Raw genomic sequence first — 72089 nt, forward strand, 5'->3', positions numbered from 1 at the left:
TTTTAGTTTTAGTGTTAGTTTTAGTTTTAGTTTTAGTTTCATATTCAGTTTTAGTTTTAGTTATAGTTTTAGTTTTAGTTTTAATTTTGGTTATAGTTTTAGTTTTAGTTATATTCATAGTTGAAGTTATAGTTTTAGTTTTAGTTTTTATTTTTAGTTTTAGTTTTAGTTTTAGTGAGTTTTAGATTTAATTATAGTTTTAGTTTTAGTTTTAGTTTTAGGTTTAGTTTTAGTTTTAGTTATAATGATATTTTTAGCTCTAGTTTTAGTTCCAGCTTTAGTTTTAGTTTTAGTTATAGTTAGAGTTATAGTTATAGTTATAGTTTTAGTTTTTGTTTCAGTTTCAGTTTCAGTTTTAGTTTTAGTTTTAGTTTCAGTTTCAGTTTTGGTTTTAGTTTTAGTTTCAGTATAACTTTTAGTTTTAGTTTTAGTTATGGTTATAGTTGTAGTTATAGTTTTGGTTTTAGTTTCAGTTTAAGCTTTAGTTTTGTTTTCAGTTTTAGTTTTAGTTTTAATTTTAGTTTTAGTTTTAGTTATAGTTTTAGTTTTATTTATAGTTATAGTTTTAGTTTTAGTTTTAGTTATAGTTATAGTTATAGTTGTAGTTATAATTATAGTTTTTGTTTTAGTTTTAGTTTCAGTTTCAGTTTCAGTTTCAGTTTCAGTGTCAGTTTTAGTTTCAGTTTCAGTTTCAGTTTTAGTTTTAGTTTCAGTTTCAGTTTTATTTTTAGTTTTAGTTATAGTGATAGTTATAATTTTTGTTTTAATTTCAGTTTCAGTCTTACTTTTGTTTTCAGTTTCAGTTTCAGGTTTAGTTTTAGTTTTAGTTTTAGTTTTTGTTATAGCTATAGTTTTAATTTTAGTTTTAGTTTCAATTATAGTTATAGTTATAGTTATAGTTTTAGTTTTATTTTCGGTTTTAGTTATTGTTATAGCTATAATTGTAGTTTTTAGTTTTAGTTTTAGTTTTAGTTTCAGTTTTAGTTTTAGTTCTAGTTCTAGTATCAGTTCCAGTTTTAGTTTCAGTTTTAGTTTTAGTTCTAGTTCTAGTATCAGTTCCAGTTTTAGTTTCAGTTTTAGTTTTAGTTTTAGATTTAGGTTTAGTTTTAGTTACAGTTATAGTTATAGTTATAATCTTAGTTTTAGTCATATATATATATATATATATATATATATATATATATATATATATATATAGATATATATATATATATATATATATATATATATATATATATATATATATATATATATATATATATATATATATATATATATATATATATCTATATATATATATATATATATACATATATATATATATATATATATATATATATATATATATATATATATATATAGTTATATAGTTATAGTTATAGGTATAGTTCTAGTTTTAGTTTTAGTTCTAGTTTTAGTTATAGTTATAGATAGAGTTATAGTTATACTTATTGTTATAGTTATAGTTATAGTTTTAGTTTAGTTTTAGTTTCAGTTTCAGTTTCAGTTTCAGTTTTGGTTTTATTTTTAGCTTTAGTTTTAGTTCTAGTTATAGTAATACTTATAGTTATAGTTATTGTTTTTGTTTTAGTTTTAGTTTAAGTTTTAGTTTCGGTTTTAGTTTTAGTTTTAGTTATAGATATAGTATTGGTTTTAGTTTTAGCTTTAGTTATAGTTATAGTTTTAGTTATAGTTATAGTTGTATTTATATAGTGATACTTTTAGTTTTAGTTTAATTTTAGTTATAGTTAAAGTTATAGTTATAGTTATAGTTTTAGTTTTAGTGTCAGTTTTAGTTTTAGTTTTAGTTTCATATTCAGTTTTAGTTTTAGTTATAGTTTTAGTTTTAGTTTTAGTTTTGGTTATAGTTATAGTTTTAGTTATATTCATAGTTAAAGTTTTAGTTTTAGTTTTAGTTTTTAGTTTTAGTTTTAGTTTTAGTTTTAGTTTTAGTGAGTTTTAGATTTAATTTAAGTTTTAGTTTTAGTTTTAGTTTTAGTTTTAGGTTTAGTTTTAGTTTTAGTTATAATGATATTTTTAGCTCTAGTTTTAGTTTCAGCTTTAGTTTTAGTTTTAGTTATAGTTATAGTTATAATTATAGTTTTAGTTTTTGTTTCAGTTTCAGTTCCAGTTTTAGTTTTAGTTTTAGTTTCAGTTTCAGTTTTGGTTTTAGTTTTAGTTTCAGTATAACTTTTAGTTTTAGTTTTAGTTATGGTTATAGTTGTAGTTATAGTTTTGGTTTTAGTTTCAGTTTAAGCTTTAGTTTTGTTTTCACTTTTAGTTTTAGTTTTAATTTCAGTTTTAGTTTTAGATTTAGTTTTATTTTTAGTTATAGTTATAGTTATAATCATATTTTTAGTTTTAGTTCTAGCTTCAGTTTTAGTTTAAGTTTTAGATTCAGTTTCAGTTTCAGTTTCAGTTTCAGTTTTGGTTTTATTTTTAGCTTTAGTTTTAGTTCTAGTTATAGTAATACTTATAGTTATAGTTATTGTTTTTGTTTTAGTTTTAGTTTAAGTTTTAGTTTCGGTTTTAGTTTTAGTTTTAGTTATAGATATAGTATTGGTTTTAGTTTTAGCTTTAGTTATAGTTATAGTATTAGTTTAAGTTTTAGTCATAGATATAGTTGTAGTTATATAGTGATACTTTTAATTTTAGTTTAATTTCAGTTATAGTTATAGTTATAGTTATAGTTATAGTTTTAGTTTTAGTGTCAGTTTTAGTTTTAGTGTCAGTTTTAGTTTTAGTTTTAGTTTCATATTCAGTTTTAGTTTTAGTTATAGTTTTAGTTTTAGTTTTAGTTTTGGTTATAGTTTTAGTTTTTGTTATATTCATAGTTGAAGTTATAGTTTTAGTTTTAGTTTTTAGTTTTAGTTTTAGTTTTAGTTTTTGTTTTAGTGAGTTTTAGATTTAATTTTAGTTTTAGTTTTAGATTTAGGTTTATTTTTAGTTTTAGTTATAATGATATTTTTAGCTCTAGTTTTAGTTTCAGCTTTAGTTTTAGTTTTAGTTATAGTTATAGTTATAGTTATAGTTTTAGTTTTTGTTTCAGTTTCAGTTTCAGTTTTAGTTTTAGTTTTAGTTTCAGTTTCAGTTTTAGTATTAGTTAGAGTTATAGTTATAGTTTTAGTTTTAGTTTTAGTTATAGTTATGGTTATAGTTATAGTTATATTTACAGTTAAAGTTATAGTTATAGTTTTAGTGTTAGTTTCATTTTCAGTTTTAGTTTTAGTTTCAGTTACAGTTTTAGTTTCAGGTTCAGTTTCAGTTTTAGTTTTAATTTTAGTTTTAGTTTTAGTTTTAGTTATAATTATAGTTATATTTAAAATTATAGTTTTAGTTTCAGTTTAGCCACTGTTTCAGTTTCAGTTTTATTTTTAGTTTTATTTTTAGTTATATTTATAGTTAAAGTTTTAGTTTTAGTTTCAGTTTCAATTTTAGTTTTAGTTTCAGTTTCAGTTTCAGTTTTAGTTTTAGTTTTAGTTATAGTTATAGTTTTAGTTTTAGTTTTAGTTTTAGTTATACTTATAGTTATAGTTATAGTTTTAATCCTAGTTTTAGTTATAGTTTTAGTTTATGTTTCAGTTTCAGTTTTAGTTTCAGTTTTAGTTTTAGTTATAGTTTTAGTTTTTTTTAGTTTTAGTTATAGTTATAGTTATAGTTTTAGTTTTATTTTTAGTTATAGTTTTAGTTTCAGTTTTAGTTTTAGTTTTAGTTTTAGTTTTATTTTCAGTTTCAGTTTTGGTTTTAGTTTTAGTTCAAGTTTTAGCTTCAGTTTCAGTTATAGTTTTAGTTTTAGCTATATTTATAGTTTTAGTTTTAGTTTTAGTTTTAGTTTCAGTTTCAGTTTCAGTTTTAGTTTTAGTTTTAGTTTCATTATCAGTTTTAGTTATAGTTATGGTTATAGTTATAGTTTTGGTTTTAGTTTCAGTTTCAGCTTGAGTTTTGTTTTCAGTGTTAGTTTTAGTTTTAGTTTTAGTTATAGTTTAAGTTTTTAATTATAGTTATAGTTTTAGTTTTAGTTATAGTTATGGTTATAGTTATAGTTTTAGATTTAGTTTTAGTTTTAGTTTCAGTTTCAGTTTCAGTTTCAGTTTTAGTTTCAGTTTCTCTTTCAGTTTTAGTTTTAGTTTAAGTTTCAGTTTTATTTTTAGTTTGAGTTATATTGATAGTTATAATTTTTGTTTTAGTTTCAGTTTCAGCCTCAGCTTTGTTTTTAGTTTCAGTTTCAGGTTTAGTTTTAGTTTTAGTTTTACTTTTTGTTATGGCTATAGTTTTAATTTTAGTTTCAGTTTCAATTATAGTTATAGTTATAGTTATAGTTATAGTTTTAGTTTTAGTTTCAGTTTTAGTTATTGTTATAGCTATAATTTTAGTTTTTAGTTTTAGTTTTAGTTTTAGTTTTAGTTCTAGTTTTAGTTTCAGTTTCAGTTGCAGTTTCAGTTTCAGGTTCATTTTAAGTTTTAGTTTTAGAATTAGTTTTAATTTTGGTAATAGTTATAGTTATAGGTATAGTTTTAGTTTTAGTTATATACATAGTTATAGTTATAGGTATAGTTTTAATTTCAGTTTTAGTTCTAGTTTTATTTTTAGTTATTGTTATACTTAGAGTTATAGTTATAGTTATAGTTATAGTTATAGTTATAGTTTTAGTTTTTATTTAAGTTTCAGTGTCAGTTTTAGTTTCAGTTTCAGTTTCAGTTCCTGTTTTAGTTTTAGTTTTAGTTTCAGTTTCAGTTTTATTTTTAGTTTTAGTTTTAGTTATAGTTATAGTTTTTGTTTCAGTTTCAGTTTCAGCCTTAGTTTTGTTTTCAGTTTCAGGTTTAGTTTTAGTTTTAGTTTTAGTTTTAATTATAGTTATAGTTATATTTTTAGTTTTAGTTTTAGTTTAAGTTTTATGTTATAGATTTAATATCAATTATAGTAATAGTTATAGTTATAGTTTTTGTTTTAGTTTTAGTTTTAGTTTTAGTTTTAGTTTCAGTTAGAGTTTTAATTTTAGTTCTAGGTTTAGTTTCAGTTCCAGTTTCAGTTTAATTTTCAGTTTTAAATTAGTTTTAGATTAAGTTTTAGTTTTAGTTATAGTTATAGTTATAGTTATAGTTTTAGTTTTAGTTATATATATAGTTATAGTTATAGATATAGTTTTAGTTTTAGTTTTAGTTCTAATTTTAGTCATAGTTATAGTTTCAGTTTCAGTGTTCGTTTTAGTTCTAGTTTTAGTTTTTTGTTATAGTTATAGTTATAGTTTTAGTTTTAGTTTTGGTTTTGGTTTAGTTATAGTTATAGTTTTAGTTTTAGTTTCAGTTTCAGTTTCAGTGTCAGTTTCAGTTTTAGTTTTAGGTTTAGTTTTAGTTATAGTTATAGTTTTAGTTTTAGTTATAGTTATAGTTATTGTTATAGTTTAATTTTAGTTTTGTTATAGTATTAGTTATAGTTTTAGTTTCAGTTTTAGTTTCAGTTTCAGTTTCAGGTTCATTTTCAGTTTTAGTTTCATGTTCAGATCCAGTTTCAGTTTTAGTTTTAGTTTTAGTTATAGTCATAGTTATAGTTATAGTTTTTGTTTTAGTTTTTTATAGTTATAGTTATAGTTATAGTTATTGTTATAGTTAGAGTTATAATTTCAGTTTTAGTTTCAGTTTCAGTTTAAGTTTTAGTTTATGTTTCAGTTTCAGTTTTAGATTTAGTTATAGTCATGGTTATAGTTATAGTTATAGTTTTAGTTATAGTTATAGTTTTAGTTTCAGTTTCATTTTCAGTTTCAGTTTCAGTTTTAATTTTAATTTTAGTTATAGTTATTGTTATAATTATCTTTTTAGTTTTAATTTTAGTTTCAGTTTTAGTTTTAGATTCAGTTTCAGTTTCAGTTTCAGTTTGGGTTTTATTTTTAGTTTTAGTTTTAGTTTTAGTTATAGTTATATTTATAGTAATAGTTATAGTTTTAGGTTTAGTTTTAGTTCAAGTTTAAGTTTCAGTTTTAGTTTTAGTTTTAGTTATAGATATAGTTTTAGTTTTAGTTTCAGTTATAGTTAGTTTTAGTTTTCGTTTTAGTTATTTTTATAGTTATAGTTATAGTTATAGTTTTAGTTTTAGTTTTCTGTTTTAGTTTTAGCTTTAGCTTTAGTTTTAGTTTCAGTTTCAGATTCAGTTTCTGTTTTAGTTTTAATTTTAGTGTTAGTTATAGATACAGTTTTAGTTTTAGTTATAGTTATAGTTATAGTTATAATTATAATTTTAGTTTTAGTTTTAGTTTTAGTTACAGTTATAGTTATAGTTTTAGTTTTAGTTTTAGTTTTAGTTATAGCTATGATTATAGTTTTTATTTTTAGTTTTAGTGTTAGTTTTAGTTTTAGTTTTAGTTTTAGTTTCAGTTTTAGTTTCAGTTTTAGTTTTAGTTTAAGGTTTCGGTTTCAGTTTCAGTTTCAGTTTTAGTTTTAGATTTATTTTTATTTTTATTTATAGATATAGTTATAATCATATTTTTAGTTTTAGTTTTAGCTTCAGTTTCAGTTTAAGTTTTAGATTCAGTTTCAGTTTCAGTTTCAGTTTCAGTTTTGTTTTATTTTTAGCTTTAGTTTTAGTTCTAGTTATAGTAATACTTATAGTTATAGTTCTTGTTTTTGTTTTAGTTTTAGTTTAAGTTTTAGTTTCGGTTTTAGTTTTAGTTTTAGTTATAGATATAGTATTGGTTTTAGTTATAGATATAGTATTGGTTTTAGTTTTAGCTTTAGTTATAGTTATAGTTTTAGTTTAAGTTTTAGTTATAGTTATAGTTCTAGTTATATAGTGATACTTTTAGTTTTAGTTTAATTTTAATTATAGTTATAGTTATAGTTTTAGTTTTAGTGTCAGTTTCAGTTTTAGTTTTAGTTTTATATTCAGTTTTAGTTTTAGTTATAGTTTTAGTTTTAGTTTTAGTTTTGGTTATAGTTTTAGTTTTAGTTATATTCATAGTTGAAGTTATAGTTTTAGTTTTAGTTTTTAGTTTTAGTTTTAGTTTTAGTTTTAGTGAGTTTTAGATTCAATTTTAGTTTTATTTTTAGTTTTAGTTTTAGTTTTAGGTTTAGTTTTAGTTTTAGTTATAATGATATTTTTAGCTCTAGTTTTAGTTTCAGCTTTAGTTTTAGTTTTAGTTATAGTTATAGTTATAGTTATAGTTATAGTTTTTGTTTTTGTTTTAGTTTCAGTTTCAGTTTTAGTTTTAGTTTTAGTTTCAGTTCCAGTTTTGGTTTTAGTTTTAGTTTCAGTATAACTTTTAGTTTTAGTTATGGTTATAGTTGTAGTTATAGTTTTGGTTTTAGTTTCAGTTTAAGCTTTAGTTTTGTTTTCAGTTTTAGTTTTAGTTTTAATTTTAGTTTTAGTTTTGTTATAGTTTCAGTTTTAATTATAGTTATAGTTTTAGTTTTAGTTTTAGTTATAGTTATAGTTATAATTGTAGTTATAGTTATAGTTTTTGTTTTAGTTTTAGTTTTAGTTTCAGTTTCAATTTCAGTGTCAGTGTCAGTTTTAGTTTCATTTTCAGTTTCAGTTTTAGTTTTAGTTTCAGTTTCAGTTTTATTTTCAGTTTTAGTTATAGTGATAGTTATAATTTTTGTTTTAGTTTCAGTTTCAGCCTTACTTTTGTTTTCAGTTTCAGTTTCAGGTTTAGTTTTAGTTTTAGTTTTAGTTTTAGAATTTTAGTTTTTGTTATAGCTATAGTTTTAATTTTAGTTTTAGTTTCAATTATAGTTATAGTTATAGTTATAGTTTTAGTTTTATTTTCAGTTTTAGTTATTGTTATAGCTATAATTGTAGTTTTTAGTTTTAGTTCTAGTTTTAGTTTCAGTTTTAGTTTTAGTTCTAGTTCTAGTATCAGTTCCAGTTTCAGTTTCAGTTTTAGTTTTAGTTTTAGATTTAGGTTTATTTTTAGGTATAGTTATAATCTTAGTTTTTGTTATATATATGTATAGTTATAGATATAGGTATAGTTTTAGTTTTAGTTTTAGTTCTAGTTTTAGTTATAGTTATAGATAAAGTTATAGTTATACTTTTAGTTATAGTTATAGTTATAGTTTTAGTTTAGTCTTAGTTTTAGGTTTAGTTTTAGTTTCAGTGTCGGTTTTAGTTTTAGCTTCAGTTTTAGTTTTAGTTTTAGTTTCAGTTTCAGTTTCAGTTGTATTTTTTACTTTAGGTTATAGTTTCTGTTTCAGTTTCAGTTTCAGCCTTAGTTTTATTTTCAGTTTCAGTTTCAGGTTTAGTTTTAGTTTTAGTTTTAGTTTATGTTTTATTTTTAGTTATAGTTATAGTTATAATCATATTTTTAGTTTTAGTTTTAATTTCAGTTTTAGTTTTAGTTTTAGATTCAGTTTCAGTTTCAGTTTTAGTTTTAGTTATAATTTTAGTTTTAGTTTTAGTTTTAGTTTTAGTTTGATTATAGTTATAGTTATAATTATAGTTATAGTTATAGTTATAGTTTTAGATTTAGTTATAGTTTTAGTTTTAATTTTAGTTTTAGTCATAGTTTTAGTTTTAGTTTTATTATAGTCATAGGTATAGTTTTAGTTTTAGTTTAAATTTTAGTTCGTTATAGTTTTAGTTTTAGTTTTAGTTTTAGTTTTAGTTTCAGTTTTAGTTTTAGTTCTAGTTTTAGTTTCAGTTCCAGTTTCAGTTTCAGTTTTAGGTTCAGTTATAGTCATAGGTATAGTTATAGTTTTAGTTTTAGTTATAGTTATAGTTATAGTTATAGTTATAGTTTTATTTTTATTTTTAGTTTTAGTTTTAGTCATAGTTATAGTTATAATTATAAATATAATTATAGTTATGTTATAGTTATAATTATAGTTTTAGTTTTAATATAATTTTAGTTATAGAAATAATTATAGTTATAGTTATGGTTTTAGTTTTATTTTCAGTTTCAGATTCAGTTTCAGTTCCAGTTTTAGTTTTAGTTTTAGTTTTAGTTTTAGTTATAGTTATAGTTATAGTTTAGTTATAGTTTTAGTTATAGTTATAGTTATAGTTATAGTTTCAGTTTTAGTTTCATTTTCAGGTTCAGTTTTAGTTTCAGTTTCATTTTTAGTTTCAAGTTCAGTTTCAGTTTTGTTTTTATTTTAGTTTTAGTTTTAGTTTTAGTTATAATTATAGTTATAGTTAAAATTTTAGTTTCAGTTTTAGTTTTAGTTATAGTTATAGTTATAGTTATAGTTATAGTTATAGTGTCAGTTTCAGTTTTAGTTTTAGTTTTAGTTTCAGTTATAGTTTTAGTTTTAATTTTAGTTTTTGTTATAGTTTTAATTTTAGTTTAGTTATAGTTTTAGTTTCAGTTTCACTTTCAGTTTTAGTTTCATTTTTAGTTTTATTTATGGTTTTAGTTTTTGTTTTAATTTTAGTTATAGTTATAGTTATATTTATAGTTTTAGTTATAGTTATAGTTTTAGTTGTAGTTTTAGTATCATTTTCACTTTCAGTTTCAGTTATAGTTTCAGTTTCATTTTCAGTTTCAGTTTTAGTTTTATTGTTAGTTTTAGTTATAGTTATAGTTTTAGTTTTAGTTTTAGTGTGAGTTTCAGTTTCGGTTTCACTTTTAGTTTCAGTTTCAGTTTTATTTCTAGTTTTAGTTTTAGTTATAGTTTTTGTTTTAGTTATAGTCATAAATATAGTTATAGTTATAGTTTTAGTTTTAGTTTTTAGTTTTAGTTTTAGTTTTAGTTTTTTTTAATTTTAGTTATAATTATAGTGAGATTTAGTTTTAATTTTAGTTTTAGTTTCAGTTTTAGTTTTAATTTTAGATTTAGTTTTAGTTATAACTATAGTTATAGTTATAGTTTTAATTATAGTTACAGTTATAGTTTTTGTGTTAGTTTCAGTTTCAGCTTTAGTTTTGTTTTCAGTTTCAGTTTCAGTTTTAGTTTTAGTATAAGTTTTAGTTTTAGTGTCAGTTTTGGTTTTAGTTTCAGTTTCAGTTTTAGTTTTAGTTTTAGTTTTAGTTTTAGTTATAGTTATAGTTATAGTTATAGTTATAGTTATTTATTTACTTTCAGTTTCAGCTTTATTTTTTGTTTTTAGTTTTAGTTTTAGTTTTAGTTTTATTTATAGTTATAGTTTTAGTTTCACTTTTAGTTTTAGTTTTAATTATAGTTATAGTTATAGTTTTAGTTTTAGTTTTAGTTTTAGTTATAGCTATGATTATAGTTTTTATTTTTAGTTTTAGTTTTAGTTTTAGTTATAGTTTTAGTCTTAGTTTTAGTTTTAGTTATAATCATATTTTTAGTTTTTGTTTTAGCTTCAGTTTTAGTTTTAGTTTTAGATTCAGTTTCAGTTTCAGTTTCAGTTTTAGTTTTAGTTTTAGTTTTAGTTTCAATTTTAGTTATAGTTATAGTTTTAGTTTTAGTTTTAGTTTTATTTATAGTCATTGTTTTAGTTTTATTTTCAGTTTCAGTTTCAGTTTTAGTTACAGTTATAGTTCTAATTAGAGTTAAAGTTTTAGTTTTAGTTTTAGTTTTAGTTTTAGTTATAGTTATAGTTTTAGTTTTAGTTTTAGTTATAGTTTTCGTGTTAGTTTTAGTTGTAGTTTCAGTTTCCGTTTCAGTTTCTGTTTCAGTTTTAGTTTCAGTTTTAGTTTTAATTATATTTTTAGTTATTGTTTTAGTATTAGTTTTAGTTTTAGTTTTAGTTATAGTTTTAGTTTTAGCCTCAGTTTTACTTTTAATTATAGTTATAGTTATAGTTATAGTTTCAGTTTCAATTTAATTTTTAATTTTTGGTTTAGTTTTAGTTTTAGTGTAGTTTTAGTTTTAGTTTTAGTTATATTTATAGTTATAGTTTCAGTTTGAGTTATAGTTACAGTTTTAGATTCAGTTTCAATTTCAGTTTCAGTTCCAGTCTTAGTTTTAGATTTAGTTTTAGTTATAGTTTATGTTTTGTTTGTAGTTTTAGTTATAGTTAAAGTTTCAGTTATAGTTATAGTTATAGTTTTAGGTTTAGTTTTAGTTTGGTTTTTAAGTTTTAGTTTTAGTTTTAGTTATAGTTATAGTTTTACTTTTAGTTATAGTTATAGTTATAATTATATTTTCAGTTTTAGTTTGATGTTTAGTTTTAGTATCACTTCCAGTTTTAGTTTTTGTTTTAGTTTGTTTTAGTCATAGTTATATTCATAGTTATAGTTATAGGTATAGTTATAGTTTTATTTTTAGCTCCAGTTTTAGTTTTAGTTATAGTTATAGTTTTAGTTCTAGTTTCAGTTTTAGTTTTAGTTTCAGTCATCGTTATAGTTTTAGTTTTAGTTTTAGTTTTAGTTTCAATTTTAGTTTAACTTTTTTTCATTTTCAGTTTCATTTTCTGTTTTAGTTTTAGTTTTAGTTTTAGTTATAGTTATAGTTTTAGTTATGGTTATAGTTAGTTATAGTTATAGTTATGGTTATAGTTTTAGTTTTTTAGTTTTAGTCAGTTATAGTTATAGTTATAATTTTAGTTTTAGTTTTAGTTACATTAATAGTTTCAGTTTTAGTTATTTTTTAGTTTTAGTTTTTGTTAGAGTTTTAGTTTTAGTTTTAGTTTTAGTTACAGTTACAGTTATAGTTATAGTGATAGTTTTAGTTTCAGTTTCAGTTTTAGTTTTAGTTTCAGTATCAGTTTCAGTTTTAGTTCTAGTTTTAGTTTTAGTGTTCAGTTATAGTTATAGTTTTAGATATAGTTATAGTTATAGTTATAGTTTTAGTTATGGTTATAGTTAGTTATAGTTATAGTTATAGTTACAGTTTTAGTTTTTTAGTTTTAGTCAGTTATAGTTATAGTTATAATTTTAGTTTTAGTTTTAGTTACATTTATAGTTTCAGTTTTAGTTATTTTTTAGTTTTAGTTTTTGTTATAGTTTTAGTTTTAGTTTTAGTTTTAGTTACAGTTACAGTTATAGTTTTAGTGATAGTTTTAGTTTAAGTTTCAGTTTTAGTTTTAGTTTCAGTATCAGGTTGAGTTTTAGTTCTAGTTTTAGTTTTAGTGTTTAGTTATAGTTAGAGTTTTAGATATAGTTATAGTTATAGCTATAGTTATAGTTTCAGTTTTAGTTTTAGTTTTGGTTTTAATTTTAGTTATAGTTATAGTTTTAGTTTCAGTTTCAGTTTTAGTTTTAGTTTTAGTTTTAGTTTTAGTTTTGGTTTCAGTTTTAGTCATTTTTTAGTTTTAGTTTTAGTTAGAGTTTTAGTTTTAGTTTTAGTTACAGTTACAGTTATAGCTATAGTTATAGTTTTAGTTTCAGTTTCAGTTTTAGTTTTAGTTTCAGATTCAGTTTCAGTTATAGTTTTAGTTATGGTTATAGTTATAGTTATAGTTATAGTTATAGTTTTAGTTTTTTTAGTTTTAGTTATAGTTATAGTTATAATTTTATTTTTAGTTTTAGTTACATTCATAGTTTTAGTTTTTGTTTTAGTTTCAGTTTTAGGAATTTTTTATTTTTATTTTTTGTTATAGTTTTAGTTTTAGTTTTAGTTTTAGTTACAGTTACCGTTATAGTTATAGTGATAGTTTTAGTTTCAGTTTCAGTTTTAGTTTTAGTTTCAGTATCAGTTTCAGTTTTAGTTCTAGTTTTAGTTAAAGTGTTTAGTTATAGTTATAGTTATAGTTATAGTTATAGATATAGCTATAGTTATAGCTACGGAATTAGTTTTAGTTTTAGTTTTAGTTTTAGTTATAGTTATAGATTTAGTTTCAGTTTCAGTTTTAGTTTTAGTTTTAGTTTCAGTTTTAGTTATTTTTTAGTTTTAGTTTTAGTTTTAGTTTTAGTTACAGTTACAGTTACAGTTATAGCTATAGCTATAGTTTTAGTTTCAGTTTCTGTTTTAGTTTTAGTTTCAAATTCAGTTTCAGTTTTAGTTTTAGTTTTAGTTTTAGTTTTAGTTATCGTTATATTTTAGTTAAGTCATAGTTTTAGTTTTAGTTTTAGTTTTAGTTATAGTTATGGTTTTAGTTATAGTTATAGTTTTAGTTTTAATTATAGTTTCACTTTCAGTTTCAGTTTCTGTTTAATTTTCAGTTTTAGTTTTAGTTTTAATTTTAGTTATGGTTATAGTTATAGTTATAGTTATAGTTTTAGTTTTTTTAGTTATAGTCATAGTTATAGTTATAATTTTAGTTTTAATTTTAGTTATAGTTATAGTTTTAGTTTTAGTTATTTTTTAGTTTTAATTTTAGTTATAGTTTTAGTTTTAGTTTTAGTTTTAGTTATTTTTTAGTTTTAATTTTAGTTATATTTATAGTTTTAGTTTTTGTTCTAGTTTTAGTTTCAGTTTTAGTTATTTTTAAGTTTCAGTTTCAGTTTCAGTTTTAGATTTAGTTTTAGTTTCAGTTTTAGTTATATTTATAGTTATAGTCAGTTTTAGTTTTAGTTTTAGTTTTTGTTATATTTTGGTTATTGTTATAGTTATAGTTTTAGTTTTAGTTTTAGTTATAGTTTTAGTTATAGTTTAGTTTTAGTTTCACTTTCAGTTTCAGTTTCTGTTTTAATTTTAGTAATAGTTTAAAGTTTCAGTTTTAGTTTTAGTTTTAGTTTCAGTTTCACTGTCAGTTTGAGTTTCAGTTTTAGTTTTAGTTTTAGTTATATTTATAGTTATAATTATAGGTTTTAGTTTCAATTTTAGTTTTAGTTATAGTGTTAGTTCTAGTTTAAGTTTTAGTTTTAGTTTAAGTTTTAGTTTTAGTTTAAGTTTTAGTTTCAGTTCCAGTTTCAGATTCAGTTTCATTTTTAGTTTTAGTTTTAGATATAGTTATAGTTATAGTCATAGTTATAGTTTTAGTATTGGTTTTAGTTGCACTTTTAGTTATTATTATAGTTATAGTCCCAGTTTTAGTTTTAGTTTTAGTTATAGTTATAGTTATAGTTATAGTTATAGTTTTAGTTATAGTTATAGTTATATGTTTAGTTTTTAGTTATAGTTATAGTTATGGTTTGAGTTTCAGTTTTAGTTCTAGTTATAGTTAAAGTTATAGTTATAGTTATGTTTAAGATTCAGTTTCAATTTTAGTTCTTGCTTCAGTTTCAGTTTTAGTTTTAGTTTTAGTTATAGTTGAGTTAGTTATAGTTTTAGTTTAATTTTATTTAGTTATATTTTTAGTTTTAGTTTTAGTTTTAGTTTTAGTTTTAGTTTTAGTTATAGTTATAGTTTTAGTTTCAGTTTCAGTTTTAGTTTTAGTTTTAGTTTTAGTTTTAGTTTCAGTTTTAGTTATTTTTTAGTTTTAGTTTTAGTTAGAGTTTTAGTTTTAGTTTTAGTTACTGTTACAGTTATAGCTATAGTTATAGTTTTAGTTTCAGTTTTAGTTTTAGTTTCAGATTCAGTTTCAGTTATAGTTTTAGTTATGGTTATAGTTATAGTTATAGTTATAGTTATAGTTATAGTTTTAGTTTTTTTAGTTTTAGTTATAGTTATAGTTATAATTTTAGTTTTAGTTTTAGTTACATATATAGTTTTAGTTTTTGTTTTAGTTTCAGTTTTAGGTATTTTTTAGTTTTATTTTTTGTTATAGTTTTAGTTTTAGTTTTAGTTTTAGTTACAGTTACCGTTATAGTTATAGTGATAGTTTTAGTTTCAGTTTCAGTTTTAGTTTTAGTTCCAGTATCAGTTTCAGTTTTAGTTCTAGTTTTAGTTTTAGTGTTTAGTTGTAGTTATAGTTTTAGTTATAGTTATAGTTATAGCTATAGTTATAGCTTCAGAATTAGTTTTAGTTTTAGTTTTAGTTTTAGTTTTAGTTTTAGTTATAGTTATAGTTTTAGTTTCAGTTTCAGTTTTAGTTTTAGTTTTAGTTTCAGTTTTAGTTATTTTTTAGTTTTAGTTTTAGTGTATAGTTTTAGTTACAGTTACAGTTACAGTTATAGCTATAGTTATAGTTTTAGTTTCAGTTTCAGTTTTAATTTTAGTTTCAAATTCAGTTTCAGTTTTAGTTTTAGTTTTAGTTTTAGTTTTAGTTATCGTTATATTTTAGTTAAGTCATAGTTTTAGTTTTAGTTTTAGTTTTAGTTATAGTTATGGTTTTAGTTATAGTTATAGTTTTAGTTTTAATTATAGTTTCACTTTCAGTTTCAGTTTCTGTTTAATTTTCAGTTTTAGTTTTAGTTTTAATTTTAGTTATGGTTACAGTTATAGTTATATTTATAGTTTTAGTTTTTTTAGTTATAGTCATAGTTATAGTTATAATTTTAGTTTTAGTTTTAGTTATAGTTACAGTTACAGTTACAGTTACAGTTATAGCTATAGTTATAGTTTTAGTTTCAGTTTCAGTTTTAATTTTAGTTTCAAATTCAGTTTCAGTTTTAGTTTTAGTTTTAGTTTTAGTTTTAGTTATCGTTATATTTTAGTTAAGTCATAGTTTTAGTTTTAGTTTTAGTTTTAGTTATAGTTATGGTTTTAGTTATAGTTATAGTTTTAGTTTTAATTATAGTTTCACTTTCAGTTTCAGTTTCTGTTTAATTTTCAGTTTTAGTTTTAGTTTTAATTTTAGTTATGGTTACAGTTATAGTTATATTTATAGTTTTACTTTTTTTAGTTATAGTCATAGTTATAGTTATAATTTTAGTTTTAGTTTTAGTTATAGTTGTAGTTTTAGTTTTAGTTATTTTTTAGTTTTAATTCTAGTTATAGTTTTAGTTTTAGTTTTAGTTTTAGTTACACTTACAGTTATAGTTATAGTTTTAGTTTTTGTTTTAGTTTTAGTTTCAGTTTTAGTTATTTTTTAGTTTCAGTTTCAGTTTCAGTTTTAGTTTTAGTTTTAGTTATATTTATAGTTATAGTCAGTGTTAGTTTTAGTTTTAGTTTTTGTTATAGTTTTGGTTATTTTCATAGTTATAGTTTTAGTTTTAGTTTTAGTTATAGTTTTAGTTATAGTTTAGTTTTAGTTTTAGCTTTAGTTTTAGTTTCACTTTCAGTTTCAGTTTCTTTTTTAATTTTAGTAATAGTTTGAAGTTTCAGTTTTAGTTTTAGTTTTAGTTTCAGTTTCAATGTCAGTTTGAGTTTCAGTTTTAGTTTTACTTTTAGTTATATTTATAGTTATAATTATAGGTTTTAGTTTTATTTTTAGTTTTAGTTATAGTTTTAGTTTTAGTTTAAGTTTTAGTTTTAGTTTAAGTTTTAGTTTCAGTTCCAGTTTCAGATTCAGTTTCATTTTTAGTTTTAGTTTTAGATATAGTTATAGTTATAGTTATAGTTTTAGTATTGGTTTTAGTTGCAATTTTAGTTATTATTATAGTTATAGTTCCAGTTTTAGTTTTAGTTTTAGTTAAAGTTATAGTTATAGTTATAGTTAGAGTTATAGTTTTAGTTATAGTTACAGTTATAGGTTTAGTTTTTAGTTATAGTTATATTTATGGTTTGAGTTTCAGTTTTAGTTTTAGTTATAGTTAAAGTTATAGTTATAGTTATGTTTAAGATTCAGTTTCAATTTTAGTTCTAGCTTCAGTTTCAGTTTTAGTTTTAGTTTTAGTTATAGTTGAAGTTAGTTATAGTTTTAGTTTTATTTTAGTTATAGTTATATTTTTAGTTTTAGTTTTAGTTTTAGTTTTAGTTATAGTTTTAGTTTTAGTTTTAGTTTTAGTTTCAGTTTCACTTTCAGCTTCAGTTTGAGTTTCAATTTCATTTTCAGTTTTCGTTCTTGTTCTAGTTTTAGTTTTAGTTATAGTTATAGTTATAATTTTAGTATACGTTTTAGTTTTAGTTTTAGTTATAGTTATAGTTATAGTTTTAGCTTTATTTTCAGTTCTAGTTTTAGTTATAGTTTTAGTTTTAGTATCAGTTTCAGTGTCAGTTTTAGTTTTAGTTTTAGTTTTAGTTTTATTTAGTTATAGTTATAGTTATAGTTATAGCTTTAGTTTTATTTTTAGTTTTGGTGTAAGTTTTAGTTTTAGTTATAGTTTTAGTTTTAGTTTTAGGTATAGTTTTAGTTATAGTGATAGTTTTAGTTTTAGTTTCAGTTTCATTTTTAGTTTAAGTTTTTATAGTTATAGTTATAGTTATAGTTATAGTTTTAGTTTTAGTTTTAGTTATAGTTTTAGTTTAAGTTTTAGTTATAGTTTTAGTTATAATTTTACTTTTAGTTTTAGTTTTAGTTATATTTATAGTTTTAGATGTAATTTTAGTTTCAGTTTAAGTTTCAGTTTCATTTTCAGTTTTAGTTTTAGTTTCAGTGTTTAGTTATAGTTATAGTTTTAGTTATAGTTATATTTATAGATTTAGTTTTAGTTTTAGTGTTAGTTTTCGTTAGTTATAGTTTTAGTTTGAGTTTTAGTTTTACTTTTAGGTTCAGTTTCAGTTTTAGTTTTAGTTTCAGTTTCAGTTTTAGTTTCAGATTTAGTTTTAGTTATGGTTTTAGTTTCAGTTTCAGTTATAGTTTTCGTTTCAGTTCCAGTTTCAGTTTACTTTTTATTTTTATTTTTTTATAGTTATAGTTATAGTTATAGTTTTAGTTATATTTTTAGTTTTTGTTTTAGTTATAGTTAGTTGTAGTTAGAGTTTTAGTTTTAGTTTTAGCTATAGTTTGAGTTATTATTTTACTTTTAGTTTTAGTTTTAGTTATATTTATAGTTTTAGTTTTAATTTTAGTTTCAGTTTCAGTTTCAGTTTCAGTTTCAGTTTCATTTTCAGTTTTAGTTTTAGTTTCAGTGCTTAGTTATAGTTATAGTTTTAGTTATAGTTATAGTTTTAGTTTTAGTTTTAGTTTTAGTTATATTTGTAGTTATAGTTATAATTTTAGTTTTAGTTATGGTTATAATTATAGTTATAGTTTAGTAATAGTTTTAGCTTTAACTTTAGTTTTAATTTCAGTTTCAAGTTCAGTTTTAGTCTTAGTGTCAGTTTCAGTTCCAATTTCAGTTTTAGTTTTAGTTTCAGTTCCCCTTTTAGTTTCATTTTTAGTTTTAGTTTTAGTTTTAGTTTTAGTTATAGTTATAGTTATAGTTATAGTTATAGTTTTAGTTTTAGTTATAGTTATAGTTATAGTTTTAGTTTTAGTTTTAGTTTTGATTATAGTTAAGGTTATAGCTTTAGTTTTAGTTTTAGTTATAGTTATAGCTATGATTATAGTTTTTAGTTTTAGTTTTACTTTTAGTTATAGTTTTAGTTTTAATTTTAGTTTCAGTTCCAGTTTCAGTTTCAGTTTTAGTTTTAGATTTAGTTTTAGTTTTAGTTTTAGTTATAGTTATAGTTATAGTTATAGTTATAGTTTTAGTTTTAGTTATAGTTATAGTTATAGTTATAGTTTTAGTTTCAGTTTCAGTTCCAGTTTTAGTTTTAGATTTAGTTTTAGTTATAGTTTTAGTTAGAGTTATAGTTATAGTTATAGTTATAGTTTTAGTTCTATACACACTTATACATTTATACACTTATACACTATACACTATACACACTTATTCACTATACACACGTATACACTATACACTCTTATACACTTATACACTTATACACTATATACACTATACACTATACACACTTATACACTATACACTATACACACTTATACACAATACACACTTGTACACACATATACACTTATACATACTTATACACTATACACTATACACACTTATACACTATACACTATACACACTTATACATTATATACACTTATACACTATAAACACTTATACACTTGTATAGTTATACACTTATAACTATACACTATACATACTTATAGACCATACACACTTATATGCTTATACACATATACACTATACACTATACACACTTATACCCTTATACACTATACACTTATACACTATACACTATATACACTTATACACTATACACACTTATTAATTATACACTTATACACTATACAATATACACTATACACACTTATACACTATACACACTTATACACTTATACACTTATAAACTATACACTATACACTTATACATTTATACACTATACACTATACACACTTAAACACTTATACACTATACACTATAAACACTTATACACTTATACACTCTACACTATACACACTTATACACACTTATTAACTACACACTCTTATACACTACACACACTCATACACTTATTCACTATACACACTTATACAATATACACACTTATACACTTTACATACACTCATACACTGATACACTATACACTATACACACTTATACACTATACACACTAATACACTATACACTATACACTGTACACAATTATACACTTTGCACACTTATACACTATACACACCTATACACTTATACACTATACACTATACACACTAATACACTATACTCACTTATACACTTATACATTATACACTATACACTATACACACTTATACACTATACACTATACACTATACACACCTATACACTTATACACTATACACTATACACACTTATATACAAAACACCTTACATACTTATACACTATACACACTTATACACTATACATTATACACTATATACACTTATACACTATATACACTTATACACAATACACACTTATACACACTTATACAATATACACACTTATACACACTTATACACTATACACACTTATACACTAAACTTACTTACTGTATACACTATACACACATATACACTTATACACTTATACCCTTATACACTATGCACTATACACACTTATACACTATACACCCTTATACACTTATACACTTTAAGCTATACACACTTATACACTATACACACTTATACACTATACAAACTAATACACTTATACACCATAAACATATACACTACAGTATACACACTTATAAATTTTTACACTTATACACTATACACTATACACACTTATACACTATACACACTTATACACTATACACTATACACACTTATACACGATACACACTTATACACACTTAGACACTTATACATACTTATACATACTTATACACTATACACTATACACACTTATACACTATACACTATACACACTTATACACTATAAAAACTTATACACTATAAACACTTATACAATATTACAATTATACACTTATAAACTATACACTATACATACTTATACACTATACACACTTATATGCTTATACACTTATACACTTATACACTATACACTATACATACTTATACACTTATACACTATCCACTTATACACTATACACTATACACTATATACACTTATAGACTATACACACTTATACAATTATAGACTTATACACTTATACACTATACACTATACACACTTATACACTATACACACTTATACACTTATACGCTTATAACTATATACACTTATACACTTATACACTATAAACTATACACACTTATACACTATACACACTATACACTTATACACTATACACTATACACACTTATACACTATACACACTTATACTCGTATACACTATACACTATACACACTAATACACACTTATAACCTATACACACTTATACACTTATACACTATACACACTTACACACTTATACACTATACACTATACACTATACACACTTATACACTTATACACATATACAATATACACTATACACACTTATACAATATACACACTTATACACTATACACACTTAAACACTTATACACTAGACACTATACACAAAAGCAAACTATACACACTTATACACTTATACACTATACACACTTATACACGTATACACTTCACAATATACACACTTATACACTATACACACTATACAATTATACACTTACGCACTTATACACTTATACACTATACACTATACACACTTATACACTTATACACTATACACTATACACTATACACACTTATACACTTATACACTTATACACTTATAAACTATACACACTTATACACACTTATTCACTCTACACACTTATACACTATACACACTCCTACACTTATACACTATACACCCTCATAAAATAAACACAATCATACACTATACACACTTATAAACTTATACACCATACACTATACTCACTTTTACACTATACACACTCATACACTTATACACTAATACACTATACACACTTATACACTTATACACTTATACACTTATACACTTATACACTATACACACTTATACACTATAAACTATACACACTAATACATTTATACACACTTATACACTTATACACACTTATACACACTCATAAACTGATACACTAAACACTATACACACTAATACACGATACACGCTTATACACTTATACACTCATACAATATACACTATACACACTTATACACTGTCCACAGTTATACACTTATACACTTATACACACTTATACACTATTCACACTTATACTCTTATACACTCATAAACTATACACTATACACACTTTTACACTATACACACTATACACTTATACATTTATACACTATACACTATACACACTTATACAATTTACACTATACACTATACACAATTATACACTTTACACACTTATACACTATACACGCTTATACACTTATACGCTATACACTATACACACTAATACACTATACACACTTATATACTTATACACTATACACTATACACACTTATACACTATACACTATACACTATACACACCTGTACACTTATACACTTATACACTATACACTATACACACTTATACACCTATACACTATACACTATACACACTTATACAGTTATTCAATTTTACACTTATACACTATACACTATACACACTTATACACACTTATTCACTTTACACACTTATACACTATACACACTCATACACTTATACACTATACACACTTATACAATATACACACCCATACACTATACACACTTATAAACTTATACACTATACACTATACATGCTTCTACACTATACACACTTATACACTTATACACTTATACACTATACACACTCATACAATTATACACTAAAAACTATACACACTAATACACTATAATCATTTATACACGTATACACTTATGAACTATACACTATACACACTTATACCCTATACACACTAATACACATTTATACACTATAGACAATTATACACATATACACATTTATACACTTATACACTTATACACACTTATACACACTTATAAACTTATACACTATACACTCTACACGCTTATGCACTTTTACACTCATACACTATACACTATATACACTTATACACTATACACACTTATACACTTAAACATTTATACGCACATATACACTATACACACTTATACACTTATACACCTATACACTATACACTATACCCACTTATACACTATACACACTATATACTTATACATTTATACACTATACACTATACACACTAATAAACTATACACACTTATACACTTGTACACTCTACACTATACACAGTTATACAATTTACACACTTATACACTATACACACTTATACACTAATACACACTTAGACATTTATACTCTATACACTATACACACTTATACACTATACACTATGCACTATACATGCCTATACACTTATACACTTGTACACTTATACACTATACACTATACACTATACACACTTATACACTTAAACACTTATACACTATACACTATAAACACTTTTACACTATACGCTTTACACACTTATACACTATACACACTTACACACTATACAGTATACACTATACACACTTATACAATATACACTATACACACTTAAACACACTTATACACTATACACACTTATACACTATACACACTTGCTGTATACACTATACACATTTATACATTATACACTTATACCCTTATAAACTTTGCACTATACACACTTATACACTATACACACTTATACACTCATACCCTTACACTATACACTATACACACTTATACACTATACACACTTATATACTATACACACTTTTACACTCTACACACTTATACACCTATACACTATATACATATACACTACACTATACACACTTATACATTTATACACTTATACACTATACACTATACACACTTATTCACTTTTCACACTATACACTTGTACACTTATACACTATACACTATACACACTTATACACTATAGACACTATACACTTATACACTATACACTATACACACTTATACACTATACACACTTATACTCTTATACACTATACACTATACACACTAATACACACTTATACACTATACATACTTATACACTTATACACTATACACCCTTATACAATTTTACACTATACACTATACACACTTATACACTATACACTATACACTTTTATACACTATATACACTTATACACTATACACTATACACTTGTATACACTATACACACTTATCTACTACACACACATATACACTTATACACTACACTATACTTCTTATACAGTATATGCTCTACACACTTATACACTATACAATATACACTATACACACTTATACACTTATGCACTTATACACTATACACTTTACACACTTATACACAATATACTATGCACATTTATACACTATACACACTTATACACATATAAACTATACACTATACACACTTATACACTATACACTATACACACCTATTCACTTATACACTTATACACTATACACTATACACACTTTTAAACTATACACAATCACACACTATACACACTTATACACTGTATACGCTATCACACTATACACTTTACACACTTTTACACTTATAGACACTTAAACACTATACACTAACACACTTTTACACTATACACTTATACACTAAATACTATATACACTTATAAACTATATACACTTATACACTATACACACTTATACACTATACACTATACACACTTATACACTATACATACTTATACACTATACACTATACACACTTATACACTATACACACTTATACACTTAAATGCTATACATTATACACACTTATACACTATACAATATACACTATAAACACTTATACACTATACACACTTAAACACCTATACACACTTATACACTATACACACTTATACACTATACATATTTATACACTTATAACCACTTATACACTATACACACATATACACTTATACACTTATTGAATATACACTATACACACTATACACTTATACACTTATACACTATACACTATACACACTTATACACTATAAACACTTATACACTATACACAGTGTTACACTATACACTATACACACTTACACACTAAACACTATACACACTTATAAACTATACACACTTATACTCTATACACACTTATACACTTATACGCTGTTTCCCGACACTGAACCTTGATTTTACTGGCCGTATTCCTCCAGTCCAGCTGTGTACGAGTGTGAGAGCAAACTGACTCGTGAGGTGATAAGTAGGGAGGCTGACGCCAGGTAAGACAAATTATCGTTCCTCTTGTGTAGGGAAGTGGATTGCCTTTCAGTGCCTGGCGTACAGTTTTACCCTTTCGTATAGCGGCTTGATGGATTAAGTACGGCCCTGTATTCAACTCCCCTTCTGTACTTCACTTGAGGTGAAGTTATATATATTATTTATTGTCTATTTCTATATGTACGAGTTTTATTGTTATGTTGTGTAACTGTTTAATTCTGTATTGTTTAGTTTTGTAAGATAGGTAGGAATATTAAGGTTTTCATTGTTTTCATCTCCTACTTCCTTCTTCCTTTTTATTATTTTTTTAATGATTTTGGCTAGCTGTATTTGGATCCACCTTGTTATTATTAAGTGTTTTCTCCCTTGGAATTTTCTCATGTTTAGGGCTTAGTGTAATAGCTTTAAGTTTTTTTCTTGTGAGTTCCCGAGAACCAGCTATTGGTTCTCCTGAATATTTTGTACAATTAAGTGAATTTTATCTCACAAGGTTGATTTAAGTCATTGTTCTAGTTTATAATAAATATTGTTAAGTTTTCTTGGGTCTCTGTTTTCGTCCTTCCTTATCACTGACGCACATTTACCGACTGCAATCCTTGAGAATGTAAATATCTTGAAAGAATCTGCATTACAACCTGGTAGGTTGTAACAGTTGGCGACCGTGACAGGATTGCACTCGGGCGTACTCGGTGGTTTGGTTGGCGGATTGGTGCTCAGTGGATTTAACAGTATTTGTTATTGTTTAGTGTGTTGCCTTACTCCCCCTTTATTTTTGGAATCATGGAAAAATATATTTTTGATCCAGCAGAATTTTTGGGGTCGGCAGATTGCCTTAGGCCTCTTCCTGTATTGAGTAAAGAGTGTTTGGTGAGTTGTGCTCGCTGGTTAGGTGTCCCACTTAGGGCTGCGAACACTAAGGCCCAGTTGCTGTTAGCTGTAGAGAATATGGTAGCTCAGGGTATAGCTGAAGGAGAGAATTTAGCTAGGGATTTTGATAGTGTTGATGATAGTGGTTCAGAGCGTGAGGATAGTATGATTGATGATGTGAGTGTGAATCCAGGCCTTTCTTTGTTTGAGGACCCCCCTCGTACTGGAACTATTTTTGAAGGAAATGCTAAATTGCAAGATAAAGCTAACGTGTCTACAAACCCATTTGTTGTAGAAAAATCTGTCCCGGAGAATGTAGTCCCAGTGCAGCCTGTGTTGTCCCAAGAGGACAATGAATATAGGTTAATTTGCAAGAGGATAGAGTTAGTGAAACTTGAGTTTGAAGAGAACGAGAAGGTGAGGCGACATGAGCTAGAGATGGCTAATGTAAATTTGGAGTTGGCTAGGTTACAAAGCTTTCCTAATAAATTAAGTACTCCCTGTGGACCATATGCTGATAAATTTAATATAGGGGCAGCTCTGAAGTTAGTCCCTGTATTTGATGAAAGAAATATGCCTGAATTTTTTAAAGCATTTGAACGGGTTGCTACCAGGTTGTCTTGGCCCGCCGAGATGTGGACAGTCTTAATTCAGTGTAGGATGGTGGGCAAGGCAATCAGAGTTTATAATTCTTTGGAGGCGGGTGTAGCCCGTGATTATGGTAAAGTAAAGGCGTTGGTCCTCAAGGCTTATGATCTTGTCCCTGAGGCCTATCGTCTAAAATTTAGAAATTTTAGTAAGCATGCTTCTGTTTCATATGTTGAGTTTGCTAGGCTCAAGGAGGAGCAATTTGATAATTGGCTGAAGAGTCGTCAGGTAGTCTCTTTCTCCTCCTTGAGGGAATTAATGTTGATGGAAGAATTTAAGAAGTATTGTAGCAAAGAACTGAGGATATATTTGGAAGAGGTGAAAGCAGCCAGTCTAAGTAAAGCGGCTCAGATTGCCTATGAATTTATTTTAGCCCATCGAGCAGGGTCCGGCAATTTTGGGTCTAAGGGTATAGATTTCCAGTCTGCCAAGCCAAATGATGGTAATAATAAATCTAATAATGTAGCTAACAACAGGGTAAAGCTGTACAATTAAATTCATTGTAACTTATACTTTATTATTTACTATACCCTATATTAACTTATAAATTTAATGAGTTACCTTATCATTAAATCTGTATAAAAACCTAATTTTTATACATGGCGACCGTGACAGGATCTGGAAGTTGAGTGGGTGGCTGTGTTTCCCGGAGGTAGGTTTAGGGTCCATGGTGATAATTTACATAAAAATTACTTTAAGTTACTTTTTGTGATTACTGTTTTTACACTTCTGCTTGTATTAGTACTGCTATTTATTGTTTTACTCTGGTCTGTTGTTATTGTTACTTATATATTAGTCAAGATGACTGAACTGAAGAGATTAATAACTTCTCGGAAGTTTGTAAGAAAGTCTGTTACGGAGTCGTTTAATCAACGTGATCAGTTCATCTTACTTGAAGCTTCAGATAAGCTAGCACTTGAGTCTAAGTTGACTGACAACATGGCACGTTTGAAGGATTTGGATCTTCAAATACAGGGTATTAAATGGAGTTCTGAAGAAAACGAAAGTGAACTAATGGAAGAATTGGAGGCCTGTGAAAATTATCAAGACAAACTACGTTCGTCTTTATTTAAGCTCCAATTGCCTGTACCGACTACACCATCACCCCTAACTCCAGCTCTTCCCCTTTTGAAGAGACCAACGGCTCCTTTACCTCGATACTCTGGTCAAGAGAACGAAGATCTAACCAAATTTCTATCTCAGTTTGAGGCAGTTATAAACAGGTATGAATACTCTGACTACGAAAAGCTTTTGCTCTTAAAGCAGCAGATAACTGGAAGAGCCTTGGTTTTGATAGATTCCTTGGAGTCTCATAACCAAGGATATAGTAAAGCAAATGAGCTCTTAGAAAAGGCAATTGCTTCTCCAGACGTTCAGAAATTCAGCACCACCAAGCAGCTATCTGAGCTAAACTTGGACAAATGTGATGACCCATTTGAATATGTATCCAAAGTTAAAGGTATAATAGAGAATGTCCGTAAGTTGAATATTTCTATTGATTATATTTTGCAATACTTTGTGTGGACAGGTTTGAATGAAAAGTTCAGGGAATTACTGATAAATATTACTAACCATACATGGCCTTCAATTGAAGATATTAGTGATAATTTCTTCACTGCCTGCACAAGATACAGTCACCATAAAAAGAAAGTGAAAGTAACAGATCATTCTGTGGATATGGCAATAAATGTGAACTTCACACCAGAGGGAACTAGTGGAGCTACAGCAAAATGTTATCCATGCTCCTTGTGTAGCACAGTCCAAGAAAAGGCTAGCCATAACATCAGAGATTGTACGAACTTTATTTCTCCTGTTTCCAAAGTCGAGAAATTGAAGAGTATCGATGGATGTACTAGATGTGGCCTGGCATTACATTCTACTGAAAAGTGCAGATACAAATTTCGATATCGGTGTGCAAATTGCAAAGGTTTTCATTGGAATTACTTGTGCACTCATCTATGGGAAAATCAATCCAATGACATGGGTAAAAAGAATCTGGACCTTAACAAGAAAAAGTTCCATGAAAAAAACAAGGACAAGAAAGACACAAAGGCGAAAACTCCTGCGGAAAGATCCGAGAATAACATTACTACTATTACAGAGGCTTTGAATAACTCAAGTGAGGGAGATACGATTCTTCCAACCTTCACGTGTAACATAAGTGGATCCAATGTGCGTTGTATGAAAGACAGTGGATGTCAATCCAATTTTATATCTGAAGAGTTGGCCAGCAAATTGAATCTACCCGTCATACGAGAGAGTATTAAACTTACTGTGAATGGTATCAATGTTCCTAGAAGTTATGACACCAAAATTGTTGAGGTGGAAATGAAATTTGACAGGGATTCAAGAGTCATTTATGCATTGTGCCTTCCAAATATAAATATTACTTTGAATCTTCCCAAGTTGAACAGAGTTGTGAATGGATTTCTGTCAAAAGGATATAAATTGGCAGATACAAGACTTTTGGATGGTTCAGAAGATATTTCTGATATTCAGCTTATTTTGGGATCAAAATCCAGCTATTGCATACTTGAGACTGAAATTTTATTCGGAGAGAAATCTATATATTCAAGAACTCCTCATGGCGTAGTTTTAAAGGGAGCAACCGAGACTATTTTACATGATCTGCCTTATCTACCATATGCCCCTGAAGTCTCGTCGTCTTCCTACATTTCGATAACTAATAGAACCCCAGACTACCTGCCTTCAGAAGAAGCTAAGTTTTATCAAACCTCTAATATAGATTTTGGTAAAATCGAGATTAGAAATGAATCATTTGTTTTGGAAGGAGAGGATGATGAAGTCAGTGGGTTAGTTGATATTGAAAAGGATGTACTTGATTCTGTTTGTGACCAAGCATTACATAGAGAGACTTCAATGTACTCTGAAACTGTTGAAATCCATACTCAGTTGATCAATTACGTTTTAGAGAAAACTACTAGGAATAGTGAAGGGAGGCTGGTGATGCCAATACTCTGGAACCCTAGAGTTTCTCACCTTTTGGGACATAACTTCAATATATCAGAGAAAATACTGTCAGGCTTGCAAAGAAAATTTCAAGGAAATTTAGATGATAAACTGAAGCAGATGAATATGGTATTTAAAGAGCAAGCAGATGCTGGTATAATTGAGAGAATTGAAAATCTTGATAAATTCAAGAAGGAGCATCCAGAGTCCAGTTTCATGCCTTTTATGGGCATTTTTAAGCCTGATCGTGAGACCACAAAATGTAGGGTTGTCTTCCTGTCCAATTTGAGTGACAAAGGAAGTATGAATCACAATCAAACTATGCATGCAGGTCCCACATTAAATCAGAAACTCTCCACTTCCATTATTAATTTGAGGTTCGGAAGCAAATTGTGTTGCTTTGATATAAAGAAGGCATTCAACAATATAGGTCTTGAGGAAGCCGACCAAAATCGCCTTTGTTTTTTATGGTTTAGAAATCTTAAAGATGGAGATTTTTCAATTATTGGCTATAAGAATAGTAGACTTCCTTTTGGACTTAGATGTTCACCTGCATTATTAATGCTTGGGTAATACAAGATATTGATACTGGATTCTACCAATGATTCTTTTCAATTGATGAAACTCAAGAGAACCATTTATCAGTTGTCTTATATGGACAACTGTGCATTTACGGCAGAAACGTCTGAGTGTTTGTTGTGGATGTATACAATGTTGGAGGATATTTTCAGTCCTTATAAGTTTTCACTTCAGCAGTTTTTATCAAATGACATGTCATTACAGAAAAAAATTGACAAAATTCAGGAAACAGAGGCTCCGACAAAAAGTAAACTGCTGGGACTTGAGTGGGATCGAATGAGTGATACCTTGTCTACAAAACCCATACAACTGGATATAAATTCATCAACAAAAAGACAAGTTTTATCTACTATAGCTTCACAGTTCGATCTTCTTAATTTCAATGGACCTATACTGAATCGAGCCAGATTGTTTCTCCACAGATTGCAGTGTAGACCAGAACTAGATTGGGATGAAAAGCTTACTGCTCCTTTGATCAATGAATGGAAGAATATCTGCAAGCAGGCCAATTCTGCACCTTCTGTAGAGTTCTCACGGAATTTTGGTGCTCGTACTGACAAATATAAATTGGTTGGGTTTGCTGATAGTAGTAAGGTTCTGTTTGGCGCTGCAGTGTATCTGTATAACATAAATACAAATAAGATCTACTTTATTTTAGCAAGAAATAAACTGGTGAGTAAACAATTGGAGTCAAAATCCATACCAAGCTTGGAATTACAAGCTCTTGCTTCAACTGTAGAAACTGTAAAGGATTTGAAGAATGAACTTTCAGGATTTGGTTGCATTGATCCTATTGAGATAGTTGGATGCGAGGTCTACTCTGACAGTTTGGTGGTACTGACCTGGCTGCAGTCTTACGCCTTGAAACTTGACAAACTACAAAAAAAGCAACCCTTTATACTCAATAGGTGTGTGAGGATTCATGTATGAGATTTTCTTTTGTATCTGAAGAAGATAATCCAGCAGACTGCATCACCAGACCTTTATCCTTTAGGCAGCTAATAAAAACTAACTATATAACTGGTCCTAAGTTCATTACAGAGAGCAAAAGCAATGTGATCTGTAGTGACAGCACATTGTCTTTCATCATACCTGGATTATTTGAATCAAAACGAGTGCAGAAAGTGGAGACAAATTGTGGTAGTGCTTGTTCACCTCATGTGGGCTCGGAACATCTTTTCCCTTTTAACAGGGTTTCTAGTTTTGAGAAGGCTGTGAGAGTGCATGCGGTGGTGCTCAGGTTCTGCAGCATTTTGAAATCTAAGTTTAAAAGTAAAAATCCAGCTCTAGATCATTTTGAAGTTGAAGATGAAGGTTTTAACTTTTATGATGAAGCTTGTAGGCAGATTATAATCAGGGATCAACATGTTCACTTCCCAGATGTCTTTGATTATTTTCACTCAAAACAGAAGCAGTTGAAGAATCTGCCTAACATTGTTGCACAGTTGAACTTGTTTCTTGATTCGGATGGCATGGTGAGGGTAAAAAGTAAATGCCGAAGATTGAAGGAAGTCCAACATCTTAACAAATTCAACTATCCTTTACTACTATCGAAGGACAGTATGTTGGTTCCTCTGATTATAAGGGAATTGCACGTGAAGCTCTCACATGCTGGTTGTTATCCTTTGTTGGCGGAACTTAGAAGAAACTTTTGGATTACCCATATATACTCGGCTGTGAAGAAAGTTCTGTCAAACTGCATTACTTGTAAGAGATTAAATGAGAGGGTAATCAAATTAAATCAAAGTCATTACCCAGAGTTCAGGATTAATCCTGAAAACATACCGTACAGACAGATTTTCATTGATCATATGGGTCCATTTAAAATAAAGAATGATCAAGGAAATACTGTCAAGGTATGGCTGTTATGTATTACGTGTCTGTGGTCCCGGGCTATTAACTTGAAAGTTTGTATGGATTTAACTTCAGAGGAATTTATTAGAGCATTACAACTTCTTACATATGAATTTGGTATTCCTTCCTTATGTCTGTCTGATTTGGGATCGCAATTCGTTGGTGGTGCAAATCAGATCTCTAGTTTCTTGAGCGATTACGAGACAAATGCATATTTACAGGAACATGGAATTAAATCCTTTAAATTTGAGCAATATTACAAAGGATGTAATCAACTCGGCTCGTTAGTAGAGTCTTGTGTGAAACTAACCAAGCGCTTATTATTTGGAGCAATGCGCAATAATATTCTTCCCCTTCGGGATTTTGATTTTATTGTTCACAAAACTAAACATTTGGTGAACAGAAGGCCAATTTCATTTAAAGAGTCTCTTAGGGACTCATCAGGAGAGAGCATTCCAGAAATCATTACCCCAGAGATGTTGATTCATGGCAGAGAATTGGTTTCCATCAATATAATCCCTCAACTACAAGGCCCAACAGATGCCGATCCAGAATTCAATGCAGATCAGATTCCTTCATCATTACTGAAACTGCAAAATGTACGACATAATCTTATTAAAATATACAATGAAGAATTTGTTGGGAATCTGATATATCAAGCCGTAAATAATAAAGACCGATACAAGCCCGTTCAACATAAAGAACTTAAAGTTGGAGATATAGTACTTTTGAAGGAACCCTTAGCTGAACCCTGTAATTATCCAATGGGACGCATTAAGGAAATTGTAAAAAATATAAACAATGAAGTTACGGCTGTGAAAGTCTTTAAAGGGAAAACTGGAGAAATATTAAAACGGCACTCTAGTTCTATAATTCCTCTTTTGTCAGTCCCAAGCGATGATGAGAAGCAAGGTGTACCAGACACTAAGAATGTTCATATTGTATCATCACGTCCTAAAAGAAAAGCAGCTATACAGGGGGCTGCCAAAATTCACTAAATTTTGGCTGAATCTGATTAGGGATTTTTCATTACTGTTAAAATTGTTTTATTTGGATTCCTTGGGTTGGTTTTTATTTTTGGGTAATTTTCGTGTAAATACATTTACATTACATACTTTTGATTTCATACTAAATCAAAATCTCTCCCCTGGAGTGTAGAAAAATATGTATTTTTCTTTTAATTTTACTAGATATTAAAGAAAAAATATACATTATCACTACGGCATCAGTATTAAAGTACTTTACCTCTGTAATTACTTAATTAGTCAATTCTAAAGTTAACGTAAATTTTATAAATAGCTTTTCTCGCCTATTCCTTTTAAATGGTTACTGCCGTAAACAAACCACCAATTTTAATGCGGAAAATGTTTTCTTGGTTTACTGAGTGACGGAGAACCGGACCTGCCAAAGGAGAACCCGCCTACCTATCTCCTAAATTACACTATAAACAGGGTAAGAGAAAAGCTATTTTTTCTTTGTTTTAAACTGTCCAGATCTTGATTTTTATTCCTGCAGCTTTAATCGATGCTTGTGTGATAAGTGTTATTACTTATATTTACCCAAATTATACGTACCTTGCCTATACTTACATTACATACTTATTTATACTTATAATTACTTTGTTTGTATTTCATTAATCAATTTACTATTTAAGTGTATTGAATTCTGATTGATCTTATTATTATTTTGACGGTTTGTTTACTGGGATAGAAATATACTTTACATTTTACTTGTTTATTTTGGGCTGTTATTTCATTGGGGTAGTTGTGTCCGATTCTGTTCATACCTGAAATCTTAAGATTTCCTCTTGTTCACTATTTCAGATGTGTGTATACTTTCGGATTCATTTCATTGGCCTCCGGATGATGCAGCCCAAGTACTCACTTTCTATCCTTATGGTTCACGTCAAGTGTTTGTCATTCAGAAGTTTATTTTTGGTTCGAGTATATACATTACAATTAAATTCATTGTAACTTATACTTTATTATTTACTATACCCTATATTAACTTATAAATTTAATGAGTTACCTTATCATTAAATCTGTATAAAAACCTCATTTTTATACAAAAGCATTCCGGTGTTCCAATGTATTATAAGAATGAGAAGACTCGGGGAAATATTTCTAATGGAGAGCCCTCTAGATTCTTCTCCAAAAACAGGGTGGTGTCTGGTAATGTGAGCAAAGGTAATGGGACCTGTTTTTGGTGCAATAAGCCTGGACATTATCAAGCTCAGTGTAATGCCAGGAGGAGGTATCTGGAGAGAAATAATAACAATATTGACAACCCTATATCTGTAATTACCAATAAGACTGTTCCTATTACTCCCAAGGTTGAGAATCCACCGGTAACGGAAGGTAGCAATGTAAATAGTAGTGATGACAGCAATGTAAAACCAACTGGTAATAGACCTTCATGACTCTATGATAAATATATATGGCCTGGTAGACTGGTTACGAATTCAGGAGTTCTAAAGGTAAAATTTTTGCGAGACACAGGTTCAGCTCGGTATTTAGTATTAAGGGAATCTTTAAATGGTTTAGTTGAATATTCAGGGAATTATGTGATTCTGGGAGGTTTCCCGAATACTGTGGTTTCAGCTCCATTGGTGGAAGTTGAATTATCCTTCCCTGGGTATAATGAGGTAACGGAGTTGGCTGTGGTGGAGAATCTCCCTATTCCAAATATAGATGGTATTTTAGGAAATGACATGGCAGACCATAGGGGTCTGGAATTATTCCCTACTTTGACTGTGAATGCTTGTCCTGTGACGGTGGTGACTCGGGCCTCCGCTAAGGCAGCTGATTTGATAAATGATGATGACTTAGATTTAAGTAGTTTAGAGGTAGAGTTAGAAAGGCCCGGGCCAGTAGGTAGTCCTAGTAGTACTAGTAATATCTTGCAACTTGATTGGGACTGTTTAACGTTTATTGAGGCTCAGAAACAAGAGTTTGATTTTGAGTTGGGTGACACAGCCGATTTAACTAAACCGAGGTTTTGTGTAATGAAAGGTTTGTTATATCGAATTAGTCGTCCATCTACACATGATCTGAACAAAACTTCTCGAGTGGAACAAATTGTGGTTCCCTCACAATTAAGGGAGTCTGTTTTGAAGTTGTCACATGATGATTCTTTTTCTGGTCACTTTGGAGTGCTTAAGACGTTCAAAAGATTAGCGAAATGTTTTTGGTGGCCAGGATTGAAATCATCAGTGAAACAATTTGTTAGTAATTGCGAGGTTTGTCAGGTGATGGGAAAGCCCAATCAAGTGATCCCTAAAGCACCTCTAAATCCCATTCCTGCAATTTGGGAACCTTTTGTGGAATTGGTTATAGATGTGGTGGGGCCTTTGCCCAGAACAAAGACTGGGTTTACTCATCTCCTGACCATCATGGACCGAGCTTCTAGATTTCCTGAAGCATTCCCAATGAAAAGGATAACTTCCAATGTAGTATTTGAGAAGCTCGTTGAATTTTTCTCCCGATACGGACTTCCTCGTAAAATTTTGACCGACTCTGGGACAAATTTTACGAGCAAGGTATTTAGGGGTAAGTGTGCTGAACTGGCCATTCAGTGCACTACCAGCGTACCTTACCATCCCGAGAGTCAGAGTGTGGTGGAAAGATTCCACCAGACACTTAAATCAGTTTTAAAAAAATACTGCTATGAACAGGGAGAGGATTGGGAAAAAGGACTTCCCTTTGCTCTCTTTGCCATAAGGAACCATCCAAATGCATCTACAGGTGTAGCTCCCCTTGAGCTGATCTATGGACACAGAATACGTGGTCCGTTGGAAATTTTCCATGAATTGTTATCATCTCGTCAGAAAGAGGAAATTAATGTGATGAAGTTTGTAGAGGATTTACGAAAAAAGCTAGCCATTGCATGGAAATTTGCAAGAGAAAATTTGGCTTCCTCCTAATTAGTCATGAAATCAAATTTTGATAAGAAAACCAAGGTGCGATCGTTTGAGCCTGGGGAATTGGTATTGGTGTTGAGTACAGACACAGACAATTTCCTCGAGCCAAGGTATAAGGGGCCCTGGAAGGTTTTGAGAAAATTGTCTGAGGTGAATTATGAAATTGAAGCCCCCGGGACCAAACGAAAGTGCCGGGTCTTTCATATTAATAGATTAAAATCTTATATTTCATGTGGTAGAGATCCTTTAACTATTGTGTATGAACCTTTGTCTGTATAAGTAGAGTCTCCAGAGGATAACTTTGAGGACTTAGTTGGTCAGGTATCTTCTGATGCTCTCTTTAATAACATTCAAAATCTAGAGGTTTTGAAAAGAGAGCTGGACCATCTGGAAGTTACCCAGAAAAGGGACATTATTAATTTAATCCGTTCTTTTTCAGAAGTATTTCGTAGTTCGCCAGGTAGGACGAGGTTGCTTCAGCATGATGTGGATGTGGGCAGTGCTTCCCCCGTAAAGCAGAGTCCTTATCGACTAAATCCAGAGAAAAGGGACATAGTCGAGGAGGAAATAAAGTATATGCTGAAGCACGACCTCATCCAACCTTCAATAAGTCCTTGGAGCTCTCCGATAGTTTTAGTTAAAAAGTCTGATGGAAAGTACAGAATGTGTGTGGATTACCGTAAAGTTAATGCCAGTACCAAAAATGACTCTTTTCCTTTGCCTCGCATTGACGACTGTCTTGATCAGATAGGGTCTGCAAAATTCTTAACTAAGTTGGATTTGCTGAAAGTATATTGGCAAGTGCCCCTGTCTGATCGAGCCCGGGAAATTTCTGCATTTGTAACTCCCTTTGGGCTTTACAAATGTGAAGTGATGCCCTTTGGGATGAAAAATGCTGCATGCACCTTTCAGCGGCTTATGAACAGAGTCATTTGTGGGTTGAAAGGCACTGAAATTTATATAGATGATTTAGTTGTTCACAGCAATGATTGGCAAACTCATGTAGTAAGATTGAGAAAAGTGTTTGAAGCTTTGAGGGATGCCGGTCTTGTTGTGAACTTGGGTAAGTGTGAATTTGGTAAAGCCAAAGTGTGCTATTTGGGTCATGAGGTTGGTTTGGGTCAGGTAGCCCCTAAACAAGCCAATCTCGATGCCATTTTAAATTTGAAGAGGCCGAGTAATGTCAGGGAAGTTCGGAGAGTCCTTGGAATGACGGGTTATCATAGAAGGTTTGTGCGAAACTTCTCGGACATTGCTCAGCCGCTTACTAAGTTATTGGAGAAAGGACAGAAATTTGCGTGGTCTCCTCAATGTGAGGAGTCTTTTATTAAACTCAAGCTCGTGCTGATATCAAATCCAATATTAATGTCCCCTGATTTTAAGAAACCTTTCATTATCGCGGTGGATGCTAGTGATGTGGGCATTGGAGGTGTCCTCTTTCAGAGAAATGGGGCTAGAGAGGTACTTCCCGTGTCTTACTTTAGCCGTAAACTATTGGCAGCAGAGAGACGGTATTCAACTATCGAGAAGGAGGCCTTAGCCTTGGTTCGTACTTTGTTACATTTGAAACCCTCTGTGACCAATTTCTCCTTCCCGATAGAGATTTGGACTGATCACAATCCTCTAGTGTTCATAGAAAGGATGAAAGGGTCCAATCAGAGAATTTTGAGATGGGCTTTGCAGTTGCAGGAATTCACTCTGGTTATAAAACATATTAAAGGATCGGAGAACCGTATTCCTGATGCCCTTTCTCGTATGTAATCTTGGCTTTTGTCCCTCCCTCGCCCTTCTCGTGTCTTCATTGGGTTTGTATAAAACTATTTTTCTATAGTAAAATCTAATGACCAGTATGGGTGTGAGTATGAGTGAGTCCTTATCTTAGAGTTTAGTTTATATGTAGGTTTGGTTAAGAGCGTTGTTTTTGTATGTTCAACCTTAGTAAGATCTATCAATTTTTTTTCTATTATTTTGTACTCGTTGGAGGTATAGTTTAGCCTTTAATTTAACCTGTTAAGCGTCACCCACGTGATAAACCGTTCATCACGATCTACTCGGTACCGCCTTCAACTGCATATTCCGTTCATGACTTGAATGGCCTTTTCCAAGCCGTCAGTCTCGTGATATTACGTTTACTCGAATAGTAAGTATAGGATCACCACTTGGAAACACTCTCAGCATATGGGGGCTGTAAATAGAAACTTATATGATGTCTGGCAACTATTTTTCTAAAGGTAGCTTGGTGTTAGAAAACTGGTTTCCTATCAGTGCGCTTCGGGCGTTCGTGCGGAAGTGGTTGTTTGTTGTTCCTAAGTGGTTGTTTGTTGTTCCTTTTGTAATGAACGGTCTAAAGAGGAAGGTTATTTCTAAAGATGAAATAAATGATATTGTTGAGGAATTTAATAATGAAAACCTGTTTGATAATGAGAGCACTAGTTATAAATCCTCCTGTGATTAGTATATTGAAGAAACAAAGTTTTCTTTCGATGCCGAAAGCGAAAATGACTTCTCATTACCGAATGACTGGACAACGAGATTTCACAAAACTATATAGGAAAGGAAATGCAGAGAGAGAGAGAGAGAGAGAGAGAGAGAGAGAGAGAGAGAGAGAGAGAGAGAGAGAGAGAGAGATAAAGTGGATAAATAATGTACAAATGTATGATGAACATATTTGAAAACTATACAGGAAACGATATGGAGAGAGAGAGAGAGAGAGAGTGTGAGAGAGAGAGAGAGAGAGAGAGAGAGAGAGAGAGAGAGAGAGAGAGAGAGAGACGGGGGAGAGACTTATCCCTTTGCTTTTGTTGCTTATCCAGGCGTAAGATTTACGATTGAAGATAAAAAGAACCCATTAGAATATTCAGTATTTTGTAGCCATTTGAAATGAAATAATAGTGGTATTAATTGTTTTTTTTTACTCTACCATTTAATTAATATCCCTACTTTTAACTATAAATACGAATTATAAGCATAAAGAAATGATATTAACTTTGAAAAATTATCATTAGTGAAATGACCTGTCTGTCTGTATAGATTGCCTTACCTTGTGTATGACCGCTCAGGGCAAAAAAAGCGTGACGGTGCGTTAGCAGCAACATGGTCCAGGGGGGACGCTTAACAGGTTAAGAGTCCCACTTTCTGATTTGGTAAGTCTTCTTCATGAAGCAATGTGTTGTTTTTTTTTTTGGCATGTGTATTGTTATATTTATAACTTCTTTTCAGGTTTTGTATTTCTATAACATTGTTAATTCCTTTTCATTTCAGCATTTTTACAGTATTTAATTTTGAAAATAAAATGTTTTCTATGTGAATAATTTTTTTTGTTTTGGGGAGGAAGGTATTAGGTTAACGTAAAATTATTTCTTTGTGTTATTTAAATCAGCCTTGTTTTTCTTTTAAGTTAAAGTATTTTTGTTGTTTGTCTACTATGGTGTTAATGTAAGTTAAGTGGCTCTCCGATTGTTTAATAGTGTTTTTTTGCGCCTCCTCCTCCTCCTTTGTGTATTAGTGGACTATCGTTTTAACGATTGTTATTTTTTTTTGCTGTGAGTTTTGATGAACGCTGGGAAGGTGATGAGTGAACATGGTCGACCGGTGAAGGCAGTTTGGGTCTTGACAAGCTCTCACCAACACTAATTCCCGTCTCAGCATTTATTGTGACTTGGAGGACGACTTTAGCCCTTACTTCCGCACTTCTGTTGGGTGTTTAGCAGATGCTTAGTCATCAGCGACGATGGTTTTCTGCCACCTGTTCCCGTCGGAGGATTTGTACGGGAATTGTGTCGACGCTGTTTCCCGACACTGAACCTTGATTTTACTGGCCGTATTCCTCCAGTCCAGCTGTGTACGAGTGTGAGAGCAAACTGGCTCGTGAGGTGATAAGTAGGGAGGCTGACGCCAGGTAAGACAAATTATCGTTCCTCTTGTGTAGGGGAGTGGATTGCCCTTCAGTGCCTGGCGTACAGTTTTACCCTTTCGTATAGCGGCTTGATGGATTAAGTACGGCCCTGTATTCAACTCCCCTTCTGTACTTCACTTGAGGTGAAGTTATATATATTATCTATTGTCTATTTCTATATGTACGAGTTTTATTGTTATGTTGTGTAACTGTTTAATTCTGTATTGTTTAGTTTTGAAAGATAGGTAGGAATATTAAGGTTTTCATTGTTTTCATCTCCTACTTCCTTCTTCCTTTTTATTATTTTTTTAATGATTTTGGCTAGCTGTATTTGGATCCACCTTCTTATTATTAAGTGTTTTCTCTCTTGGAATTTTCTCATGTTTAGGGCTTAGTGTAATAGCTTTAAGTTTTTTTCTTGTGAGTTCCCGAGAACCAGCTACTGGTTCTCCTGAATATTTTGTACAATAAAGTGAATTTTATCTCACAAGGTTGATTTAAGTCATTGTTCTAGTTTATAATAAATATTGTTAAGTTTTCTTGGGTCTCTGTTTTCGTCCTTCCTTATCACTGACGTACATTTACCGACTGCAATCCTTGAGAATGTAAATATCTTGAAAGAATCTGCATTACAACCTGGTAGGTTGTAACAACTATAAACACTTATACACTATACACACTCATACAGTATACACACTTATACACTATACACTTTACAAACTTATGCACTATACACACTTATACACTGATACACTTATACACTTATACACTATACACTATACACACTTATACACTATACACACTATACACTTATACACTTATACACTTTACACACTTATACACTATACACACTCCTACACTTATACACTATACCTAAACTATACACTATACACTTATAAACTATATACACTTATACAATATACACACTTATACAATATACACACTTATACACTATATGCACTTATACACTATACACTATACACACTTATCCACTACACACTATACACACTTATACACTATAAACTATACACAGTTATACACACTATTACAAACTTGACACTATACACACTTATACACTATACACTATGTACACTTGAACACTATACATACTTATACACTTATACACACTTATACAATATACACTATACACACTTATACACTATACACACTTATACAATTATACACACTTATACTATACACTATACACACTTATACACTATACAATATACACACTTATACACTATACACTATACACACTTATACACTATATACACTATAAACACTCACTTACACTTATACACTTATACACTATACACTATACATACTTATACACTTATACACTTATACACTTATACACTTATACACTTATACACTTATACACTTATACACTATACACTATACAATATACACTATACACTTATACACTTATACACTTATATACTATACACTATACACTATATACATCAATAATACACTATACACACTTATACACTTATACACTTATATACTATAAACTATACACTATACACACTCATACACTTATACACACTTATACACTTATACACTTATATACTATACACTATACACACTTATACACTTATACACTTATACACTATACACTATATACAGTTATACACACTCAATCATTATACACACTAATACACTTATACACTATACACACTTATACACTATACACACTTATACACTATACACAACTTATACACTTATACACTATACACTATACACACTTATACACTATACACACTTATACTCTATACACACTTATACACTATACACTATACACTATATTACACACACTTATACACTATATACTATACACACTTATAAACTATACACAGTTATACACTATAAACTATACGCACTATACACTAAAAACTTATACACTATACACTTATAAACTATAGACTATACACACTTATACAATATACACACTTATACACTATACACACTTATACACTATACACACTAATACACTTATACACTATACACTTATACACTTATACACTTATACTTATACACTTATACACTTATAATTATAAACTTTTACAGTATACACTATACACACTAATACACTATACACGCTTATACACTTATACACTCATATACTATACGCTATATACACTCATATACTATATGCTATATACACTTATACTCTATACACACTTATACACTTATACACTTATACACAATTATACACATACACATATACACTATACACTATACACACTATGAACAGCACACAACTATACACTATACACACTTATACACTATACACACTTATACACTTATACACTATACACACTTATACGCATACACATATACACTATACACTATACACACTATACACAGCACAAACTTATACACTATACACACTTATACACTATACACACTTATACACTTATACACTTCTATACTATACACACAAATACACATACACTTATACACTATACATTATATACTCAATACACACTTATACACTATACACACTTATACACTATACATAATTATATACTTATACACTTATACACTATACAGTATTCACTATAAACACGTATACACTATAAACAAAACACTATACACACTTATACTCTATTAAACACTCATACTCTTATATACACTTATACACTATACACTATACACTATATACATTATATATACAATATAAACTATATGCACTTATACACTATACACACTTATACACTTATACACTTATACACTATACACTATACTTATACATTATACATTATACAAACTTATACACTATACACACTTATACACTTATACACTTATACACTATACACACTTATACACTTATACACTATACACTATACACACTTTTACACTATACACTATACACACTTATACACTATAAAATCTTATACACTTAAACACTTATACACTTATACACTATACACAGTAAAATTCACTATACACTATACACTATACACACTTTTAAACCATATACTATACACACTTATACACTTATACATTATACACACTAAATTCACTATACACTATACACTATACACACTTTTAAACCATATACTATACACACTTATACACTTATGCACTTATACAATATACACTATACACACTTATACACTATATACTATACACACTTATACACTTATACACAATTATACACTTATACACTACTTATACACTAGACACTATACACACTTATACACCGTACACACTTATACACTAATACACTTATACACTAAATACTATAGACACTTATAAACTATACACACTTATAGACTTATACACTATACACTATACACACTCATACACTATACACACTTATATACACTTATCCACACTTATACACTGAAAACTATACACAATAATACACTAAACACACTTATACACTATACAAACTTATAGAGTATACACACTTATACACTATACACTATACACACTTATACATTATACACCCTTTTACACTGATACACTTATACACTGATACACTTATACACTTATACACTATACACTATACACTAAACACACTTATACACTATACTCACTTATACAATTATACTTACTTATACACTGTATACACTTATACACTATACACTATACACACTTATACACTATATACAATATATACACTATAAACACTTACACGCTTGTACACTTATACACTTATACACTATACACTATACATACTTATACACTATACACACTTATACACTTATACACTTATACACTATACACTATACACACTTAAACACTTATACAATATACACTTATACACTATACACTATATACACTTAAACACTATTTATATTTATACACTATACACACTTTTACACTTATACACTATATAATATACACAATAATACACTATACACACTTATACACTTATACACTTATACACTATAAACTATACACTATACACACATATACACTATACACACTTATACACTTATACACTTATATACTATACACTATACACACTTATACACTTATACACTATACACTTATACACTATACACTTATACACTAATACACTATACACAGTTATACACACTTAATCGCTACACACACTAATACACTTATACACTATACACACTTAAACAATATACACACATATACACTATACACACTTATACACTTATACACTATACACAATTATACACTTATACACTTATACACTTATACACTATACATAGTTACACACACTTATACACTTATACACTATACACACTTATACACTATAAACTATAGCACTAATACAATATAAACATTTATACACTTATACGCTAATAAACTATAGACTATACAAACTTATACAATATACAAACTTATACACTATACACACTTATACACTATACACACTAATACACACTAATACATTATAGACACTTATTCACTTATACACACTTATACACTTATACACTTATACACACTTATAAACATTTTTAAACTTATACACTATACACTATACACACTAATACACTATACATGCTTATACACTTAAACACTAATACACTGTACGCTAAATACACTTACACTCTATACACACTTATACAGTTATACACTTATACACTTATACACAATTATACACTATACAAACCTGTACACTTATACACAATTATACAATATACACACTTTTACACTTATTCACTTATACACCATACACTATACACACTTATACACTATAAACGATATATTTATACATTTATACACTATACACTATACACACATATACACTATACACACTTATACACTATACACTATACACACTTACACACTTATACACTATACACACTTTTACACTATACACACTTATACACTTATACACTATACACTATACATGATTATATACTTATACACTATACAATATACACGATTATACACTATACACACTTATACACTATACAAACTTATACACTTACATACTATACACGATTATACACTATACACACTTGTACACTATACAAACTTATACACTTATACACTATACACTATACACACTTATACACTATACACACTTTTACACTTATACACTATACACTATACACACCATACACAGCAAACACTTATACACTATACAGTATTCACTAAAAACACGTATACACTATACACAAAACACTATACACACTTATACTCTATTAAACACTTATACTCTTATATACACTTATACACTATACACACTTATACACTATACACTATACACTATATATATTTATACAATATAAACTATATGCACTTATACACTATACACACTTATACACTTATAAACTTATACACTTATACACTATACAAACTTATACATTATACATTATACAAACTTATACACTATACACACTTATACACTTATACACTTATACACTATACACACTTATACACTTATACACTATACACTATACACACTTTTACAATATAAACTATACACACTTATACACTATAAAATCTTATACACTTAAACTCTTATACACTTATACACTATACACACTAAATTCACTATACACTATACACTATACACACTTTAAAACCATATACTATACACACTTTTACACCTTTCCACTTATACAATATACACTATACACACTTATACACTATATACTATACACACTTATACACTTATACACTTATACACTATACACTATACAAACTTATACACTATACACAAATATAAACTTATACACACTTATACACTAGACACTATACACACTTATACACCGTACACACTTATACACTAATACACTTATACACTAAATACTATACACACTTATAAACTATACACACTTATAGACTTATACACTATACACTATACACACTTATACACTATAAACACTTATATACACTTATACACACTTATACACTGAAAACTATACACAATTATACACTAAACACACTTATACACTATACAAACTTATAGAGTATACACACTTATACACTATACACTATACACACTTATACATTATAAACCCTTATACACTGATACACTTATACACTTATACACTATACACTATACACACTTATACACTATACACACTTATACAATTATACTTACTTATACACTATATACACTTATACACTATACACTATACACACTTATACACTATATACACTATAAACACTATGAACACTTATACACTTGTACACTTATACACTTATACACTATACACTATACATACTTATACACTATACACACTTATACACTTATACACTATACACTATACACACTTATACACTTACACACTTACACACTATACACTTATACACTATACACTATATACACTTATACTCTATACACATTTATACACTATACACACTTATACACTTATACACTATATACTATACACAATAATACACTATACACACTTATACACTTATACACTATAAACTATACACTATACACACATATACACTATACACACTTATACACTTATACACTTATATACTATACACTATACACACTTATACACTTATACACTATACACTTATACACTATACACTTATACACTAATACACTATAAACAGTTATACACACTTAATCGCTACACACACTAATACACTTATACACTATACACACTTAAACAATATACACACATATACACTATACACACTTATACACTTATACACTATACACTATATACACTTATACACTTATACACTTATACACTATACATAGTTACACACAATTATACACTTATACACTATACACACTTATACACTATAAACTATACGCACTAATACAATATAAACATTTATACACTTATACACTAATAAACTAGAGACTATACACACTTATACAATATACAAACTTATACACTATACACAATTATACACTATACACACTTATACACTATACACACTATTACACACTTATACATTATAGACACTTATTCACTTATACACACTTATACACTTATACACTTATACACACTTATAAACATTTTTAAACATATACACTATACACTTTACACACTAATACACTATACATGCTTATACACTTATACACTCATACACTCTACGCTAAATACACTTACACTCTATACACACTTATACACTTATACACTTTTACACAATTATACACTATACACATTTGTACACTTATACACAATTATACAATATAGACACTTTCACACTTATTCACTTATACACCATACACTATACACACTTATACACTATAAACTATATACTTATACATTTATACACTATACACTATACACACATATACACTATACACACTTATACACTTTATACACTATACACTATACACACTTACACACTTATACACTATACACACTTTTACACTATACACACTTATACACTTATACACTATACACTATACACGATTATATACTTATACACTATACAATATACACGATTATACACTATACACACTTATACACTATACAAACTTATACACTTACATACTATACACGATTATACACTATACACACTTATACACTATACAAACTTATACACTTATACACTATACACTATACACACTTATACACTATACACACTTTTACACTTATACACTATACACTATACACACCATACACAGCACACATTTATACACTATATACACTTATACACTATACATACTTATACACTATACACACTTATACACTATACACTATACAATATATACATTTATACAATATAAACTAATCGCACTTATACGCTACACACACTTATACACTTACACACTCATACACTATACAAACTTATACATTATACACTATACAATCTTATACATTATACACTATACAAACTTATACACTATACACACTTATACACTTATACACTTATACAGTATACACACTTATACACTTATACACTATACACTATACACACTTTTACACTATACACTATACACACTTATACACTATAAACACATATACACCTAAACACTTATACACTTATACACTTATACACACTAATTCACTATTCACGATACACTATATACACTTTTACACTATATACTATATACACTTATATCTTATACACACTTATACACTTATGCACTTATACAATATACACTATACACACTTATACACTATATACTATACAAACTTATACTCTTTTACACTTATACACTATACACAATTATACACTTATACACACTTATACACTAATCACTATACACACTTATACACTATACACACTTATACACTAATACACTTATACACTAAATACTATACACACTTATAAACTATATTATTATTATTATTAACCCTGGATAGGTACGGTCCTCGGACACCCCTTTAAGGGTATACTCGGACGCGAACGACCCCGACGCCAAAAAAAATTCTTGAAAAATCAGTTTTTGCAGTAACCTCCTTTTTTCTTTTGCCAAAAAAAACTTCAATGAATGCTTAAAACAACTGTATAGATAAATACTACTCATCTGCAGAAAAACTATTTATTATAAATATTTTAAAAAATTAAGTAGAAAAAAAAAAGACCTGACATAAAAATTCATAAAAAAAAAAGTTTATACATATATACACAAATCCTTTTAGGAATTGATTCTTGAATGTTTAGGACACATCTTGATGTATTTTGGATGATGTCAGACCCATGGAGGTGAAGATCTGAAATGAGAAAAAAAGGGTAACTTTTTTTGGCCAAAAAAATTTGTCCAAATTTCATGAATTTTTTTGGGTACCCAAATGAAATAGGAAGTGGCTAATTTTTTTAGGGAATAAACATATGTTATCCTAAAATAGAAATATGTAAAAAAATCTTCATTATTTTGTAAATTACATTTATATCAGGGGCCATATCTAAAGGTAATTTTTTGAGTACTTAGAAATTCCGTAAAAAAATACATATATTTAATATATAATATGATATTTATGCAGGTAAAAATATACCAAAATATCACAAATTCTATAGGGAACAAGAATATATATAGATAGGGCAGCTTACGCTTCGGATATGTCCACAAAATGGCCGCCAACCACACTGACTCAGACTCCCTAATCTGCCACTTGAAATGTAGGAAGGGTATGTCAATTTCAAGGTGTTATTTACTAATCTAATTATTATTGGATATGCATAAAAATTGTATGGTGGGTTGCTGGATAATTGTCGATTATTTTACGACTATGAAATTAAAATTCTGACCCAAAAAAATTTTTTTGAAGGGAAATAAAATCGAAAAAAAAAATGTAAAACAATATTTTAGCTAAAAAAATTTGATGATATTCAATCAAAACAAAAGTAAACAAAATTTTCCGACAAATAAACATCTAGAGGAATCATTACTCTGTGATAGTTCCTTAGTACGTAGTAATTTTGAAAGAATTGGGAAAAAACGAAAAAATGGCAATCACCGGAAAATCGAACACATACCTATATATACGCCATATCTGGCTAAAAAAAAGATAGGCATGGGTAGCCAGATCATCTAGAAACACTTTCAAACACTATAAAAATATAAGTTTTGCGACACTACTTGCCAATTCCTTACGGTAACATGACTAAGCAAAAAAAATGCAAAACAAATAAAAAGGGGCACTCGAGGAAAAATGGCTAACATTCTAATATACGGCATTTCAGAAAAAAAAAATTCAGCCACGTGCTAGGCAAACCATCAAGGCACATTTTCCGACAAATAAACATCTAAATGAATAATTACTCTGTGATAGTTCCTTAGTACGTAGTAATTTTGAAAGAAATGGGAAAAAACGAAAAAATGGCAATCACAGGAAAATCGAACACATACCTATATATACGCCATATCTGGCTAAAAAAAGAAGATAGGCATGGGTAGCCAGATCATCTAGAAACACTTTCCAACACTATAAAATTATATGTTTTGCGACACTACTTGCCAATTCCTTACGGTAACATGACTAAGCAAAAAAATGCAAAACAAATAAAAAGGGGCACTCGTGGAAAAATGGCCATTCTAATATACGGCATTTCAGAAAAAAAAAATTTCAGCCACGTGCTAGGCAAACCATCAAGGCATATTTTCCGACAAATAAACATATAAATGAAATATTACTCTGTGATAGTTCCTTAGTACGAAGTAATTTTGAAAGAAATGGGAAAAAACGAAAAAATAGCAATCACAGGAAAATCGAACACATACTTATATATACGCCATATCTGGCTAAAAAAAAAATAGGCATGGGTAGCCAGATCATCTAGAAACACTTTCCAACACTATAAAAATATAAGTTTTGCGACACTACTTGCCAATTCCTTACGGTAACATGACTAAGCAAAAAAATGCAAAACAAATAATAAGGGGCACTCGCGGAAAAATGCCCAACATTCTAATATACGGCATCTCAGATAAAAAAAAAGACATGCACGTGTTAGCCCAACCATCAAGGCACACTTTCTAACACATAAACATGAAAAAAAAATCAATAATATACGGCAATTCCTTACTACGTAGTAAATTTTTACAAATATTGAAAAAAAAACAGAAATTGGCAACCACAGTTAAATACCCAATATACCAATAACTACGTCGTATCTGACAAAAACAAAATCACGCATGGGTAGCCAGATCATCTAGACACACTTTCCAACACTAAAAAAGCAAAAGTTTTACGACACTATTTCGCAATATCTTACGGAAAAATGACTTGGCAAAAAAATGAAAAAAAATGAAAAAGGGACACTCGCGGTAAAATACCCGACATTCTAATATACGACATCTCAGATAAAAAAAAAGACATGCACGTGTTAGCCCAACCATCAAGGCACACTTTCTAACACATAAACATGAAAAAAAAATGAATAATATACGGCAATTCCTTACTACGTAGTAATTTTTACAAATATTGAAAAAAAAACAGAAATTGGTAACCGCAGTTAAATACCCAATATACCAATAACTACGTCGTATCTGACAAAAACAAAGTCATGCATGGGTAGCCAGATCATCTAGACACACTTTCCAACACTAAACAAGCAAAAGTTTTACGACACTATTTGGCAATATCTTACGGAAAAATGACTTGGCATAAAAATGAAAAAAAATGAAAAAGGGGCACTCGCGGTAAAATGGTCCTCGTGGTGATGAACGACATTTTAACTAAAAAAAAAAACATGCACATGGTAGCCAAACAATCCACCAAGACTTTCCACAACTGATAACCTATACAAGTTGCACCATTCTACGACAATTTCATAATACGTAATAACTTTGATAATTATGCAAACTACCCTAGAAGGGTAAACTCGGACGCGAACGACCCCGACGTGTCTCAGAAATCGGGGAAGGAGTACAGCTACAGCAATGCACATCTGGACACTACTAGAGCGTGTAGGGGAGACACCTCCTGCAGGTCGATCACCCACAAATTCAGTCACGGGGGTGAGTCACGTGAGAAAAACCTGTTTTTTTTTGACGCTCGGGGTCGCAAACGACCCACCGTACCTATCCAGGGTTAAATGCTAAGCTACAACCCTAGTTGGAAAAGCAGGATGCTATAAGCCCAGGGGCCCCAACCGGGAAAATAGCCCAGTGAGGAAAGGAAATAAAGAAAAGTAAAATATTTTAAGTATAGTAACATTAAAATAAATATTTCCTATAAAAACTATAAAAAAAACTTTAACAAAACAAGAGGAAGAGAAACTAGATAGAAGTGTGCCCGAGTGTACCCTCAGGCAAGAGAACTCTAACCCAGGACGGTGGAAGACCATGGTACAGAGGTTATGGCACTGCCCAAGACTAGAGAACAATGGTTTGATTTTGGAGTGTCCTTCTCCTTGAAGAGCTGCTTATCATAGCTGAAGAGTCTCTTCTACCCTTACCAAGAGGAAAGTAGCCACTGAACAATTACAGTGCAGTAGTTAACCCCTTGTGTGAAGAAGAATTGTTTGGCAATCTCAGTGTTGTCAGGTGTAATAGGACAGAGGGGAATCTGTAAAGAATAAGCCAGACTATTCGGTGTCTTTGTAGGCAAAGGGAAACAGTAACCAGAGAGAAGGGTCCTATGTAGTACTGCCTGGACAGTCAAAGGACCCCATAACTCTCTAGCGGTAGTATCTCAACGGGCGGTTGGTGCCCAGGCCAACCTACTACCTCCCGATACACTTATACACTATACACTATACACTATACACTATACACTATACACACTTATACACTATACACACTTATATACACATATACACAATTATACTGTACACTGAACACTATACACAATTATACAATAAACACACTTATACAATATACACACTTATACAGTATACAAACTTATGCACTATACACTATACACACTTATACATTATTCACCCTTATACACTAAGACACTTATACACTGATACACTTATACACTTATACACTATACACTATACACTATACACACTTATACAGTATACACACTATACACTTATACACTTATACACTATAAACACTTCTACACTTATACACTATACACACTTCTACACTTATACACTATACACTATACACACTAATACACACTTATACACTATATACAATTATAAAATATACACACTTATACATTTTATACACTTATTCACTATAAGCACTTACACACTATACATTATACACACTTATCCACTATACACACTTATAATCTATAAACTATACTCACTAATACACAATTATACACACTTGACACTATACACACTTATACATTATACACACTTATACACTTATACACTATACACACGTATGCACTATACAATATACACACTATACACACTTATACACTATACAAACTTTTTCATTAATACACTTATACTCTATACACTTTACAAACTTACACACTTATACACTTTTACACTATACACTATACACACTTATACAATATACACTATACACACTTATACACTATACACTATACACAGTTATACACTTATACACTATACACTATACACACTTATACACTATACACACTTATACACTTTATAAAATTATACACTATACACTATACACCCTTACACACTATACACATTTATACACTTATACACACTTATACACTACATTATACACACTTATACACTATACACAATTATACACTATACACACTTATACACTATTACACTTATACACTAAATACTATACACACGTATAAACTATACACACTTATACACTATACACACTTCTACACTTATACACTATACACTATACACATTAATACACACTTATACACTATACACACTTATACACTATATGCACTTATACAATATACAAACTTATACCCTTATACACTTATACAACTAAATACTATATACACTTATACACTATACACTATACACACTTATACACTATTCACTATGCACACTTATACACTATACATACTTATACACTATACAATATACATACTTATACACTATACACACTTATACAGTATACACACTTATACACTATACACACTTATACACTTAATCACTATACACTATACACACTTATACACTATACAATATACACTATAAATACTTATACACTATACACACTTATACACTTATACACACTTATACACTATACACACTTATACACTATACATACTTATACACTTATACACACTTATACACTATACAAACTTATACACTTATACACTTATTCACTATAAACTATACACACTTATACACTATAAACACTATACACTTATACACTTATACACTATAGACTACACACTATACACACTTAAAGACTATAAATACTTATACACTATACACACTTATACACTTATACACTTATACACTATACAGACTTATACACTTATACTCCTATACACTATACACTATACACACTTATACACTATACACACTTATACACTTATACACTATACACTATACACTATTAAACTTACACACTATACACTATACATCCTTATACACTATACACACTTATACTCTATACACACTTATACACTTATACACTTATACACTTATACACTATACACACTTACAAATTTATATCCTCATACACTATGCACTATACAACACTTATACATTATACACAATTCCACACTATACATACATATACACTTATACACTATACACTATACACACTTGTATACTATACACACTTGTACACTATACACACTTGTACACTATACACACTTATACACTATACACACTTATACTCTATATACACTTATACAATATACAGACTTATACACTTTACACACTTATTCACTATATGCACTTATACACTATACATTATGCACACTTATCCATTGTACACTATACACACTTATACACTATAAACTATACACATTTATACACAATTATACACACTTGACACTATACACACTTATGCACTATAAACTATACACACTTATACGTAATTATACACACTTGACACTATACACACTTATGCACTATACACAATTATACACTTATACACTATACACATGTATGCACTATACAATACACACACTTATAATCTATACACACTATACACACTTATTCATTAATACACTTATACTCTATACACTATACACACTAATACACTTATAAACTTTTACACTATACACAATACACACTTATACACTTATACAAAATACACTATACACACTTATACACTATACACTATACACAGTTATACACTTATACACTATACACTAAACACACTTATACACTATACACACTTATACACTTTATAAAATTATACAATAAACACTATACACCCTTATACACTATACACATTTATACACTTATACACACTTATACACTATACATTATACACACTTGTACACTATACACACTAATACACTAATACACTTATACACTAAATACTATACACACTTATAAACTATACACACTTATACAGTATACACACTTATACACTATACACACTTCTACACTTATACACTATACACTATACACACTGATACACACTTGTACACCATACACACTTGTACACTATATACACTTATACAATATACACACTTTTACACTTACACACTTATACACTAAATACTATATACACTTATACACTATACACTATACACACTTATACACTATTCACTATACACATTTATACACTATATATACTTATACACCATACACTCTACACACTTATACACTATACACAATTATACAGTATACACACTTATACACTATAGACACTTATACACTTATACATTTGAACACTATACACTATACACACTTATACACTATACAATATACACTATAAACACTTATACACTATACACACTTATACACTCATACACTTATACAATCATACACTTATACACTTATACACTATACACACTTATACAATATACATACTTATACATTTATACACAATTATACACTATACACACTTATACACTTATACACTTATTAACTATATACTATACACACTTATTCACTAGACACACTATACACTTATACACTTGTACACTATACACTTGTACACTATACACTACACACTATACACACTTATACATTATAAACACTTACACACTATACACTACACACTATACACACTTATACACTATACACACTTATACACTATACACACTTATACACTATACACACTTATACACTTATACACTTATACACTATACACACTTATACACTTATACTCTTATACACTATAAACTATACACACTTATACACTTATAAACTATATACTATACACACTTACACACTATAAACTATACACCCTCATACACTATACACAATTATACACTATACACACTTATACACTATACACACTTATACACTTTTACACTTATACACTTTACACACTTATACACTTATACTCTTATACACTATACACTATAAACACTTTTACACTATACACATATACACTTATACACTATACACTATAAACACTTGTACACTATACCCACTATACACAGTTATACACTTATACACTTATACACTTATACAATTATACACTATACACAATTATATACTATACACACTATACACTTATACATTTATACACTATACACTATACACACTTATACACTATATACATATATACACTATACACACTTAAACACTTATACACTATACACTATACACACTTACACACCTATACAATATACACACTTATACACTATACATACTTATACAAATATACACTATACACTATACACGATTATACAGTCTACACACTTATACACTATGCAAACTTATACACTTATACACTATACACTTTGCACACTAATACACTATACACACTTATACACTTATACGCTTATACACTATACACACTTATACACTATACACACTTATACACACATATACATTTATACACTTATACACACTTATACGAACTTATACACACTTATAAACTTATACACTATACACTATACACACTAATACACTATACACGGTTATACACTTATACACTCATACACTATACACTATATACACTTATACACTATACACAATATACACATATACACTATACACTATACACACATATACACCATACACACTTTTACAATTATACAATATACACGATACACACTAATAAACACTTATACACTATACAGACTTATACACTTATACACTCTACACACTTATACACATACACATACACTATACACTATACACACTATACACTGCAAACACTTATACACTATACACACTCATACACTATACACACTTATACACTATACACACTTATACACTATACACACTTATACACTATACACTATACACTGTATACATTTATACAAAATAAACTATACACACTTATACACTATACACACTTATATACTTATACACTTATACACTATACAAACTTATACATTAGAAACTATACAAACTTATACACTATACACGCTTATAAACTTATACACTATACACTATACACACTTTTACACTATACACTATACACACTTATACACTATACACACTTATACACTATGCACACTTATACACTTAAACACTTATACACTTATACACTATACACACTTATACACTTAAACACTGATTCACTTATACACTATACACACTAATTCCCTATATACAATACACTATACACACTTTTACACTATACACTATACACACTTATACACTATATCCACTTATACCCTTATGCACTTATACAATATACACTATACACACTTATACACTATATACTATACACACTTATACACTTATACACTTATACACTATACTATATGCACACTTATACACTATACACACTTATACACTTATGCACTTATACAATATACACTATACACACTTATACACTATATACTATACACACTTATACACTTATACACTTATACACTATACACTATGCACACTTATACACTATACACACTTATACACTTATACACACTTATACACTATACACTATACACACTTATACACTAAAATACTTATACACTAATTACTATACACAGTTATAAACAATACACAGCTATAAACTATACACATTTATAAACTACACACTTATTTACTTATACACTATACACTATACACACTTATATACACATATACACACTTATACCCTGAACACTATACACAATTATACACTAAACACACTTATACACTATACAGACTTAAACAATATACACACTTATACACTATACACTATAAGCACTTATACACTATACATCCATATACACTGATACAGTTATACACTGATACACTTATACACTATACACTATACACACTTATACACTATACACACTTCTATACTTATACACTATACACTATACACACTTATACATTATACCCTCTTACACACTATACATACATATACACTTATACACAATACACTATACAAACTTGTACACTATACACACTTAAACACTATACACACTTATACACTATACACACTTATACTCTATATACACTTACACAATATACAGACTTATACACTTTACACACTCATTCATTATATGCACTTATACACTATACATTGTACACACTTATCCACTATACACTATTCACACTTATACACTATAAACTATACACACTTCTACACAATTATACACACTATACTCTATACACACTTATACACTTTACACTATACACACTTATACACTATACACACTTATATACACATATACACACTTATACACTAAACACTATACACAATTATACACTTCACACACTTATACACTATACACACTTATACACTATACACACTTATACACAATACACTAAACACACTTATACACTGATACAATTATACACTTATACACTTATACAAAATACACTATATGCACTTATACACAACACACACTTAACACTTATACACTTATACACTATACACACTTATACACTATACAAACTTCTACACTTATACACTATACACTATCTAGACTAATACATACTTATACACTATACACACTTATACACTGTATACACTTATACAATATACACACTTATACACCTTTACACTTATACACTAAATACTATATACACATATAAACTATATACACTTATACACTAAATACTATACACACTTATACACTATACATACTTATACACTATATACTATACACACTTATACACCATACACACTTATACAGTATACACACTTATACACTATACACACTTTATACACTTAAACACTATACACTATACACACTTATACACTATACAATATACACTATAAACACTTATACACTATACACACTTATACACTTATACACACTTATACAGTATACACACTTATACAGTATACATACTTATACACTTATACACTTATACACTATACACTATACAATATACATTATACATTATACACACTTATACACTATAAACACTTATACACTATACACATTGTTACACTATACACACTTATAAAACTTATACACTATACACTATACACACTTACACACTATACACTATACACATTTATACACTATACACACTTATACTCTATACACACTTATACACTTATACACTTATACACTATAAACACTTATACAATTATACTCTTATACAATATACACTATACACACTTATACACTATACACAATTATACACTCATACATTATACACTATACACACTTATACACTGTACACACTTATACACTATACACACATATACACTTATACACTATACACTATACACACTTATACACTATACACACTTGTACACTTATACTCTTATACACCTATACACTTATACACTATACACTATATAGACTTATATACTATACACTCTATACACTTATAAACTTATACACAATACACTATACACACTTATACACTATACACTATGCACTATACACACTTATTCACTATACACTATACACACTAATACATTATACACAATCATTTACTTATACACTAAACTATATATCTTATACACTATACGCTATACAAACTTATGCACTATACACTATACACTATACACTATACACTATACACAATTATACACTATATATTATACACACTTATACACTATACACACTTATACACTTAAACACTATACACTATACACACTTATACACTATACACTATACACACTTATACACTTATACACTTATTCACTATACAGTATACACTATACACACTTATTCACTATACACTATGCACTATAAACAATTATACACTGTACACTATACACACTTATACACTATACACACTTATAAACACCTATAAACACTTATACACTATACATACTTATACACTATACACCCTTATACACTTATACACTACACTATATATCTTATACACTATATGCTATACACACTTATACACCATATACTATACACTATACACTATATACATTTATACACTATACACTATACACTATACACTTTTATACATTATATATTATACACACTTATACACTATACACACTTATACACTTATACACTTAAACACTATACACCATAAACACTTATACACTATACACTCTACACACTTATACACTTATACACTTATACACTATACAGTATACACTATACGCACTTATTCACTATACACACTTATACACTGTATACACTCAAATACAACACACTATACTCTCTTATACAGTATACACACTTATATACACATATAAACACTTATACACTGAACACAATTATATACTCTACACACTTATACAGTATACACACTTATACACTATACACTATACACACTTATACACTGATACACTTATACACTGATACACTTATACACTTATACACTATACACTATACACACTTATACGCTATAGACACTATACAATTATACACTTATACACTATACATACTTCTACATTTATACACTATACACTATACACACTGATACACACTAATACACACTTATACACTATACACACTTATACACTATATACACTTATACAATATACACACTTATACACTTTACACACTAATTCACTATATGCACTTATACACTATACATTATACACATTTATCTAAAATACACTATACACACTCATACACTATAAACTATAAACACTTATACAAAATTATACACACTTGACACTATACACACTTATACACTATACACACTTATACACTTATACACTTTACACACATATGCACTATACAATACACACACTTATACACTACACACTATCCACACTTATACACTATACAAACTTATTCATTAATACACTTATACTCTATACACTATACACACCTATACACTTATACTCTTTTACACTATAAACTATACACACTTATACACTATACACACTTATACACTTATACAATATACACTATACACACTTATACACTATACACTATACACAGTTATACACTTATACTCTATACACTATACACACTTATACACTATAGACACTTATACACTTTATAAACCTTATACACTATGCACTATACACACTTATACACTATACACTTATACACACTTATACACTATACACTATACACACTTATACACTATACACACTTATAAACTAATACACTTATACACTAAATACTACACACACTTATAAACTATACACACTTATACACTTATACACTATACACTATACACACTTATACACTATACACTATACACAATTATACACGCTACGCTCTTATATACACATATAACCACTTATACACTAAACACTATACACAATTATACACTATACACACATATACACTATATACATTTATACAGTATACACACTTATACACAATACACCATACACACTTATACACTGATACAATTATACACTTATACACTTATACACTATACACTATACACATTTATACACTATACACACTATGCACTACATACACTTCTATACTTATACACTATACACTATATACACTATACAAACTTATACACTATACATACTTATACACTATACACTATACACACTTATACACTATACACACTTTTACAGTATACAAACTTATAAACTATACAAACTTATACACTTAAACACTATACACTATACACATTTATACACTATACAATATACACTATACAATATACACTATAAACACTTATACACTATACACACTTATACACTTATACACACTTATACACTATACACACTTTTACACTATACATACTTATACACTTATACACTATACACACTTATACACTTATTCACTATACACTATACACACTTATACACTATACACTTATACACTATACACTATACACAATTATACACTATAAACACTTATACATTATATACAATGTTACTCTATACACACTTATAAAACTTATACACTATACACACTTACACACTATACACTATACACACTTATACACTATACACACTTATACACTATACACACTTATACACTATACACACTTATACACTATACACACTTATACACTTATACACTTATATACTATACACACTTATACACTTATACTCTTATAAACTATACACTATACAAACTTATACACTATACACACTTATACACTATACACACTTATACATTTATACACTATACACTATACACACTTATAAAGTATACACACTTATACACTATACACACATATACACTTATACAATATACACTATACACACTTATACACTATACACACTTATACACTTATACACTTATACACACTTATATACTATACTCACTATACAATTATACATTTATACACTATACACTATACACACTTATACACTATACCCACATATACACAATACACACTTATACACTTATACACTATAAACTATACACACTTACACACTTACACACTATACACACTTATACACTTATACACTATACACTATACACGATTATACACTATACACACTTATACACTTTACAAACTTGTACACTTATACACTTTACACTATACACACTAATACACTATTAACACTTATACAATTATACACTTATACACTATACACACTTATACACTATACACACTTCTACACTTATACACTATACACTTTACACACTAATACACATTTATACACTATACACACTTATACACTATATAAACCTATACAATATAAACACTTATACACTATACACACTTATACACTTTATGCAATTATACACTATACACTATACACCCTTATCCACTAAACAATATACACACTTATACACTATAAACTATACAAAATTATACACCATACACACTTATATACTTATACAACATACACACTTAGACACTATGCAATATACACACTTATAACCTCTACAAACTATGCACACTTATACACTATACAAACTTATACATTAATACACTTATACTCCATACACTATACACACTTATACACTTATACACTTTTACAATATACACTATACACATTAATACACTATATACACTTATACATTTATACACTATACACTCTACACACTTGAACACTTTTACACTATACACTATACACTATACACTATACACACTTATACACCTATACAGTATACACTATACACACTTATACACTATACACACTTATACACTCATACACTATACACACTTATACACCTATACAGTATACACTATACACACTTATACACTATAAACACTTATACACTCATACACTATACATTATACACACTTATACACTCATACACTATACACTATACACACTAATTCACTATACACACTTGTACACTTATACACTATACACTATACACACTTATACACTATACACACTCATTCAAGTATACACTTATACACAATACACACTTATACAGTTATACACTATACACTATACACACTTAGACACTATACACACTATACACTTATACACTTATACACTATACACTATACACACTTATACACTATACACTATACACACTTATACACTATACACACTTATACACTTATACACTTATACACTATACACTATACACACTTAGACACTATACACTTATAAACTTATAAACTATACACTATAAACTTTACACACTTATACACTATACATACCTATACACTATACACACTTATACACTTATACACTATACACTATACACACTTATACATTTATACATTTATACACTTATACACTATACACTATACGGACTTATACACACTTATGCGATATACACACTTATACACGATACACACATACACTTATAAACTATACACACTTATAAAATATACTCACTTATACACTATACATACTTTCACACTTATACTCTACACTATACACACTTATACACTATACATACTTTTACACTTATACTCTATACACTATACACACTTATACACTATAAACTATACACACTTATACACTATACACACTTATACACTATACACTATACACACTTATAAACTATACACACCTATATAAACATATACACACTTATACAGTATACACACTTACACTATACACACTTATACACTTATATACTTAAACACTATACACTATACACACTTATACACTGTTCACACTAACACACTATACACACTTATACACTTATACACTTATACACTTATACACATATACACTATACACACATATATCCTATACACACATAGACACTTATACAATTATACACTATACACTATACACACTTATACTCTTAAACACTTATAACCTTACACACTTATACACTATACACTATACACACTATACACACTATACACTTATACTCTATGCACACTTATACACTATGCACACTTATACACTAAACACAAATCTACACATGTACACTATAGACTATACACACTAATACACACTTATACACTATACACACCTATACACTATACACACTTACACACTTATACACTATACACTCTTATAAACTTATATAATATACACTATACACACTGATACACTATACAGTATACACATTTATACACTTATACACTTATACACTTGTACACTATACACTATACACACTTATACACTATACACTATACACTCTTATACAATATACACTATGCACTATACACACTTATACAATATACACTATACACAATTATACACTATACACACTTATACACTATACCCATTAAAACACTATACACACTTATACACTTATACACTATACGGACATATTCACTATACACACTCATACACTTATAAACTATACACTATACACACTTATACACTGTACATATCATAAACACTTATACACTATACACACTTATACACTATACTCACTTATACACTTTTACACTTATACAATATACACTATACACACTTATACACTCATATACTTATAAACTTATACACTATACACACTTATACATTTATACACTATACACTACACACTATACATTATACACTATACACACTTATACAATTATACACACTTATACACTTATAGACACTTATACACTTATACACTATACACTGAACACACTTATACACTTATACAATATACACTATAAACACTTATACAATATACACTTCACACACTTATACATTATACACACTTATACACTATACAGTATACACTATACCCACTTATACACTATATACTATTCACACTTATACACTATACACACTTAAACACTAAACACACTCATACACTATACACAATTACTGCATACACTATACACACTCATACACTATACTCACTTAAACACTATACACACTTATACACTATACACACTTATTGTATACACTATACACACTTTTACACTTATACACTCATACACTTATAGACTATGCACTATACACACTTATACACTATGCACATTTATACACTATACACACTCACTGCATACACTATACACACTCATACACTATACACACTTAAACACTATACACACTCATACACTATACACACTTATTGTATACACTATACACACTTTTACACTTATACACTCATACACTTATAGACTATGCACTATACACACTTATACACTATGCACATTTATACACTTATATACTTATTCACTATACATTATACACACTTATACACTATACACACTTATATACTATACACACTTATACACTATACACACTTATACACTTATACACTATAAACATATACACTACACTATACAAACTTATACATTTATACACTTATAAACTTTACACCATACACACTTATACACTTATACACATATACACTATATATACTATACGCTATACACACTTATACACTTTACAAACTTATACACTTATACACTCTACACACTTAGTCACTTTTCACACTATACACTTATACACTTATACACTATACACTATACACACTTATACACTATACACACTTATACACTTATAAACTATACACTATACACACTAATACACACTTATATACAATACACACTTATACACTTATTCACTATAAACACTTATACAATTATACACTATACACTATACACACTTATACACTATACACTACACACTTATACACTATACACACTTATACACTTATACACTATACATCTTATACATTATACACTATACACACATATATACTATACACTATACACTATACACTATACACACTTATAAACTTATACACTTATACACTATACACACTTATACACAATATACTATACACACTTATACACTATACACACTTATACACTAATACACTATGCACTATACAAACTTATACATTATACACTATACACAATACACACCTATACACTTATACACTTATACACTATACACACTTACACACTATACTATACACACTTATACACTGTATACACCATTACACTTTACACTATGCACACTTATACAAACTTATACACTATAAACTATACACACTTTTACACTATACACACTTATACACTAATTCACTTATACACTGAATACTATACACACTTATAAACTATATATACTTATACACTATACACTATGCACACTTATACACTATAAACACTTATACAAACATATACATAATTATACACTATACACTATACACACTTATACCTATACACACTTATACAGTATACCCATTTATACACTATACACACTTATACACTTAAACACTATACACTATACAAACTTATACACAATACAATATACATTATACACACACTTATACACTATACACACATAAACTTATGCACACTTATACACTATACACAATTATACACTATACACACTTATACATTTCTACACTTATTTACTATACACTATACAAACTTATACACTACACACACTATACACTCATACACTTATACACTATAAACTCTACACAATACACTATACAGACTTATACACCATAAACACTTATAATCTATACACAATGTTACATTATACACACCTATACACTTATACACTATACACCATACACATTTGCACACTATACACTATACAAACTTATACACCATACACACTTATACATTTATACACTTATACACTATACACTATACACATTTATACAGTATATTCACTTATATACTAATACACTTATACACTATACACTATAAACAATTCTACACTATACACTCTTATACACGTATACACTAGACACTATACACACTTATACACTATACACTGTACAAATTTATACACTCTACACACTTATACACTTATAAACTTGTACACTATACACTATATACAATTATACACTATACAGTATACACACTTATACACTTATACACTTATACACTATACACTATACACACTTATACACTATACACTATACACTTTCATACAATATACACTATGCAATATAAACACTTATACAATATACACTATACACACTTATACACTATACACACTTATAAACTATACCCATTTTTACTCTATACACACTTATACACTTATACACTATACAGACATATTCACTATACACACTTATACACTTATACACTATACATTATACACTTATACACTATACACATTATAAACACTTATACACTATACACACTTATACACAATACACACTTAACCCTGGATAGGTACGGTGGGTCGTTTGCGACCCCGAGCGTAAAAAAAAAACAGGTTTTTCTCACGTGACTCACCCCTGTGACTGAATTTGTGGGTGATCGACCTGCAGGAGGTGTCTCCCCTACACGCTCTAGTAGTGTCCAGATGTGCATTGCTGTAGCTGTACTCCTTCCCCGATTTTTGAGACGCGTCGGGGTCGTTCGCGTCCGAGTTTACCCTTCTGAGGTAGTTTGCATAATTATCAAAGTTATTACGTATTATGAAATTGTCGTAGAATGGTGCAACTTGTATAGGTTATCAGTTGTGGAAAGTCTTGGTGGATTGTTTGGCTACCATGTGCATGTTTTTTTTTTTAGTTAAAATGTCGTTCATCACCACGAGGACCATTTTACCGCGAGTGCCCCTTTTTCATTTTTTTTCATTTTTTTGCCAAGTCATTTTTCCGTAAGATATTGCCAAATAGTGTCGTAAAACTTTTGCTTGTTTAGTGTTGGAAAGTGTGTCTAGATGATCTGGCTACCCATGCATGACTTTGTTTTTGTCAGATACGACGTAGTTATTGGTATATTGGGTATTTAACTGCGGTTACCAATTTCTGTTTTTTTTTCAATATTTGTAAAAATTACTACGTAGTAAGGAATTGCCGTATATTATTCATTTTTTTTTTCATGTTTATGTGTTAGAAAGTGTGCCTTGATGGTTGGGCTAACACGTGCATGTCTTTTTTTTTATCTGAGATGTCGTATATTAGAATGTCGGGCATTTTACCGCGAGTGTCCCTTTTTAATTTTTTTTAATTTTTTTGCCAAGTCATTTTTCCGTAAGATATTGCGAAATAGTGTCGTAAAACTTTTGCTTTTTTAATGTTGGAAAGTGTGTCTAGATGATCTGGCTACCCATGCGTGATTTTGTTTTTGTCAGATACTACGTAGTTATTGGTATATTGGGTATTTAACTGCGGTTGCCAATTTCTGTTTTTTTTTCAATATTTGTAAAAATTTACTACGTAGTAAGGAATTGCCGTATATTATTGATTTTTTTTCATGTTTATGTGTTAGAAAGTGTGCCTTGATGGTTGGGCTAACACGTGCATGTCTTTTTTTTTTATCTGAGATGCCGTATATTAGAATGTTGGGCATTTTTCCGCGAGTGCCCCTTTTTATTAGTTTTGCATTTTTTTGCTTAGTCATGTTACCGTAAGGAATTGGCAAGTAGTGTCGCAAAACTTATATTTTTATAGTGTTGGAAAGTGTTTCTAGATGATCTGGCTACCCATGCCTATTTTTTTTTTAGCCAGATATGGCGTATATATAAGTATGTGTTCGATTTTCCTGTGATTGCCATTTTTTCGTTTTTTCCCATTTCTTTCAAAATTACTACGTACTAAGGAACTATCACAGAGTAATATTTCATTTATATGTTTATTTGTCGGAAAATATGCCTTGATGGTTTGCCTAGCACGTGGCTGAAATTTTTTTTTTCTGAAATGCCGTATATTAGAATGGCCATTTTTCCACGAGTGCCCCTTTTTATTTGTTTTGCATTTTTTTGCTTAGTCATGTTACTGTAAGGAATTGGCAAGTAGTGTCGCAAAACTTATATTTTTATAGTGTTGGAAAGTGTTTCTAGATGATCTGGCTACCCATGCCTATCTTTTTTTTAGCCAGATATGGCGTATATATAGGTATGTGTTCGATTTTCCGGTGATTGCCATTTTTTCGTTTTTTCCCAATTCTTTCAAAATTACTACGTACTAAGGAACTATCACAGAGTAATGATTCCTCTAGATGTTTATTTGTCGGAAAATTTTGTTTACTTTTTTTTTATTGAATATCATCAAATTTTTTTAGCGAAAATATTGTTTTACATTTTTTTTTCGATTTTATTTCCCTTCAAAAAAATTTTTTTGGGTCAGAATTTTAATTTTATAGTCGTAAAATAATCGACAATTATCCAGCAACCCACCATACAATTTTTATGCATATCCAATAATAATTAGATTAGTAAATAACACCTTGAAATTGACATACCCTTCCTACATTTCAAGTGGCAGATTAGGGAGTCTGAGTCAGTGAGGTTGGCGGCCATTTTGTGGACATATCCGAAGTGTAAGCTGCCCTATCTATATATATTCTTGTTCCCTATAGAATTTGTGATATTTTGGTATATTTTTACCTGCATAAATATCATATTATATATTAAATATATGTATTTTTTTACGAAATTTCCAAGTACTCAAAAAATTACCTTTAGATATGGCCCCTGATATAAATGTAATTTACAAAATAATGAAGATTATTTTACATATTTCTATTTTAGGATAACATATGTTTATTCCCTAAAAACATTAGCCACTTCCTATTTCATTTGGGTACCCAAAAAAATTCATGAAATTTGGACAATTTTTTTTGGCCAAAAAAAGTTACCCTTTTTTTCTCATTTCAGATCTTCACCTCCATGGGTCTGACTTCATCCAAAATACATCAAGATGTGTCCTAAACATTCAAGAATCAATTCTTAAAAGGATTTGTGTATATATGTATAAACTTTTTTTTTATGAATTTTTATGTCAGGTCTTTTTTTTTTTCTACTTAATTTTTTAAAATATTTATAACAAATAGTTTTTCTGCAGATGAGTAGTATTTATCTTTACAGTTGTTTTAAGCATTCATTGAAGTTTTTTTTGGCAAAAGAAAAAAGGAGGTTACTGCAAAAACTGATTTTTCAAGAATTTTTTTTGGCGTCGGGGTCGTTCGCGTCCGAGTATACCCTTAAAGGGGTGTCCGAGGACCGTACCTATCCAGGGTTAAACACTATACACACTCATACAATATACACACTTATACACTTATAGACTATGCACTATACACACTTATACACTATACACATTTATACACTTATATACTTATACACTATACATTCTACATAATTATACACTTAAATACTATACACACTTAAACACAATACACACGTATACACTATAAACACATACACTACACTATACACACTTATACATTTATACACTTATACACTATACACTATACACACTTATACACTTATACACATATACACTATATACACTATACACTATACACACTTATACACTTCACATACTTATACACTTATACCCTCATACTCTCTACATACTTATTCACTGATACACAATACATACTTATACGCTTATTCACTATACACACTTATACAATTATACACTATACACTATACACACTTATACACTATACACTACACACTTATACAATATATACACTTATACACTATAACCACTTATACACTACACTATACATCTTATACATTATACACTATACACACATATACACTATTCACTATACACCATACATATTTATAAACTTATACACTTATACACTATACACACTTATACACAATATACTATACACACATATACACTATACACACTTATGCACTTATACACTCATACACTATACACTATATGCACTTACATATTATACACTATACACACTTATACACTGTACACACTTATACACTTATACACTTATACACTATACACTTATACACTTATACCCCTATACACTATACACTATACACATTTTATTATTATCATTATTACTATCCAAGCTACAACCCTAGTTGGAAAAGCAAGATGCTATATGCCCAGGGGCTCCAACAGGGAAAAATAGCCCAGTGAGGAAAGGAAATAAGGAAATAAATAAATGAAGAGAACAAATTAACAATAAATCATTCTAAAAACAGTAACAACGTCAAAACAGACAGGTCATATATAAACTATTAACAGCATCAAAAACAAATATGTCATAAATAAACTATAAAAAGACTCATGTCCGCCTAGTCAACAAAAAAGCATTTGCTCCAACTTTGAACTTTTGAAGTTCTAATGATTCAACCACCCGATTAGGAAGATCATTCCACAACTTGGTAACAGCTGGAATAAAACTTCTAGAGTACTGCGTAGTATTGAGTCTCGTGATGGAGAAGGCCTGGCTATTAGAATTAACTGCCTGCCTAGTATTACGAACAGGATAGAATTGTCCAGGGAGATCTGAATGTAAAGGATGGTCAGAGTTATGAAAAATCTTATGCAACATGCATAATGAACTAATTGAACGACGGTGCCAGAGATTAATATCTAGATCAGGAATAAGAAATTTAATAGACCGTAAGTTTCTGTCCAACAAATTAAGATGAGAATCAGCAGCTGAAGACCAAACAGGAGAACAATACTCAAAACAAGGTAGAATGAAAGAATTAAAACACTTCTTCAGAATAGATTGATCACCGAAAATCTTGAAAGACTTTCTCAATAAGCCTATTTTTTGTGCAATTGAAGAAGACAGAGACCTTATATGTTTCTCAAAAGTAAATTTACTGTCGAGAATCACACCTAAAATTTTGAAAGAGTCATACATATTTAAAGAAACATTATCAATACTGAGATCCGGATGTTGAGGAGCCACCGTCCTTGACATACTTACAATCATACTTTGAGTTTTGTTAGGTATTTATACAGTATACACACTTATATACTAATACACTCATACACTATACACTATTTACACTTATACACTATACACACTTATAAACTATACAAACTTATACATTTATACATTTATACAGTTATACACTATACACTATACACACTTAGACACTATACACACTATACACTTATACACTTATACACTTATACACTATACACTATACACACTTATACACTATGCACAATTATACACTTACAAACTATAAACTATACACACTTATACATTTATACACTTATACACTATACACTATACGCACTTATACACACTCATGCGATATACACACTTATACACTATACACACTCATACACTTATACAGTATACACGCTTGAACAATATACAAACTTATACACTATACACAATTTTACACTTATACTCTATACACTATACACACTTATACACAATACACTATACACACTTATACACTATACACTATACACACTTATAAACTATACACCATTATATACACATATACACACTTATACAGTATACACTACACAATTATACACTATACGCACTAATCCACTATACACAATAATCCACTATACACACTTACACAGTATACACACATACACTATACACACTTATACACTTATATACTTAAACACTATACACTATACACACTTATACACTATACAAACTTATACACTTATACACTTAGACACTTATAAACTATACACTATACAGACTTATACACCATACACACTTATATACAATACACAGTCATACACTTATACACTTATACACTTATACACTATACACTTATACACTATACACTATACACAAATATATACTATACACACCTATACACTTATACATTTATACACTATACACTATACTTTATACACACTTATACTCTTATACACTTATAAACTTGCATACTAATGCACTAAACACTATTCACACCATACACTTATACACTATACACACTTATACACTATACACACTTATACACTATACACACTTCTACACTTATACACTATACACTATACACACTAAAACACACTTATACACTATACACACCTATACACTATACACACTTACACGCTTATACACTATTCACTCTTATACACTTATAATCTATACACTATACACAATTATACACTATACACTGTACAAATTCATACACTCTACACACTTATACACTTAAAAACTTGTACACTTATACACTATACACTATACACACTTATACACTATACACTATACACTCTTATTCAATATACACTATGCAATATACACACTTATACAATATACACTATACACACTTATACACTATACACACTTATAAACTAAACCCATTTTTACACTATACGCACTTATACACTTATACACTATACACACATATTCACTATACACACTTATACACTTATACACTATACACTATACACACTTATACACTATAAACACTCATACACTTTTACACTTATACAATATACACTATACACACTTATACACTCATATACTTATACACTTATAGACTATAC

General features: G+C 28.6%; 2 protein-coding genes across 2 annotated transcripts; both read left to right on the top strand.

Moving 5' to 3' along the window:
- The first annotated feature begins 26530 nt into the window (after positions 1-26530).
- LOC137648297 (uncharacterized) lies at positions 26531-29272 on the top strand. Its single transcript, XM_068381225.1, has one exon. It carries the CDS (start codon positions 26531-26533, stop codon positions 29270-29272), a length of 2742 nt encoding a protein of 913 aa, XP_068237326.1.
- A 138-nt stretch (positions 29273-29410) lies between these two features.
- LOC137648298 (uncharacterized) lies at positions 29411-32130 on the top strand. Its single transcript, XM_068381227.1, has 2 exons — positions 29411-30186; positions 30471-32130. The coding sequence occupies exons 1-2, from the start codon at positions 29411-29413 to the stop codon at positions 32128-32130; spliced, it is 2436 nt and encodes an 811-aa protein (XP_068237328.1).
- The last annotated feature ends 39959 nt before the right edge of the window (positions 32131-72089 follow it).

Source organism: Palaemon carinicauda, chromosome 10 (genome assembly GCF_036898095.1).
Source record: "Palaemon carinicauda isolate YSFRI2023 chromosome 10, ASM3689809v2, whole genome shotgun sequence".
NCBI lineage: Eukaryota > Metazoa > Arthropoda > Malacostraca > Decapoda > Palaemonidae > Palaemon > Palaemon carinicauda.

What these genes read in the sequence shown, in the direction of transcription:
- LOC137648297 (XM_068381225.1), top strand. Translation starts at nt 26,531, where the DNA reads ATGACTGAACTGAAGAGATTAATAACTTCTCGGAAGTTTGTAAGAAAG.
- LOC137648298 (XM_068381227.1), top strand. Translation starts at nt 29,411, where the DNA reads ATGTTGGAGGATATTTTCAGTCCTTATAAGTTTTCACTTCAGCAGTTT. An exon ending in CAACCCTTTATACTCAATAG is followed by an intron (nt 30,187 to 30,470) that starts GTGTGTGAGGAT and finishes CCCTTTTAACAG; the next exon opens with GGTTTCTAGTTTTGAGAAGG.